Source organism: Pinus tabuliformis, chromosome 4_1 (assembly GCF_031772625.1).
Source record: "Pinus tabuliformis cultivar Carrire ecotype Pingquan chromosome 4_1, CPIR1, whole genome shotgun sequence".
NCBI classification, from domain to species: domain Eukaryota; kingdom Viridiplantae; phylum Streptophyta; class Pinopsida; order Pinales; family Pinaceae; genus Pinus; species Pinus tabuliformis.
Window position 1 is genome coordinate 92,330,517 of NC_142303.1, and position 72,089 is coordinate 92,402,605.

Sequence of the window (72,089 nt, forward strand, 5' to 3'; positions counted from 1 at the left end):
TCTTCTTCTCATTCTCATGAGTGGCTCATTGATTCTGGAGCCTCTTATCACATGGCCAAAAACAAAGCCATGTTTTCTTCTTTAAATGATTGTAACACCAAAAATATATATGTTGGTGATGATAGATCTCTTAATGTTGTAGGGACTGGAACTGTTCATCTAGACAATGGTCAGTTTAATGATGTATTATGTGTTCCAACCTTATCCTGCAACCTTCTATCTGTATATCAGATAACTCATTCAGGTGAAGGTAAAATTGTTGAATTTTCACCTCATGATGTTGTAATCAAGGATCTAAGAGATCCTAAACAGATTCTAGCTACTGGTATTGCTGATGATTCCACAAGGTTGTATAAGTTTCACAACTTTGGGTCATCAAATCTTCCCTCAGTATTTGTTGCTCATAATGATGAAGTGAGCAAACTTTGGCATGAGCGATTTGGTCACTTAAACTATCGCTCCCTTCAGCATCTATGTAAAGAAAATATGGTGACAGGTCTTCCTATGGTATCTTGCAGAGATGGTGTTTGTTCCGGATGTGTACTCGGAAAACATCATCGGGACAGTTTTGAAAAACGTGCCTCTTGGCACGCCTCAGCCCCTTTACAGCTTGTGCACAGTGATTTATGTGGTCCACTTCCTGTTGCTTCATTCTCTGGCTGCAAGTATTTCTTAACTTTCATTGATGATTTCTCCAGACGCACTTGGGTATACTTCTTAAAACTCAAGAGCGAAGTATTTAACACTTTTTTGGCCTTCAAAGCCTTTGTTGAAAAACAATCTGGACATCAAATTCTTAAGCTAAGAACTGATAATGGTGGAGAATATGTTAAAAACACATTCATCAACTTTTGCACCGAAAATGGAATTCAAATGCAACATACTGTTCCATACACTCCACAACAAAATGGTGTAGCTGAAAGGAAAAATCGCACCTTAAAGGAAATGGCTAATTGTATGCTGCAATCTAAAGGACTCAGTCTTAGTTTTTGGGCCGAAGCAATTAATTGTGCAAATTATATAATCAATCGCACTCCTACTAAGGTTCTAAAGAATATCACTCCAGAAGAAGCTTGGAGTTCCATTAAACCAGATGTAAGTCACTTTCGTGTTTTTGGAAGTGAAGCATGGGCCCATATTCCAGATGAAAAGCATAAAGCTTTAGAACCTAAGAGTGAGAAATGTACTTTTGTTGGATATTCTGAAGATGTAAAAGGTTATAGACTTATTCCATTTAAGTCCAAAAATGTTATCATTAGAAGAGATGTAAAATTTGATGAAAATAAATCGGCCTGCGAGCCTAGTCCGGCGGATGTGCCACCTCTTCCTATCTCTTCTACTTTTGAAAAATTTCTTCTTCAGATGATGAAAGTGAGGATGACAATCCTCCCCCACCTTCTCAGGATCCTCAACTTCCAAGATGGGTCGTGCTACTCGGGATGCAGCAGGTGATCTTGCCGGTGATCCTACAGATCAGCGACGTACACGTTCTCAGTTTGAAAGAGCCTCTTCTTTACTGGCTCAAGCTCCAGTAAATCATGATCCTGACACTTTTGCAGAAGCTTCAGGCCATCCACATTGGGAAGCAGCTATGAATGAAGAATATCATTCATTGTTGACAAATGATACATGGGATCTTGTTCCTCTACCAAAGGGACGCAAACTTGTTAGATGTAAATGGGTTTACAGAACCAAGTATGGACCAGATGGGAAAGTTGATAAACATAAAGCTCGTCTTGTTGCTAAGGGCTTTTCACAGGTTGAAGGCATTGACTACACTGAAACCTTCTCCCCTGTTGCCAAAATGAACTCTATCCGCCTTGTTCTTTCCCTTGCTGCCTCTTTAAAATGGGAAGTCCATCAGATGGATGTTAAATCTGCCTTCTTGCATGGGGACTTGCATGAAGAAATCTATATGGAACAACCCATTGGCTTCATCCAAACAGACTCCAGCCTTGTATGTCGACTTAAGAAATCCCTTTATGGTCTCAAGCAAGCTCCTCGGGCTTGGTATGCCAAAATGGATAGCTTTCTTTTAGAATCTGGCTTTTCTAGGTGTTATTCTGACAATACTGTCTACACCAAGAAAGTGGGCAACTCTCTTATCATCCTTGTTCTTTATGTTGATGATCTTATTCTTACTGGTAGTGATCCCAACCTTATAAACCATGTGAAGTCCAGCCTTAAAAAGAAATTTGAAATGACAGACTTAGGACACTTACACTATTTTCTCGGTCTTCAAGTCTTGCAATCCAAGGAGGGTATTTCCCTTTCCCAGTCCAAGTATGCTTGTGATATTCTTCGTCATTTTCACATGGAAGACTGTAAGCCAGCCCCTTCTCCCTTTCAGTCTGGAGTCAAACTTTCAGTCTCTTGTACTTCTCCTGAAGTTGATGCTACCTTATACCGTCAACTTGTAGGAAAACTCTTGTATTTAACCCATACTCGTCCTGACCTTTCCTTTGCTGTTGGCCTTGTTGCTCGTTTTATGCAAAACCCCCGTGAAAGTCATTGGAAAGCAGCTAAAAGAATACTTCGTTATGTTCGAGGTACAATACAGTTTGGGATTCATTACAGTGCCAAAGCAGCTCCTCTATTAGTTGGTTTCACTGATTCTGATTGGGCTGGTGACCCTGATGATCGGAAGTCTACTGCCGGTTATGTCTTCACTCTTGGTTCAGGACCTATTACATGGGCTTGTAAGAAACAGGCTGCCATTTCTCTTTCGTCAGCAGAAGCAGAGTATCGTGGTGCCGTGGAAGCTAGTAAGGAAGCCTTGTGGCTTCGTCAGATCCTATCAGAGTTTGGCTTTGAGCAGCAGCATCCAACCACACTTTGGTGTGATAATCAAAGTGCCATTCAGCTATGCAAAGATCCAGTCCAGCATCAGCGCAGCAAACACATTGAACTACACATGCACTTCATCAGAAAGCTCATTCATGACCATGTTCTTGAAGTGCAATATTGTTCAACAGATGATCAGGTTGCAGACATCTTCACAAAGGCTCTCACAGAGGCGAAGTTCACTAAACTTCGATATATGCTTGGAGTTCAGGAAGTTGTCACTAAGGGGGGATAGGCTCTAGTGCCTCCTTCCTTCTCCTATTGTGTCATATTTGTAAATCCTTCAATCCTATCCCAAGTTGTTCTTAAGGGGGGATGTTAGGATATTCCGACACATAGGATATAGTTAAGTTCAACTTGGTCTAGTGTAGAGTTAGGTATAGAGTTAGGTAAAGTGTGTTTCTTTACCGTTGTACATTTTGTAACTTACAATCCGACGGTCACGATATGTAGTGATCCGACGGTTCACTCTCCTCGGTATTACCGACACTTGATCCGTGGCTTGACACCCGATTGGTCCATGAGTTCTATTTAAAGCGCATGGAGGGTCATTGTTCGGGTAATCCGTGCATGAGAGAAGCTTATGTAAATTTTCATTCTTTGATTAATAAATTGCCTGTAGTAGCCACGTTGGCGCAGGCCGTGGACTGTTTCCCTCTTTGAGGGTTTTAACCACGTCAAAAATACTGGTGTATTGATCTGTGATCTGGTTGTGAGCGGTGTCCTTTTGGTGTTCTTTCTGAGGAACTTGCCTGTAAATTCCTATAGTTTTCTATGATTACAGTAGTGTATACACATAGTTTTCTTTAAAGAAGACTCATGTATACGTGAGTTTCTTGTATTAGAAACGGGTGTGCATGGTTTTTTGTCTTTACACAGTTGCATATGTCATTTTTTGGATTGTTTTTTCAAATCTTTTTGCCCAGTTAGGTCTATTGCCTGATGGTTTATGATGTTGTATGGTCATCTGATCTCTGGAGAATTTATTTTTCCTGCAAGCTTTCTTTTTCAAAATCTACTTCTCACTGAAAATATTTTGCCTAGGATTGCTTGTTAAGCAAGTTTGTAGTTTGTATGTTGTAGTTTGTAGTTTGTTTGTATGTTGGGTTCAAGGCTTCGTTCTGAAGTTCTTGGTTGTTCTGGTCTTCCAGAACAGGAAATTGTTTTCAATTTCATTTCCAGCCCAGATTTCAAGTCCATTGCTTTGCTTTCCCTTGTTTGGTGGCATTGTTTCTTTCCTTTCTTTTTTGAGAGTCTTTTTGACAAGTTTGAAAGTATTTCTTTCTTGGCATTTTTGTCAGTTTGTCGAAATATTTTGCTGCTAGTTGGATCAATTTGTGCAAGTTTGCAGTCTTCCTTGTTCAAGTTTTATTCATTTTCGAGTTTATAACTTGCGAGATTGAAATACTCCTTGTGCCTATTTATTGATATTTTGAGTTTTAGTAGTACTTTTGTGACCTCAAAAAGTTGTTTTGTTCCCTTAAAAGAAAAAGCTCAAAAACAATGCTTTTGTTTTTCTTTTTCCAAGTTTTTGGTTTTCGGTTTCTTTTGTTGTATTGTTGAAAAGAAAATTGATATCTTTTGCAATTTGTTCTGCTTGCTTTGAAGAGAGATTTGGGTTCAAATTTTTTCCCTCTTCATTTTAAGTTGGCTTATTGCCTCTATAAAGAGTTGCATTTTCTTATGAGCATTGTTTAGGATATTTCGTCATCATTGTAACTTCCATTATGTTAGTTTGCATTTTAAGGCATTCTTAGTCTTTTTAGTTTTTGGGTGTGAGTGGATTGTTTCAGAAAAGAAAATAAAAATATTTTTCTTATATATAAGTTTTTGTAGAATCCAATTAGAGATCACTCTTCATCGAAGAAAATGATTGCATTCATATAGTTAGTTTTCTATTGATTTCTTTTGCATCATAAAAACATCATCAGTTTCACTCTCGTAATTCCCCTGACTTAAAGAACAAGCTATATAAAATCAAGCGATTAATAAAATGAACTAGAACTTTTAATGTTGTCATTAACAAACACCAACAAGTTTAGGTTAATTAGGGCCTAGGATTAGGTGAGTGGAGAGTTAACTCTCCAAGGCCGCTCAAATTACACAACGTAGAAGTTGACTAAAGAGTGAAACCCAATATTGTTAGAAAGACTGGGAAAGCTCTGTGATTGGGAGTTAAGCACGAGGTAGAGTGAAGAGAAGGAAGAGAGATACCCCCTCTCCTACTTGTTGGATCCAGCCTCACAACTCTTATGTGCGGCTTTTGATACGAGTTGGTATCCATAGTTTTCTTCCCTAGGGATTGCATAGGTGGCTGCAGAGGGGAATCCCCTGGCACCTGAGGCTGACATTGCATCACATTCAGTAGTACTTCTAGAGGGTACCCTTGCAAAGCTTGGTTTCTTGCACTAGCAAACGTTGTTGTCTGTAGGTCAGCGTAACTACCTCTGATACTTTCGCTAGTAGCCTTGGGGCATAATTACCTAGGTCTATTCTCGGAAGGCCCTTGATTTTGGCTTTCTTGTATTTTGGTGTCTGGTCCTAATCACCCAGAGTGGAAATACTTGAGAGTTGTTTGATTTCTTGTATCTTTAGGGACTTTTTAGAGAGTTCTCTTTGCTCCTAGTTGGCCTAGCTTAAATTTTTTTTGAGTCTTTAAGTAGATTTCTTTAAAATAATTCAAAGTGGCTGATCAACCAGCTCGTCGGTCTAGGAGACTTCATGGGCTATCACCTACGAGTCTTGAGCCTTCTCCTCGAAGGCATAGGAGCAATATTTCCAGTGGTTTTCAACCAGCGGCAACAGACGCATCAGAGATTGATCCTCCGGTTGGAGTAATTGATTCACAAGATATACTAGGTACAAGTAGAGAGTTAGAGAGGAACACTCCAGTTCTTTCTCGAGTCCTCTTCTAGTTGGAAGATAATATTGAGGTCAAAGAGATTTCAAAGTCTATTGTGGCTCCTAATTCTCCTCTTCATCCTGATCATCCAGATGTTTTATTATATGTCGGAACTCCGACCAATAGGCCTTCAAGCCCAGGTTTATATCAATATTTTCCTTCGATGACCACTGTTGGAAGCATGGCATCCACAACAAGTGCTATGAGTATGTAAACTCCTGTATCTATACAAGGAGGAGGAACAATTTCTATACCTTCTGTCACTCCTAGCATTGATGTATTTGGTTCTACTTCCATTCAATCTTCAAGTGGAAGTTCTCTGGTTGTAGCCTCTTGCATTGGTTGTTTCCCTCTTGGAATGACAACAAGTGTGATTCCTTCAGTTGCATTGATTATTCCATCATCTTCCTCCACATCCATGGCAAGTGGATCAACTTATTTTTAAGGTTTCCCATTTAGGGGTGGTCATATACCACATTCCAACCCAAATGTGGGATCCATGTTTTTTTCCTTTTCAGGTCAAGGTTATAATCCATTTCAAAGCTCGACAAACCTTGTGGTTAGTGCGTTAGGAGCCAGGAATCAATATTATTTTGGCCAACAAGGGAATATGCCATATTCTTCTGTTAATTAATTTCAGAACTTTTCTCCCTATGCTAATGCATGGAATCCTTATCAGGGTCTTTTTTCTCCTTTTAACACTTCTTTAGGGGAGAACTTTACTAGTTACGAATGATTTTCAGCAAGAGTTGGTCAAAATCTGAATATTTTTGGACCACAAGGGCCTCCTTATGGTTCAGTTGGGTCTATGAATTACTTTGCGCAACCTGGTGCCTTCACAAATTCAAGTCATTCTTTTCAGAACATTGGGAGTTCCAGCCACATCGGGTGGAATCCTCAAGGTCTACCATGACTCTTTTTTCTGGAAATGTTAAACTTGCCAGATCTCACTAAATTAAATAATGATCCAATTAGGTATAACTTGGTTTGGCCTTCGGTCCCAACCAAAATTCCCTCAGATATCCCAAAATTCGAGGGGAAGACTAGTGAAGATCTAGGTGAGCACGTAACCACTTTCCACTTATGGTGTTCGTCCAACTCCCCGATAGACGATTCAATCAGGTTGAGATTATTTCAACGGACCCTAACTGGAAATGTGGCTAAGTGGTACATAGAACTGCTAGGGGGAACTTCACTTATTTCAGCAATTTAGCTACTATCTTTTTGAACCATTTTCAATTGCTCATCCGATATGATGCTATAATTGAGCTTTTGGCTAATTTCCAACAGGATTAGGCAACTCACATTTCAGATCATATCCAGGAATGGAGGAGAAGCAAGAGTCTTGTTAAAGCCAATATTCCACAAGAATTCCTTCTTGAATGGTTTCTCAAATAATTACAACCTGAGATCTCTAAGGACCTGTCCCTCTCTGGTGTTTTCTTTGAAGAGCAGGCTATTTTCAGGGACCAACAGTTAGAACTAATTTATTCTCAGTTTGGGGTTCTTCAAAACATTTTACCTAATGCTCCTAGATCCAAGGTGGATATAGCCAAACTGGAGCGAGGTCCCCATGCTGACGGGCTAGTCGGATTAATTGATGTTAACATGGTTAACCTGCTGAATCAATTGCAGTAGTTTCCTTTACAAACTTCTTCCTCTATTCAGGCATCACCATCCACATCCACACCTTCTCAACCTACATCTATAAATGTCATCCAAAATTCTAACCCCAAAGGAAATCAACAATCTGATGGAAAGAAAGAAGGACGAGGCAAGAAGAAGAACCAAGATGGGAAGGGCAATGCAAATAAACCTGGCAATGATGTTGGAGAGGGTAAGAAAGAGTCCAAGAAAAAGGTAAAATTTCCATGCAAGTTATGCAATGGGGATCATTTGACTCATCTCTGCCCTAAGATCCAAGACGATCAACACTTATTAGTGCAGCAGGGGCCTTCTAGCTCCTACGCTATTCTCACTGACCCTTTTCCCCAATGGCAACAATTACTTGCTGGCGCGAATTCTAATGCTGGTACCCGTAGGGGGCAACCAGGAAGGGGATAATTTGTCAAATGTCTACATGATGAGCTCACATATCGACATCACTATGCGATCGTGTGATTATGGTGAATCATAATCATCTAAGTCTAAGTTTGCTTCTGATGCCTTAGAGCTGCTCCATATTGAGAGACCCTCTGTTGAGTCCATACCTCGGATGCCGAACGGCTCCGCGAAGTGCTTTACCATTAACCCTAATTCTAGGTTAGCTTAGAACTACTCGATTGTAGAAGATATGGCTTAGAGTTCTTGCACTATGTTAGCATTAGAGGTACTCCAGTTGTGACCTGCTCAAAGGAGTGCTTTGGTCTTGGCAATCAGAGCAGTAGATCCAAAAAGTTCTCTTGTGCTCACTTTTGATTTGTCAAACGTCAGAAAGAGACTTCCCCATCATATGGAATTTCAGATAAAGTCTACATATATATAGAATAATATCTTTCAAACAATTATAGATGAGGGAGCTTCCACATGTGTGATGTCCATGTCATGTTGGAAGGCCATTAGATCGCCTCAAGTTGTTCCTTCACTGACTTTATTGACAAAATTTGATGGACATTCTCATAGGCCACACGGGATTATTCCAGCCTTTCCCATATGTGTTGGGGGAAAGGTGGTAAATATTGAAGTGGAAATACTCGATGCCAACCTGGATTAGAATCTCCTCTTACTCAAGAATTGGATATATGAGATGGATGCCATAATTTCATTGTTATTTCACATCCTTTGTTTTCCTCATGAGGGAAGGATTGTAAAATTAGACCAGCTGGATTATTCTCCAGGTGACTCCCACGCATCTTCTAACTCTATTTTTCCATTAGTGGAGAATCCCAAGCAACCTATTGAGAATTTAGGAGTTGGAATGTACTCTTCCTTAATGGGTATTTTTTATCTTCTTGCTCCTTCAGCTAGAATCAATGCTATTTCATCCTCCAAGGGACCTTCTCGAAGAGAGTTCTTTCGAACTCATTATTTTTCAGACCCTTGGCCTTTACCCTCATCTACCACCACATTAGATGGAGGGCAGGTAGGTGGAATGGCATGTCCTATGTCTGCAGCAGAAATTTCTTATTAGTCTATTGTTAACTCTGCAAACTCCCATCCTAATCCTTTCTCACTGGAGGAGTTAGGTGGAGATGTGGTTCCGGTCCGAATCCTCAACCCAACTTCGGCTCAAGATTTCTTAGATACAATCTTACCATCTGAGGAAGTAATTCTAGAAGAAATCATAGGTGTTGATAAACCATGGAATGATTTATGTCACCATTCATATTTCCTCCCTCATTTGTGAGAAATTGAGTCTAGTTTGTCCAGTCTGTCTACTAGTGATGCTCATATAGTTTTAAACCCTTTGGCCCTAGCATAGTTTTTTGTCAAAGGCAACATGTCTGTTATCTCATGAATTGTATCGGTGAACATCTCTAGGAATCCTAACAGAATCGAAAATGTCTTCATCGAAGCTGACCATTCCCCTGAAGAAATTCAAATTTATACCGATCTCTTCAAAGAGTTTCACGATGTGTTCTCTTGGTCTTATGAAGAAATGCCTGGAATAGATCCATTTATAGTCCAATATGAGATCAAGACATACAAAAATGCTAAACCTATTCAACAAAAACTTCCACTGGTCAATCCTAGAAAAGAAGCAACTATTAAAGTCGAAGTTGAAAAGCTGCTTAAGGTGGGCTTTATATACCCCGTTCCTCTAACTGAGTGGGTCTCTAATCCAGTCCCCATAGATAAAAAGCAAGTAACAATTCGAGTATGTATTGACTTTATGGGCCTAAATAAGGTTTGTTCGAAAGACAATTACCCCACACCCTTTATCGATCAAATTATTCATGAATGTGCGGGTAATGAAATTTTTTTGTTCATGGATGGATTCTATGGTTACAATCAAATTACTATCTATCCAAAAGATTAGAACAAGACAGCCTTTATGGTTACAATCAAATTACTATCTATCCAAAAGATCAGAACAAGACAGCCTTTATTTGTCCTTGGGATACGTTTGCATACAAAATGATTCATTTTGGCCTTAAAAATGTTGGAGCCACTTTCTAGCCGGCCATATCTTATGCTTTTCACGACATCAAACACATTATCGAAGCATATCTGGATGATTTAGCTGCTCGTTGTCGAAAGAGAATTGATCATCCTAAACACCTTCGGTTGATTTTTGAACGGTGTCATTTTTATAAAATTCGTTTGAATCCGAATAAGTGCATTTTCACAGTCACATCAGGTCAGTTGTTAGGATTCATCATGTCAACAGAGGGGATTTGTGTTGATCCCTTCAAGGTTGAGGCAGTACTTAAGTTCCCTCCCCTATCTTCCATTCGTTAACTTCAAAGCCTCCAAGGAAAGGCAAATTTCTCAAGGAGATTAATAGCAAATTACGTCGAGATCACAAAAGGATTTATGCGTTTTCTTAAGAAAGGAGTCCTATTTTTATGGGATGATTTCATGGAACGATCTTTTGATGCTTTGAAAAAAGCATGAACCTCTGCTCCATTGTTGAGTCCACCTGATTATAGCAGAGATTTCCTCTTGTATCTCATTGCGGCAGAATAAAACATTGGCATGGTTCTGGTTTAGGAAGATGATGCCTTCTGTGAGCATGTAATATACTATCTAAGTCGAGGCTTGGTAGGTCCTAAACTATACTATTCTCCCATCGAGAAATTGGCTTTGGCAGCTGTCCATGCTATCCAGTGGCTTCAGCATTACATTCTGCTTCGAAAAATGTTCGTCTTAGCAGCTGTCAATCCATTTCAGTTTGTTCTCAGTAGGCGAGTGATTGGGGGAAAATATAATAGATGGATTGTCATTTTTCAAGAATTCGATCTCGAATTCATGTCAGCTAAATCTAAGAAATCTTTAGTATTTGCAGAGTTGATATCAGAGCTACCTTGTGAGGAAGAAATTATTCACGAGGAAAATTTTCCTGATGAAAATTTATTTCTCATTTCTTCACAAGATCCTTGGTATGGGGATATCATTATATATCTCCAGACTTCGAATTTTCCACTTGCTTTCTCCAAAGATGAGTGTATAAAGTTGCATCACCTCGCTAAGAATTATGTTATTATAGGTGACACATTATATTGTCGCGGGATTGATTCAATCCTTAGGCGTTGTTTAACTTTGGAAGAAGCTGAGTCAGTTCTTAATGATTGCCATAGTGGAGCTTGTGGTGGTCATCTATCAGGGCTTGCAACAACCCAAAAAAATTTGTGAGCAGGCTACTTTTGGCCTTCGATTTTCAAAGATTGTATTGAAGCGGTCAAAATATGCCATCCTTGTCAATTCTATACTCAGAAAATGCACGCGCATCCAGCCTCGCTTTTCCTTGTTATCACCACTGTTCCTTTCACGAAGTGGGGCATTGATTTTACTACTTGTAATCTGCCTTCGGCAGGGAATCACAAGTATGTCATTGTAGCCATAGACTACTTTACGAAGTGGGTTGAGGCCATGCCTACTTTTAAAAACAATAGTGAAACAACATCCTTATTTCTCTTCAATCAGGTTATTTCATGATTTCGTATCCCTAGAGAGATTGTCGCTGACTATGGCAGTCATTTCCAAAATCAACTGATGTCTGAATTGGCTCTGGAATTGGGTTTCCAGTAGGAGCATTCGTCTCTGTATTATCCTCAAGCCAATGGGCAGGTTTAAGCCGTGAAAAAATCCCTTAAAACCATCCTACAAAGGACGATTAACAAAGCTCGATCCAATTGGCACATCATGTTATATTCGACACTTTGGGCATATCGAACGTCAGTTAAGACTGCCCCTGGCTTTAATCCTTTTCAATTAGTTTACGGGTTGGAATCTATCTTTCCTATCGAATGTGAAATTCCTTCGCTTAAACTAGTTGTTGAGCTTCTTCCAGAGACTTCTAGTCTCGAGGAATTCCTCATTCATTTGGAGCATCTTGATGAGCAGTGTCGAGATGCCACCATAATAAACGAAGCCCATAAAAAGAGGATAAAAACTCAATACGCTAAAGTTATCCGTCCTCGGAATTTTTTTGAAGGTGACCTTGTCCTGGTCTACGATTAGGACAAAGACACCCTCAAGGCAGGCAAGTTTAAATCTATGTGGTATGGTCCCTTTATAGTCAAGTGCGTTTTGAAAAAGGGGGCTTATGAATTAATTGACTTTGAAGGAAACAAGTTGGCGGAACCCAGAAATGGGCTCTACCTTAAGAAGTACTTTGCTTAGGCTTTGGCCAAGCACTTACTTGTTCGTAGCTTGGGTGATCTATTATCCATCTGGCCAGTTGATAGTTTTGAGAGCAGTATGTATCAGTCCTACTTCAAATAATATTGTCGAATATACTGTTGTTATTAATTTACTATTCGAAGTGATATCTCTTGGTATTGATTCGTTAATGGTTTATTTAGACTCACAACTGGTGGTATCTCAGTTGAACAATACTTATTGGGTATGAGATCACTATTTGTATCACCAATTTCTGGGAGTGAGATTGTTGCAACAATCATTTGTTTATATCACATATGTTCACATTCCATGATCAGAAAATTCATTAGTACATTCTATTGCTAATCAAGCATTAGATTGGCATATAAATCATTGATCCAAAAAAAAAAACATCAAAAATGATTGAAGTGTCATCTGTATATATGATCATCGTAAAAACACATGTATATAGATAGAGTGTTTGTGTCCAAAATAATATACAAAAATTGGGACAAAATTCCCTACAAAATTTGGGCTTATGCCCATCATCATGTCCAATCATAAAAAAGATATGATCATCTATCTAGCTGGCTCAGGATGAGCAGCTAGAAAATAAACAATGGCATTGGCCACATGCCAGAAGAGTCGCACCCAATCCCATGGTACTCCTACCACGCGGTGTTGCATCTCCTCGGGTAGGTCCTCTATGGGTATCATGGATACTTGGTGAGTCAGTCTCACCAAGTTCCTTTGAACTGCATGGAGAAATCTCTCCGTCTCAACTGCACCCCCTTCGGCATCTCTTCCACGACGCCTATGTCGGGGAAATCCATCAAGTCCCACTAGACCCACATCTGAAGCATGACCAATATATTTTTTAAGTGTATTGTCTCATCAAAAATATTTTTAACTTCATTTATATTAAAAATCCAAAAAATCTTAAAAAATCTTAAAAATTAAAAAATTGTTACCTATGGCACCCCATGTTGCATTCAGTGGTAACACTAAATCTGGATCTACGCGAAAATCCATCCTGGCATAAGAGTAGTCATCGATTGCAATGACCTGTTGATCCCACCATGCAAAAAACTTGTCGTCAAAAGTCATCCTGGGCACATCGCCACCCCCAAGGCATTTCATCAGGTCAGCCCATCTACCCATTCATGGATCTCTAGGGCTGCTGATAGTTGATAATACCTTGGGTCGAAGCCAGGTACTTTCTCAAAGAAGAATGAGCATAATATTGTGCCATATCCAAAATTCTTTGTATGACCCTTCTGAATGGAGGTTAGTTGGTTCTTCATATTAGTCAGTAGAGGTGTGCACCAATCAAACACTGTGGTGAGACATTCCACTGCTAGGTTCATAGATACTCGTGAGGCTTGATGAAAAGCAACAGAACCATTTACCCTGGCAATGGTAAATAGTAGAAACTTCAAGGACGAGATCTCTACATGTTTGATTGGAATCTAACTTCCAATCTTTTCAGGATGACTGGGAGAGTACATGTGGACATAATCTTCTACAAAAAGACTACCCCTCGTCCTGCCAGTAGAATGCACTACCTCTCCCCTTCAAGATAGGTCGGTAATGAAGTAAATATCTTCGATCTCGATCCTTAGGGGCATCTGATCGATCATGAATGCATCATCCTCTGCACTCCAGTAATGAATCAATAACTCAAGAAATTGTGTGTTGGCTTTCATATTTGGCATTTTAAAAAAAATTAGCAAGCCACAGCCTCTTAACGCATCCAAGGCATTTTGGTCCTCCATTACTTGATTATCTATAGCACTATGCTCCCTTTCTCGCCAGGTGATGGTCATCCTGCCCAAAAAAATGTTTCAAATCATTAGATTTATGTTTTGAAGTTTTTACTCACACACATGCGGGTTTCCTTTTAACACAATTGCGTGTAGGGCCCTCGTATACGCAAGTTACCTGTATTCAACTCGCGTGTACGCAGAGTTGAAATTTTTGACATATTTTCCTATGGTCAAAACTTGAAAAAAACATTTAAAAAGTATCACAAATAATTACAAGCAAGATATAAGGGTTACCTGGAAGTTTTGGAGCGATTTGAATTGTTCAATTGGTTGGAGGAAGCTTGTTTGGGTTTGTCTCCACAACTCCTTGCTCAAAACACAAATGACAAAACTGTGAGTCCAGAATTCGTTGTATAAGTTGAAAAATAAAAATTATTTTTTCAAAAATTGATTTTTGCCTTATGGAGTTTTTGACCTTATGGCTTGGAGTGTCGAGAATGGGTTGTCTTTTCAGGAAATTTTGGATACTTCTTCCAGACATCATTTTGGTCCCATGATTGTAGACCCCTCATGGCAGTTGTCATCTTCTTACTAGCATATAGGTTAAAGAATACCACTTTTTCACTGCATTTTCAATACTAGCCTCCATATTGTGATACGTTAGCCATAGGGATACCCATGTTGCTATATTGATTAGGCTTGGGAGTCCTCTTTAGTCCTGCCATGACTTGTGCGTTGAAGAATCATTCTCATTCTTTTGCGTACTTTCTCGCCTTATACCCTAAAGGCTCCTTTGTGTTGAGTTGTATTGTTGCATTGCATATTGACTACTTGCACCTTTTGGCCTTGAGCTGGCTTCACTCGGACTCATGTTTAAGCCACTTATCTACCATGTCTTTTGAAAAATCAACCTTGCAATCACTTAGCCTCTCCAACTTGACACACACTTTTACCCGTGGAAAGAACATCCGTTTGAGTGTCCTTGACCAGTTTCGCCACCTTGCATTGAGCATAGGAATGTTCCCCTCCCAGGAACTAGAGCATCTGCTTTTTTGACCCTCGTTCTTTGCACTGTACTATAACATTCTTTTATTATTTTTCAACCTTCGTATGAAAGAAAAAGACAAAAAAATTATATATTCCAAAAAGAGTGGAAATGGGACATTATTTCTATATTTGATGGCAGCCAGAGTTAGTTGTGTCGCCCTTGAACAAAGCACTCAAAATAAAGTCTTTCCTCCACTGGGGCGGGCTTTAGTTTGACTTATGAGAGCCTTAACCTTGTTATCGAGTCAGTTCTCCTCTGATTGGTTACCTCTTCCAATCATATGGAGAGTTTTCTTATGTCTCCTACATGACAAACTTATACAAACTTATCATATGTTGCCATGTAGTCACAATTGAGTCATGCTTTTTGTTCAAGGGAAGTAAACCTGGGTCAGCCTCTTTGTAGTGCCTCTTAACCTATTTTTCAATTGGCCATCCTTGGTTGTCAGTGTCATGTTCATTATCACATCAGTTTTATTGGTCCTTTGCTCGTGTCCGTTTGAGAAGGTCTCCATTGACTTCTTGCTAGTGGGTCTTGTCCTTATCTACTACGACAAGCTTCTCTGAGGGTAGATCTAGAGCTGCACCCTGGCCCTATTTTCATTATTGATAGGTCAGCTTATGCTCAACATCGATCAGTATCATGGGTCTTTGACTAGGTGGTTTTCCTTGTGTTCGACATCGGCTTTTATTATCACACATTGGGATTCATGCAATGCCTTGGTTTGCATTTGACCCTATTGGTGGATTCCTTGCCTCTGTGTTAGCTTTCATTATTGGTTGGTTCAGAGGGTTTCTATCATGCACTAGCCACATTTTGTGTACACTGCTTTGGTTGGGTTACTACATCTTTGTTCATTCGATTCTTTCCACATTATTAGCCTATGAGTTACACTCGTGCTATATTGATGAAGCATGCCTTAATTCCTTCCTTCTAGCGGATCTTTTCCCATCAACTTCAACTCATTGCTCTAGGAAAGAGATCTAGAGTCCATTTGGCAGTACCTTAGGGTTTGTAGTCATCAGTGGTAGATTCCTTAGCTATCGATAGTGGGAAAACTTCATTGTCTCCTGATTGATAGATTCTTTCAAGTGTTTGACTACAACTCATTTATTCGCACTTGTTAAATTGCACTAGGTACCTTGACTCTCATCATTATTATCGGTGAGTAGTCTCACGTTTGTTAATGGTATACATCAATGACTGGTAATCAAATGATTTCACACATGTCGACTTCAGATCATTCATTCCCATTGTGTAGAAATGTACCACTGCGGTCAGTGAAGACCTCAGGTTTGCATCAACATGTCTTGGTTCACTTGTCAATTGCTCATGTTTCTGCTAGTTGACACCATCCACATTATACATTGTAGTTCCTTACAGCGACATCTTATATGCTGGCACCTCAGTTGCAGTGAAGTACCATTTATTCCATCATGTTCACTTGGTACTATTTGGATCAGTTTCTTGACTTTAGTGATGAGCTTCATACTTCAGCATGATTGATAAGCGCTTTATATGTGATATTCAGACATGTACTTTCTTGATTATAATCAGATGATCCATTATGTATTTTCAGTTCCTTTGTACTTATATGCATATTGGATATACTTTTGTATTTGACATGCAGACATGCTTTACTATTTCTGAGCATGGGTATGCCCGCCTCAGACAACATTTTATTTATGATCTCTTTTGATGGCTTGGAAGGTTGAATTCTGGTGAACTCCTCCTTGGTCTCAACATGATTCCTTCCATACACTTAATACATTTCAACCATCATGTACCCCTTCTGACCTCATATATTAGGGGGCACTCTGTTATAGCACCATTTACCACTCTTGGTAGATCTGATGCTATGATTATGGCCTAGGGCAACCCTTCCTTCCAAACTTGGTCCAAAATCTAAAAAATAGTGTTATATTACCTATACGCTACGTTTCCCTATGATAAAAGCGTGTACACGCGGGTCAGCATATATCCAACCCACGTACATATGTTAAAGCACTTAAACAAATTAAATTCCCTTAATTTTGGGCAGAGATCATGGGTTTTACCTATTACCCACATCCTATTGCCCATCGCCCAACTGTTTCCCAACTGAAAAACTAATTTGGAGAAGTATAAATAAAACTCCATGGGAAGGCCTTACGGGAGAAGATATGAGATATTGATACTATAGTGAGATTTTCCCTAATCGAGTCTGACAAATCCATGTGCCTCTTGCACTCCCCAAAGCTTCTGGAAACCCTTGTTTCCTTGTTATAGATATCCTCCATATTGCTTGAGATATCCTTGTATTGGTGATGGAGGAAGATTGTTGAAGGTTGGGAAAGGAAGGATCCAGAGGATGGTTCCGCTTGGAGCAGGATAAGGACTCAGGTCGTATTTCTTCACTTAACTTGCAACTAACTTCAATAAAAGAAATGTTTTTCTGTTTCCGATATCAAATGTGTTTATGCATCAAATTATGTTATATTCTGTTTATGAATCTTATATTGATGTATAATTAGTCATTCATTTATATGGTTTAAAGTTAATATCATGAAAATGATTTATGTTATGAAACCAACTCAAGAAAAGATAGAAAAGATAGATCAACGCCTTAGAATTCAGCCTCTTCGAGGGGGCAACCTCCTTTACATTACATAAATGAACAATTCTTGGATGATACAAATGACAAAACCTCCTTTCTATATATAAGAGTCTAAGGAGTCACAATATAATCCAGCCGACCTAACAATAATAATATAAAGCCACAAAAATAACAATAGAGGGATTCTATGGGGCACAAAAATAACAATATGGGGGTAATAGGGGCACAACAATATAAATAAGGGGTATAACTACAATAGTAATGGGGTAATCACTAGTATTATAGGGACCCAACATGCCCCTCTCCTTCAAAAAAGTGTTGTCCTCAACGCTTGAGTAGTTCTGGATACTTCTGCATAAAATTCTCATCCTCCCATGTGGAATCTTCAGCGGATAAGTTCTTCCACTTGATAAGATACTCTGAAATTGATCGATTTCGTAGCTGTCGAGTTCTTGTTTCTGTGACTGCTTCCGGTTCCAATATAATTTTTCCTTCCTCGTCAAGTTCTGGCAATATTGTTTGAATTGGGAGCTTGTCACCTATAACCTTCTTTAAACATGAAACATGGAAAACTGGGTGCAATCGAGAAGCTGCAGGAAGCTCCAATTTGTATGCCATAGTACCAATCTTTTGCAACACCTTGTACGGACCATAATACTTTGGTGATAATTTATTATCCTTCTTAGCTTGCTTTAGGGACATTTGCTTATATGGTTGTAGCCGTAGGAATACCCAATCACCTACATCAAAACTTCTTTCACTGCGATGTTGATCTGCCTGTTGTTTCATTCTATTTTGTGCCAACACGAGGTTATCCTTTAAGAGTTGGAGGACTTGTTGTTGATGTTCGATGTGATGTTCCACTGCCTGAACCTTAGAATTTTCTCTTAAATATGATGTGATGGATGGTGGTTGATACCCATAAAGTGCCATAAATGGGGTCATTTTTGTTGCTGTATGGAAGGAAGTGTTATACCACCATTCAGCCAGAGGCAACCATTTGACCCATTGTGTCTGTTTATCAGATACAAAGCAACGAAGATATCCTTCCAAACATTTGTTTACTATCTCAGTTTGCCCATCAGATTGAGGATGATAAGATGAGCTATGAGCTAACTGAGTACCAAGACAAGAAAATAATTCTGTCCAAAAATTTCCAGTGAAAATGGGATCTCTGTCACTTACAATAATCTTTGGGTTTCCATGTAGCTTTTGAACTGTTTCCATAAATGCAGTAGAAACTGTACTGGCTTTAAATGGATGTGATAATGCACAAAAGTGTGCATACTTGGTAAGTCTGTCAACTACCACCATGATGACACTCTTTCCCTCAGACTTGGGTAAACCTGTGATAAAATCCATTGAAACCTCCTCCCAACGTTGGCTTGGAATGGATAAAGGTTGTAATAGACCCGGTGTCTTAATTGTTTCAACTTTATTTTGTTGGCAAACCAAACATTCCGCCACAAACTTTTGAATATCTGATTTAAGGCCATCCCAAAAAAATTCCTTCTTAACCCTGTGGTAAGTTTTTAAAAATCCTGAGTGCCCTCCTAAGGGAGAAGTGTGCAATTCCATAAGAATCTTTTGTTTTAGCTGGGAATTCTTACAGAGGTATAAGCGATCTTTGTACCATAACGAATCATTTTGCCAGCTAAATGTATCAGAAGTACTGGAATCTTGTTGTAGCTTTCGAATAAGTGCCCACACTTCTTCGTCATTCTTCCATTCCTCCCTTGCTTCGTTTATCCAATCTGGTTGGATAATAGAAATGGCACACAACAATGCTTCCACATCCTCATCCTTTCTTGAGAGTGCATCTGCCACCACATTTTGCTTCCCTTTTTTGTAGATGATTTCAAAGTCATAACCCAACATCTTTGTGACCCACTTTTGTTGCTCTTCAGAGGATAATCTTTGTTCTAAAAAGTATTTAAGGCTATCATGATCCGTTTTTACCTTGAAGTGTCTTCCCATTAGGTAGGGTCGCCATTTCTTAAGTGCATGGAGTATTGCCAACATTTCCTTCTCATAAATAGCTTTGCTTAAAAACTTTCCCTTGATTGGACGACTTTCAAAAGCAATGGGTCTTTCATCTTGCATTAGAACAGCACCAATTCCATTTCCTGAAGCATCACATTCCACAATAAAGGTTTTTGTGAAGTCCGGTGTAGCTAAGACCGGTGCTTGGCACATTGCCTCTTTAAGATGTTCAAAGGCCTTTGTTGCTTCCGGAGTCCATGAAAATGAATCTTTCTTCAATAATGTTGTTAGAGGTGCTGCTATTCTCCCATAATTCTTAACAAACTTGCGATAATACCCTGTCAACCCAAGAAATCCTCGCAGATGCTTTATGGATGTGGGGATTTTCCATTCCTTAATGGCTTTAATTTTGCTAGGGTCTACCTTAACTCCTTCATGAGATACAATATGACCCAAATATTCCACCTCCTGGACTCCAAAGAAACATTTGGATCTTTTTGCATATAATTGTTTCTCCTCCAATAGTTGTAGCACCCTGTCAACATGTTCAACATGATCCTTCCAAGACTTGCTGTAGATTAGTATATCATCAAAAAATACTAACACAAATTTTCTAAGGAATGGTTTGAAAATTGAATTCATCAAACCTTGAAATGTTGAAGGTGCATTGGTAAGGCCAAAAGGCATGACCAAAAATTCATAATGACCCTCATGAGTTCTAAATGCCGTTTTCGGAATGTCTTCAATCTTCATTCTGATTTGATGATATCCTGAACGAAGATCCAACTTGGTGAAGTAAATTGATCCATGCAATTCATCCAGTAATTCATCAATGACAGGAATGGGGAACTTATCTTTAATAGTGAGCTTGTTGAGCTCCCTATAATCCGGACACATGCGCCATGATCCATCCTTCTTGTGCACCAATACTACTGGAGCTGAGAAAGAACTTTGACTCGGTTGAATTATACCAGCCTCTAGCATTTCTGCAACCATACGTTCAATTTCACTTTTTTGGACATAGGGATATCTGTACGGCCTGATGTTTGGAGGAACACTTCCTGGAATCAGATGAATAGCATGATCATGATCACGCATAGGTGGGAGACCTTTGGGAGTCTCAAATACCTTGGAATGATTGTCCAGGACTTTTTGGAGATCTGGAGAAATAGATGATTCCAATGTGGAAACATCTAGCGAACATAATTGTGCAATTACACCTCTTTGCTCCTTTTTTAGAAGCTTTGTCATGCCATTAGAGCTGATTATCTTTCCTGGTTTCCCTGCAATACCCCTTAATTCAACTTCCTTTCCTTCCGTAGAAAATTTGATGAAAAGTTCTTGAAAATTAAAAGCTATTGTACCCAAGGATTGTAGCCATTGGACTCCTAGTACAACATCAGCACCTCCCATTGGAATGGAAAGCATTGGGCTAGTCAATACATATTCTCCCATGGATAGCTTGATATTATGGCACTTTCCAGAGCAATTTATTGTTCCTCCATTTGCAATCATCACTTGACACTCTGGTGCTGGATATAGGAAGCAATTCAATTCTTTTGCTACCCTACAATGAATAAAATTGTGGGTGCTTCCTGAATCAATCAACACTATTACCTTTTTCTTCTTGATTTGTCCTTCTATCTTGATGGTTTGAGGAGTGGTAATTCCCGCCAATGCATTACAAGATATGGTCGGATTTATTTGTTCTTCATCTAGGCTTTGTTCCTGGAATATATCTTCTTCTTTTGACCTTTCTTGCTCCTTTTCTTCTTCCTCTTCACAATCTATGTAGAATAATTTCTTCTCAGCACACTTATGACCTTTAGTGTATTTGCTATCACAACTGTAACAAAGCCCTTTTGCTCTTTTTTCTTCCAATTGTTGTGGTGTCAACCTTATAGGTTGTGGAAGACTAGGGGCAACAACACTTCCGTCTTTATAGTTGTGAGTGGTATGCTTCCTGGTTGCCATAATTTTGCTTTCCATTTTTCTTGCTAACCTGAATGCCTTCTCTAATGAATCAGGTTCCCAAAGGCGAACATCATGTTGGATATTATCCTTTAAAGACCCTATGAACACATCAATCCTATGCTCCTCTGGAATATCTTTTACCCTTATGTTCAATTTTTGGAACTCCTCAATGTGCTCCATTATTGAACCCTTTTGTTTGAGACTTATCAATTGGCTAAAAAAAGTGTTGCTTTTTGTATCTTCATAATGTGCTATCAATTCTTCCGTAAAAATTGCCCAAGTGATAAATTGTTTACGAGAGCAAAGCCATTGATACCATACAAACTGATTTGGTTCCAAATATACAGTTGCCATACGTACCTTTTGTGCGTTTTGCACATTATTGAGATCGAAGAATTGCTCCATCTGTAATATCCATGTGGCGGGATCCTTGCCATCAAACTTCCTCATATCGATTTTTGGAATATGGTGATTCTTCGATCCAACATTAGCGTCTATGGAATCATGATTAACATTTCTTTTGTTCTCATCATGAGTTTCCTTTACTACCTTTTCACCATTAGTGACCCTTTCTTGTAGCAACTTCAATTCTTCCATGTCTGTCTTCAAATCTATCTTCAAATATTCCATGTCTCTCTTCAAATCTGTCTTCGAATCATCCATCTTAGCTTCCATGCCCTTTATCTTAGATTCCACGCCACTTATCTTAGCTTCTGTTAGCTTTTGTGAGCGTGACATTTGTTGCACTTGTTCTTGTAATTTTGATATATCATGTAGCATTTCTTCCTCTTCTTCATGAGTCATGCTAGAGCTTTCAGGTTCCTTACTAGGTGTTTGCATTTTCTTTCCTCGGGGCATCAGTTACCGATAATAATGCTTTACTATGCCCTTTGAATTCCGTTAAACCAAGCTTACACAAAAATTTAAAAAAAAACTACACACCTTTTTTCACTTTATAGAAGCCTGATATTGAATCTGATGTATCTCTGTAATTTCCGATCATCCAGTTCTGAAATTGCTACCTGTAGTAGCCTTCTGCGTCCTCTTTCCAATGCCACAAGTCTGACCCAAATTGGATTCTCCAAGGAAGAGTTATGTGAAATCTCCCACAGTGACTTGCTTTTAGACTGGTTCAGTAGAGCGAACTTGTACGAAGTGCCACGAGTCACTGTTTCAACCTTTGAATCTAAAACACACACACAAGAAACTACAGTCCGTCCTCTTTCTGTACCTTCTTACGAAATTTCAATCCGATCTTCAGAGAGAAAGTTATGACGATTTTCCCCAGGTCACCTGTTTTGAATGTAATTCAGGAGTCTGCAAAAAGACCAACTTCCTCAGATCATATCTCCGCAAATATCACGCGAAAAGCTCTGAAATTTGGACCCAAGGTTCAGCGCGATTTTTTCTCAAATGGGTTTTTTTTGCGACTTCTGAAACGTCACAGAAAAAAAGTTATAGCGAAAATGCCACGATGACCTGTTTGGAGCAGCGAAACCCTAGAATCCAAAGCTCTGATACCAAATGTTATGAAACCAGCTCAAGAAAAGATAGAAAAGATAGATCAACGCCTTAGAATTCAGCCTCTTCGAGGGGGCAACCTCCTTTACATTACATAAATGAACAATTCTTGGATGATACAAATGACAAAACCTCCTTTCTATATATAGGAGTCTAAGGAGTCACAATATAATCCAGCCGACCTAACAATAATAATATAAAGCCACAAAAATAACAATAGAGGGATTCTATGGGGCACAAAAATAACAATATGGGGGTAATAGGGGCACAACAATATAAATAAGGGGTATAACTACAATAGTAATGGGGTAATCACTAGTATTATAGGGACCCAACACTTTATGTTTCTACTGTTGTGTATGTTCCATTTGAATAATTTTCAGGTTTCAAGAACATCAGGAGAAGCTGAGGGTTTGCACCCTGCGGGATCTACCCAAATGAAGGACATCCAGTTAAAGATACTCCTACAAAGTTTAGTAGAATAAGCATTTTGGTTGATTTCCTAAGAATTTCTTGTTGTGGTTTTCCCTCTACTTTGTTGGGGTTCTCAACCCAAAGCCCTAGGGTGGTTTCACCTACAACAATTTTCAAACCGAAATCCAAAAATTTCATCATTCTATCAACAAAAATTGCAACAATGGGCCACCAAGTGACACATGTAACTCCCAATAGGTAGCACCTGTGTAAAATATCAGATATTTTTTTATATATGATCATTTTTTGAAGATAAAACTCTCTCAGTTTATTCAAATGCTTCCCCAGATCCTCAGAACCGGTTCTTCAAAATCATGGCTAAAAAAGGAAAATACATAGTCCCAAAAATAGGCCTTAAATACGCATTTGAAAATCTCGATATATGAAATGTGCGTAGAAACTGGAAGAGGTTATTGTGATTTGGTTCATTCTTAATAAAAACCTCTTTCATTTTTTAAAATTCGACTCCATGTGATCGAAATGAGTGTTTCAAACACATGACTAAAACAGGGTATTTTTCACATCACTATGCAGCGAACACTCTGAGTAACATTGATGCGCAACAAATTTCCAGAGTGAGTGCAACCTTATTTCTTGTCAATCACTAAAAGGGAATCCACCTATGGTCCTCTAAATTGATGGTTGATTAGATCAAAACTAGCATGAAGGTATTGTGCATAAGATTAAGGTGGTTTTTGATTTAAATTACCCTGTGTCTTGTCTTGTATCACAATGATGATTTGAACTAATGGCTTGGAGCATTCTGCTTGATCTGGCATGAGTATAAAGCATGGGAAAGCATTAAAATGTTGGGAGTATAATTTCTGTTAGGTAATGGGTGGGGGTGGGGGGGTCAAGTAATATTATAAGTATGGGAAATGGTAGAGGTATCATGGGGAAATGGGTTGTAAAAATAGGGAAGCAAGGGTAGATAAGAATAAGGAATAAAATTTAGGATATTTTTAAGGATCATGTCCCTTGACCATTAAAATATGATTGTAATAAACTCAATTGAATGATTTTGATAGATAGATGACTGACACATAACCATTTCAACTTGACGGTATAAAGATGTACGACCATGACTCCCATCGACTTAACACTCTTTCATGCTTTTGGTGAACCCTTGATGGTAGAAACTTGACAATGTCAGACATTGACCTTTGACACTATGACAAGAACAATGATAATAGGCTCAAATTATTCAAAACCTAAAAAATTAAATGATATGGAAAATACATTTGACGATGAAAACTAATGACCTAACACTATAACAGTTATTAATCTGGTTATATGTTGGTTATAAGCATGGTTTTAAGACAAGTTCTAGTTATGGTTGTTATCATGTTTTGATTGGTAAATGAATGGCTATTGAATGCATGACCTAATACATTTTATTGCAGCTATTCTGAGAGGGAATTATACCTTCTTGATGATTCTTATAGAAGTTTTAGATCTCTTTGTTTAGATGTGCATCCATGACCTGTAGATTTCATGTTCACCATGTGTTTAACATAATGACTATCATGGTTAGGCTTGGTTAGGTAAATTTCTTGTCTAAGTTTTGTGTTAATGGATTTGTCGTGGTGTCATTCATCATTCTAGAAATTTCTATCAAGTTTTGGGCAAAGGTTTGGATCCTAGTTATGAAAAAGTGGCTCAGATTCTAGGGTCGCATGCACAAAATTGGGAAATCTAGACTGCAGTCTCTGAGAGGCTGGGTTATCCATGTGACTAGAGGGTTACAGTCACTAGCTTGCCTTGTTATGCAAGTGAATTGGAGTCCATATCATTGAAAAGACAAGTTCCCTCAGGGTTTGGGCCCCTGGAGTGGTTGTTTAGCTCATGTGGGTCTTGTAGCCCCTGAGGAAGGTTAGTAAGGTTTTAGTTTGTCGATTCCACTTCCTTAACAATACTTAGGAGTTTGAGTCATGGAATAGTATCCCATATCTCATGTTTACCTCAAAAGGCAGGTGAAAGTGGGTAAATGTTGGAGGTGACGTTACATTAAACTCGGGAGTGATAATTGTGTTCTCTCATTGTGCAGGCATATAACATGGACATTCACCCATGGGGCTGTGTTTCAGGATGTGACCAATTTTTCAATAGGAATTTTACTAAACACAGTAATTCATCCAGCATGATATAAGCACTACTAAGAAACATTATTTACAACCAAATTCTTGATGTGAGGACAATCAAATTACATAATATGCATTCTAAACTAATAATACCAACTAAATTCAATAACAGATAAATGAACTTAATTTCACAAGCCACACAAAGTAATACTTATCTCTGATGAATTTGGGCAACTGAGTCCAGGATTTCGACTCTCTTCACAACATTAGATAGGGCTACATAGTGGCTCTTCTTGCAGCCCAATCATCTTGAGCCACATTACAGGGCTTCAGATGGTTTCTCATAGGACAAAACACATTTTCCAATTGAACTATAAATTCTATAGGTTCAAACATCTCCCCCTTGCTAGATAGAGAATTATAAGAAACATCTTAGTTGTTACAGGGGAAACTATACCAAAACCAGTAATGATTCCTTTGCATCTCCCTTTGAAGTGATCTAGTCTAACCATAAGAATTCTCTCTTGAATTTCTTAGGATTGAGTTAGCCAAACTTCCTTTCACTACAATGCTCACACATGTCTAGTCCAGCGTAGGTCCAACCTTTGATAGACCAAAACCTTCCAGGTTAATAACAATTTTATCATCAATGATTTTTTTTCTTCATATCATGGTTAATAATTTCTTATGTTGTTCCAGTGTTATCTTCATGGATGTCTATTGGCCTCTTGTAGCCCTTATCCATATTTCAATCCTCTATTTCCACGACAAAGGTGGGATGTCTATTCCATACAAATGGATCCTGAGATTCCCATTAGCACACCACCATCCTCAAGGGTCCAAATAGGCCAAACCTTCTCACGTATCATCCCATAAGGGACTAAGATAATCTCAATAGAATTGAAAAATGCCAGAGACCCATTTGTTGGAGAAAAGCTCAGAATCCATCCAATCAAATCCACATTGACCAAATACTCCTTAAACAAAAATTGAAATTATCTACATTTGAAGGTGAACTCGTGGAGCAAAACTAACTTGTATGTTGTCACATAATGTTGGGTCCCTATAATACTAGTGATTACCCCATTACTATTGTAGTTATATCCCTTATTTATATTGTTGTGCCCCTATTACCCCCATATTATTATTTCTGTGCCCCATAGAATCCCTATATTGTTATTTTTGTGGCTTTATATTATTATTGTTAGGTCGGCTGGATTATATTGTGACTCCTTAGACTCCTATATATAGAAAGGAGGTTTTGTCATTTGTATCATCCAAGAATTGTTCATTTATGTAATGTAAAGGAGGTTGCCCCCTCGAAGAGGCTGAATTCTAAGGCGTTGATCTATCTTTTCTATCTTTTCTTGAGCTGGTTTCATAACATTTGGTATCAGAGCTTTGGATTCTAGGGTTTCGCTGCTCCAAACAGGTCATCGTGGAATTTTCACTATAACGTTTTTTCTGTGACGTTTCAGAAGTCGCAAAAAAAACCCATTTGAGAAGAATTGGCGCTGAACCTTGGGTCCAAATTTCAGAGCTTTTCCCGCGATATTGTCGGAGATATGATCTGAGGAAGTTGGTCTTTTTGCAGACTCCTGAATTACATTCAAAACAGGTGACCTGGGGAAAATCGTCATAACTTTCTCTCTGAGGATCGGATTGAAATTTCGTAAAAAGGTACAGAAAGAGGATGGACTGTAGTTTTTGTGGGTGTTTTTTAGATCCAAAGGTTGAAACAGTGACTTGTGGCACGTCGTACAAGTTCGCTCTACTGAACTAGTCTATAATCAAGTCACTGTGGGAGATTTCGCATAACTCTTCCTTGGAGAATCCAATTTGGGTCAGACTTGTGGCATTGGAAAGAGGACACAGAGAGCTACTACAGGTCACAATTTCAGAACTAGATGACTGGAAAGTACAGAGATACATCAGAGGCAATATCGAGCTCCTACAAAGTGAAAAAAGGTGTGTAGATTTTTTAAATTTTTGCTTAAGCTTGGTTTGAAAATTTATTTTGAAGGAATTCAAAGGGCATAGTAGAGCATTATTATCGGTAACTGATGCCCCGAGGAAAGAAAATGCAAACACCTAGTAAGGAACCTGAAAGCTCTAGCATGACTCATGAAGAAGAGGAAGAAATGCTACATGATATATCAAAATTACAAGAACAAGTGCAACAAATGTCACGCTCACAAAAGCTAACAGATGCTAAGATAAATGGCGTGGAAGCTAAGATAAATGGCGTGGAAGCTAAGATGAATGGCATGGAAGCTAAGATGGACAATTTGAAGATAGATTTGAACACAAATTTGAAGACAGGCATGGCAGATTTGAAGATAGATTTGACTAATTTTCTACAAGAAATACTTACTAATGGTGAAAAGGTAGTAAAGGAAACTCATGATGAGAACAAAAGAAATGTTAATCATGATTCCATAGATCTAATGTTGGATCGAAGAATCACCATATTCCAAAAATCGATATGAGGAAGTTTGATGGCAAGGATCCCGCCACATGGATATTACAGATGGAGCAATTCTTCGATCTCAATAATGTGCAAAACACACAAAAGGTACGTATGGCAACTTTATATTTGGAACCAAATCAGTTTGTATGGTATCAATGGCTTTGTTCTCGTAAACAATTTATCACTTGGGCAATTTTTACGGAAGAATTGATAGCACATTATGAGGATACAAAAAGCAACACTTTTTTTAGCCAATTGATAAGTCTCAAACAAAAGGGTTCAATAATGGAGCACATTGAGGAGTTCCAAAAATTGAACATAAGGGTAAAAGATATTCCAGAGGAGCATAGGATTGATGTGTTCATAGGGTCTTTAAAGGATAATATCCAACATGATGTGCGCCTTTGGGAACCTGATTCATTAGAGAAGGCATTCAGGTTAGCAAGAAAAATGGAAAGCAAAATTATGGCAACTAGGAAGCATACCATTCACAACTATAAAGACGGAAGTGTTGTTGCCCATAGTCTTCCACAACCTACAAGGTTGACACCACAACAATTGGAAGAAAAAAGAGCAAAAGGGCTTTGTTACAATTGTGATAGCAAATACACAAAAGGTCATAAGTGTGCTGAGAAGAAATTATTCTACATAGATTGTGAAGAGGAAGAAGAAAAGGAGCAAGAAAGGTCAAAAGAAGAGAATATATTCCAGGAACAAAGCCTAGATGAAGAACAAATAAATCCGACCATATCTTGTAATGCATTGGCGGGAATTACCACTCCTCAAACCATCAAGATAGAAGGACAAATCAAGAAGAAAAAGGTAATAGTGTTGATTGATTCAGGAAGCACCCACAATTTTATTCATTGTAGGGTAGCAAAAGAATTGAATTGCTTCCTATATCCAGCACCAGAGTGTCAAGTGATGATTGCAAATGGAGGAACAATAAATTGCTCTGGAAAGTGCCATAATATCAAGCTATCCATGGGAGAATATGTATTGACTAGCCCAATGCTTTCCATTCCAATGGGAGGTGCTGATGTTGTACTAGGAGTCCAATGGCTACAATCCTTGGGTACAATAGCTTTTAATTTTCAAGAACTTTTCATGAAATTTTCTGTGGAAGGAAAGGAAGTTGAATTAAGGGGTATTGCAGGGAAACCAGGAAAGATAATCAGCTCTAATGTCATGACAAAGCTTCTAAAAAAGGAGCAAAGAGGTGTAATTGCACAATTATGTTCGCTAGATGTTTCCACATTGGAATCATCTATTTCTCCAGATCTCCAAAAAGTCCTGGACAATCATTCCAAGGTATTTGAGACTCCCAAAGGTCTCCCACCTATGCGTGATCATGATCATGCTATTCATCTGATTCCAGGAAGTGTTCCTCCAAACATCAGGCCGTACAGATATCCCTATGTCCAAAAAAGTGAAATTGAACGTATGGTTGCAGAAATGCTAGAGGCTGGTATAATTCAACCGAGTCAAAGTTCTTTCTCAGCTCCAGTAGTATTGGTGCACAAGAAGGATGGATCATGGCGCATGTGTCCAGATTATAGGGAGCTCAACAAGCTCACTATTAAAGATAAGTTCCCCATTCCTGTCATTGATGAATTACTGGATGAATTGCATGGATCAATTTACTTCACCAAGTTGGATCTTCGTTCGGGATATCATCAAATCAGAATGAAGATTGAAGACATTCCGAAAACGGCATTTAGAACTCATGAGGGTCATTATGAATTTTTGGTCATGCCTTTTGGCCTTACCAATGCACCTTCAACATTTCAAGGTTTGATGAATTCAATTTTCAAACCATTCCTTAGAAAATTTGTGTTAGTATTTTTTGATGATATACTAATCTACAGCAAGTCTTGGAAGGATCATGTTGAACATGTTGACAGGGTGCTACAACTATTGGAGGAGAAACAATTATATGCAAAAAGATCCAAATGTTTCTTTGGAGTCCAGGAGGTGGAATATTTGGGTCATATTGTATCTCATGAAGGAGTTAAGGTAGACCCTAGCAAAATTAAAGCCATTAAGGAATGGAAAATCCCCACATCCATAAAGCATCTGCGAGGATTTCTTGGGTTGACAGGGTATTATCGCAAGTTTGTTAAGAATTATGGGAGAATAGCAGCACCTCTAACAACATTATTGAAGAAAGATTCATTTTCATGGACTCCGGAAGCAACAAAGGCCTTTGAACATCTTAAAGAGGCAATGTGCCAAGCACCGGTCTTAGCTACACCGGACTTCACAAAAACCTTTATTGTGGAATGTGATGCTTCAGGAAATGGAATTGGTGCTGTTCTAATGCAAGATGAAAGACCCATTGCTTTTGAAAGTCGTCCAATCAAGGGAAAGTTTTTAAGCAAAGCTATTTATGAGAAGGAAATGTTGGCAATACTCCATGCACTTAAGAAATGGCGACCCTACCTAATGGGAAGACACTTCAAGGTAAAAACGGATCATGATAGCCTTAAATACTTTTTAGAACAAAGATTATCCTCTGAAGAGCAACAAAAGTGGGTCACAAAGATGTTGGGTTATGACTTTGAAATCATCTACAAAAAAGGGAAGCAAAATGTGGTGGCAGATGCACTCTCAAGAAAGGATGAGGATGTGGAAGCATTGTTGTGTGCCATTTCTATTATCCAACCAGATTGGATAAACGAAGCAAGGGAGGAATGGAAGAATGACGAAGAAGTGTGGGCACTTATTCGAAAGCTACAACAAGATTCCAGTACTTCTGATACATTTAGCTGGAAAAATGATTCGTTATGGTACAAAGATCGCTTATACCTCTGTAAGAATTCCCAGCTAAAACAAAAGATTCTTATGGAATTGCACACTTCTCCCTTAGGAGGGCACTCAGGATTTTTAAAAACTTACCACAGGGTTAAGAAGGAATTTTTTTGGGATGGCCTTAAATCAGATATTCAAAAGTTTGTGGCGGAATGTTTGGTTTGCCAACAAAATAAAGTTGAAACAATTAAGACACCGGGTCTATTACAACCTTTATCCATTCCAAGCCAACGTTGGGAGGAGGTTTCAATGGATTTTATCACAGGTTTACCCAAGTCTGAGGGAAAGAGTGTCATCATGGTGGTAGTTGACAGACTTACCAAGTATGCACACTTTTGTGCATTATCACATCCATTTAAAGCCAGTACAGTTTCTACTGCATTTATGGAAACAATTCAAAAGCTACATGGAAACCCAAAGATTATTGTAAGTGACAGAGATCCCATTTTCACTGGAAATTTTTGGACAGAATTATTTTCTTGTCTTGGTACTCAGTTAGCTCATAGCTCATCTTATCATCCTCAATCTGATGGGCAAACTGAGATAGTAAACAAATGTTTGGAAGGATATCTTCGTTGCTTTGTATCTGATAAACAGACACAATGGGTCAAATGGTTGCCTCTGGCTGAATGGTGGTATAACACTTCCTTCCATACAGCAACAAAAATGACCCCATTTATGGCACTTTATGGGTATCAACCACCATCCATCACATCATATTTAAGAGAAAATTCTAAGGTTCAGGCAGTGGAACATCACATCGAACATCAACAACAAGTCCTCCAACTCTTAAAGGATAACCTCGTGTTGGCACAAAATAGAATGAAACAACAGGCAGATCAACATCGCAGTGAAAGAAGTTTTGATGTAGGTGATTGGGTATTCCTACGGCTACAACCATATAAGCAAATGTCCCTAAAGCAAGCTAAGAAGGATAATAAATTATCACCAAAGTATTATGGTCCGTACAAGGTGTTGCAAAAGATTGGTACTATGGCATACAAATTGGAGCTTCCTGCAGCTTCTCGATTGCACCCAGTTTTCCATGTTTCATGTTTAAAGAAGGTTATAGGCGACAAGCTCCCAGTTCAAACAATATTGCCAGAACTTGACGAGGAAGGAAAAATTATATTGGAACCGGAAGCAGTCACAGAAACAAGAACTCGACAGCTACGAAATCGATCAATTTCAGAGTATCTTATCAAGTGGAAGAACTTATCCGCTGAAGATTCCACATGGGAGGATGAGAATTTTATGCAGAAGTATCCAGAACTACTCAAGCGTTGAGGACAACACTTTTTTGAAGGAGAGGGGCATGTTGGGTCCCTATAATACTAGTGATTACCCCATTACTATTGTAGTTATACCCCTTATTTATATTGTTGTGCCCCTATTACCCCCATATTGTTATTTCTGTGCCCCATAGAATCCCTCTATTGTTATTTTTGTGGCTTTATATTATTATTGTTAGGTCGGCTGGATTATATTGTGACTCCTTAGACTCCTATATATAGAAAGGAGGTTTTGTCATTTGTATCATCCAAGAATTGTTCATTTATGTAATGTAAAGGAGGTTGCCCCCTCGAAGAGGCTGAATTCTAAGGTGTTGATCTATCTTTTCTATCTTTTCTTGAGCTGGTTTCATAACACATAATGAAAAAGTGTAGTTTAGATCATGTGTTTTATTATTGATGGGATAGTGATAAAGGCATAGCCAATGCCAACTCTCCTGCTTGATTTCAAGATTGTAGGAGTCTTGTTATGATCATACCCAAACAATTATATAGAGAGTCAATGGGATTATGGAATTAGATGTGGAGACTCTGACAACCTGGCCATCGAAAGAAATTGCTGGAAAGTATAATGGTTATCCTTCTTTTTTGTTAAGCTTGCGACCACCATCTAAATTGACATTATTTGTGGTTACAAGATTGATTAAGTAGTTGTATGTAGGCGCAAAGGTGGACCAAGAAAAGAAATAGAGATGTAGAGAATGAAGCAAAAATTATAATATAGTAACATGATCATTTCTTCTAGTAGCTAATTGGGAATGTGTAGGGAACTTGGCTATCATGTAGCAAGTGAAGGGAAAAGGATTCTAGCTAGTAGATGGCGGAAAAACCCACCTCAAGTTTTTCATTTTTTGTTGATCTCTCATCTATTTTTCTTCCAAAAACCATTTGGGTTTCACTAATATATGATTTTATTGTATTCCTTGTACAATCCCATGCATCTACACTCATCCTCCCTTCCTAATATTGAACACACTCCCCATATACTTCTTGACTAGGAAGAAATTAACTATTGGGTAGTATCTATCCTACACATAGATGAGAGTGATGGCTAAAAATCCCCTCACCCTTGGATACCTAGAGCTTCCCCCTAGAGAGCATGTAAAAAAATGATGCGTGACCCATCCTTCTTTTCCCTATTGCTGCTCGATTCAACTTCCCCTTTGATGTTTCCCAATCCTGTCCCAAACCATGTGAGCCCATCAACATTTTCCATATATCCTTTTGTTCTCACATTCTTTTGTATTGGTTAGCCTTGTCATGTAGTTTATTTTGGTGTATGCCTACCACGTCTTGTAGGTTAAGAATTACAGTGTCAATTTCCCCTTTCATTCCATCTGTTAGCCTCCTTGAATGTACTGAGAAATCCAAAGTATGTCCCAAGTGGAAATCCTCAGCCCTAGAACCAATGTCCCTTTGACTTATCCCATTTTTGATTTATTTAATTTTACAAGAAACATAAAAGTTAATCGGGGCTATCACAAACCCATCCTCCTTAGGGGAACACTCTCCCTGGTGTTCCATGGCCATATACAATATAAAAATAAAATCTCTAGCGACAGAATATATATAAAAATTTCAACTTTTTACAATAGAATATACATGTACAATGGCTCACCCAGCGCCTCATAAACTTCAACCATTTTCCAATGTCCCCCCTTTTTTTGTAGTCTTTCGATACTTGAATTTTGTTCTTTTTCCTTGGAGAGTTTGTTGCCTCCAATATCCAATTCTACTATCCTTGTGCTCCTTGTTCCTTTAGTGTATATGTCTCGGCTCATTATTTCTGGGCACACCCTCAATGTGTCCCTCATTCCAACCAATTATTCTCATGACCAAAACCAATTTATCTTCCAACCTTCCCTTATCTACTTCCCATTCCCTTAGGAAATCCAGTCATGCCCCCTTTTGTGCTTCCTCACATTGGAGGGATATCAAAACCAAGGCATATACCTGCCTCAATACTATCCACCGATCATCGCATGCTTATGGAAATCAGTTGGAACCATTGGTGCTAGTGTCCCACAATGGCTATGTTCCTAAAATCTTTGGCTCTTATGCACTTTTGTTGTTCCATCTTGTGGCTAGGTTTTTCATTTGATGTGAGAAGTATCATATTTATTCAGGCATCATAGACACACAAATCCCATAAGACTCATCATAAAGGGAAAATGCAATGAATGTAATTTATACATTATTAGCCATATATCCTTTCAGTGAGCTTTGAATTTTCTAGAATTCCTACAACAACCCAAGTTAGTGCATACATCAAGTCATCATAAGCTAGAACATATCATCAAGTTCACTCAATAATTCAAGATGTCATAAATCATGCTCAAAGTTTAAAAATTTAGAAGGTCACTATAGTATTGATACTTATCTTGATTTGATTACTTCTTCTTTGTATACACATGGAGTTTATTGCCTATTCGGGGAAGCACCCAAATGAAAACATATTATCCACGACCAAAGTGTCAATCCAAAGTAGATGATCCAAGGATCTAAGAAACCTCCAAACTATTTTCAAGATACCAACTCAATTGTCATGCTACTCCAAGGCATCAGGTACCCTCTAGGATAACTACCAAGGTATCCACCCTGTAGTCATGATATATTGGTTTCTGAAATAACAAGGGAATCTAGAGGTTCAACTCCACCTTGAATCATCAAGGGAATCCATAGGTTCACCTCCACCCCAAATCATCAAGGGAATCCAAAAGGCTTATATCTCCACCCATTGATGATCATATATATAATCCTACTCATGACTATGGACACTAGAAAACCAAGTAATCACTACCAAAATATGTAATCTTTTGTCCAAAAAAATATTGGGAATCCAGAGGCTATCTTGCCTCTACCTAGAAATAATACACAATGCATGGGCCTAGAAAAGTAACAAACATGTATACATATATGTGTGGCACCAAAACACGTACACATAACATGATGCCACATACACATATCACAAAAACATATATGACACGATACAATGCATACACATTTACACATGTACACCACATGCACATATACACAACAATAAGGGAATCCAGAGGCTTATACCTCCACCTTCAAATCAATATAGGAATCCATAAGTTTGTTCAAGATCCACCTGATAGATAATAGGATTCTAGATCACTTTCTCCTCCCACATGTCTTTTTATTCATTGTACCATGTGAATCCATCATTCTTCCATGATATTGAATTGTGACAAAGCCTGTTAGTCAAATGGCATCTTTATATCAACTTGATCATGTATACAATATATAAGCACATGTGCAGTTCTAAAATTAGGGTTATGAGAAGTCCCTTTTACCATTTTGTTATCCATCACCTTTATGGACTCATCCAGCCTACTTGGCTGTCATATCACATGCCACTTACCCTTTTCTTTTACATATGCTTGTTTCCATGTTCCTGTTAGTTTGCCTCATGGTGTTCCATATTACCTTTTTTTTCCTTACTAATGTTCTTATCCATGTGAACCATACATTACCTCTTCCTTAGAATTCCACAGCATCGCTGCCACCTAACAATCTTGCCCCAAGGATCCCAAGTATATAACTCAAGGGACAATTATAAAATCAACAGGTAATGCAAGAAGAAAATCAAAGGCAACATCACAAACGAAAAATAAAATCTATAATCGCAGTCCTCAAGGAAAACCACACACAAAAATAGCATGGCCATGCATGTCCATAAATCAAATCACAAAAATAAAGTTCAAAATCATAGCACATCAATCATCAAGTAAAAGAGTCCCAAACTTGACTCATTGTCCCGAGTCTAACATTCATGGAACTCTCCACCATCATACTATGCATACATATGCGTAACAAAATCAACTTCCTTTCCCTATCTCTATCACTAGGTCATTCCGTGTGCAAGTAAGACTCAAACTATTTCCCTGAAACTGATCATGTATCCATAAGATTGTTAGCAACTATATATATATATATATATATATATATATATATATATATATATATATATGTTGCAAACCAAAGATAACCTCTATGCAAGTTTCGGTTCAATTTCAGAAACACATATGCACATGGTCATAACTATCATCCTACATTTGCACATGTTAGAGTTCAATTTATGATCTATTCTACTATCATGATCCAAATTAGCCTCCTTATTGAGACCAAATTAACCATTTGGTTCAATTTTAAAACACTTTCGAGAGATATAGCCTTCTTACTAAAACCAATAGTCATGGTACCTATACACTTAAAGAGTCAGTTAGAACTTAGCATCCATCACATTTTTAAACTTTCACATTCATAAAAGGAGAATGCATCCAAAAACCTGTAGGAAACATAAAGTTAGCAAAAATTGATTGTTATGAAACCAGCTCAAGAAAAGATAGAAAAGATAGATCAACACCTTAGAATTCAGCCTCTTCGAGGGGGCAACCTCCTTTACATTACATAAATGAACAATTCTTTGATGATACAAATGAAAAGACCTCCTTTCTATATATAGGAGTCTAAGGGGTTATAACATAATCAGAGCCGACATAACAATAATAATGTAAGGGCACAATAATAACAATAGTGGGCTTCTATGGGGCACAATAGTAACAATATGGGCACTACATGGGTACATCAATATAATAAGTGGGTTATACTAATAACAATAAGGGGTTACACTAGTAGTATAGGGGCCTAACATGCCCCTCTCCTTCAAAAAGCGTTGTCCTCAACGCTTGAGTAGTTCTTGATGCTTCTGTATAAAATTCTTGTCCTCCCATGTGGAATATTTAGTGGGTAAGTTCTTCCACTTGATGAGATACTCTGAAATTGATCGATTTCGTAGCTGTCAGGTTCTTGTTTCTGTGACTGCTCCAGGTTCCAATATGATTTTTCCTTCCTCTTCAATTTCTGGCAATATTGCTTGAATTGGGATCTTTTGCAACTTTTGAATAAGTGGTCATACTTCTTCGTCCTTCTTACATTCATCCCTTGCTTTGTTTATCCAATATGGTTGGATAATATAAATAGCACAAAGCAATGCTCCACATCCTCATCCTTGAAGAGTCTTCCCATTCGGTAAGGTCGCCATTTTTTAAGTGCATGTAGTATTGCCAACATTTCCTTCTCATAAATAGCTTGCTTGAGATGTAGCAGTAACAATACCCAATCACCTACATCAAAACATTTTTCACTACGATGTTGATCTACCTGTTGTTTCATTTGATTTTGCACCGAAGTGACGTTATCCTTTAAAAGTTGGAGAACTTGTTGTTGATGCTCGATGTGATCTTTCTCTGCTTGAACCTTTTTCTTCTTGATATGTCCTTCTATCTTTTGAGGAGTGGTAATTTCTTCTAGTCCTTTACAAGATATGGTCGGGTTCATTTCTTGATGCTCAATGTGATCTTTCACTTCTTGAACATTTTTCTTCTTGATGTGTCCTTCTATCTTGATAGTTTGAGGAGTGGTAATTCTTGCCAATGCTTTACAAGATATGGTCTGATTCATTTCTTCTTTCTCTGGCGTGGTGTCCTGGCGTATATCCTCTTCTTTTGATGTTTCTTGATCCTTTTCTTCCTCCTCTTCATATTCTATGTAAAATAATTTCTTCTCAGCACACCTATGACCTTTAGTGCATTTGCTATCACAATTGTAACAAAGCCCTTTTTCTCTTTTTTCTTCCAAATGTTGTGGTGTAACCCTTGTAGGTTGTGGAAGGCTGGGAGAAACAACACTTTCATCTTTATAGTTGTGAGTGATATGCTTCCTAGTTTCCATAATTTTGCTTTCCATTATGTCATAAAGCCCTTTTACTCTTTCCAATTGTTGTGGTGTTGCTCTAAAGAAGGTGTTGCTCTTTGTATCCTCATAATGTGCTATCATTTCCTCCGTGAAAATTGACCATGTAACAAGTTTTTTACGAGAAAAAAGCCCTTCATTCCATAAAAATTGATCTGGTTCTAAATATGACGATGCAATACATACCTCTTGTAACAGTTGTACACCATGTAGATCAAAATATTGCTCCATCTGAAGTATCCAAATTACAGGATCCTTGCCATCAAACTTCCTCATTTTGCTTTTTCTTGATTTTAGGAGCTCGACCTTGAAACGACCGTAACTCTATACTTTCAGATCTTTAAGTTCTGAAATTGTGAACTATAGTAGCCCTTTGTGTCCTCTTTCAAATGCCACCAGTCTGATCCAAATTGGATTCTCTAAGAAAGAGTTATGCACAATCTCCCAAGATGACCTGATTATAGACCTTTCCAGAAGAGCGAAATTGTATGAAGTGCCACGTGTCACTGTTTCAACCTTTGGATCTGAAAAATGACTACAAGAAACTGCAGTCCGTCATCTTTCTGTACCTTCTTACGAAATTTCAATCTGATCCCCAGAGAGAAAGTTATGACGATTTTCCCCAGGTCACCTGTTTTGAATGTAATTCAGGAGTCTACAAAAAAACCAACTTCCTCAGATCATATCTCCGCAAATATGGCGCAAAAAGCTCTGAAATTCGGACCCAAGGTTAAGCGCGATTTCTTCTCAAATGGGTTTTTTTTTTGCGACTTCTAAAACGTCATAGAAAAAATGTTATAGCGAAAATGCCACGATGACCTGTTTGGAGTAGCGAAACCCTAGAATCCAAAGCTCTGATACCAAATGTTATGAAACCAGCTCAAGAAGAGATAGAAAAGATAGATCAACGCCTTAGAATTCAGCCTCTTCGAGGGGGCAACCTCCTTTACATTACATAAATGAACAATTCTTTGATGATACAAATGAAAAGACCTCCTTTCTATATATAGGAGTCTAAGGGGTTATAACATAATCAGAGCCGACATAACAATAATAATGTAAGGGCACAATAATAACAATAGTGGGCTTCTATGGGGCACAATAGTAACAATATGGGCACTACATGGGTACATCAATATAATAAGTGGGTTATACTAATAACAATAAGGGGTTACACTAGTAGTATAGGGGCCTAATATTGATTCCATTATATGAAATTGTTATCAGCCTATTTTTCTCCCTAGGGTTAGTACTTATGAGTCATTATGTTGATTAACCCTTGTTTGGGCCTTAGCCACTTTTTTTCCCAGTTTTTTCCACAACCACATGGATCCCAACTTGCGCGCGTGGTTTGAACCTTCCAACCACATGAAGGACACCTTATGCGTGTGGTTATAACCCAGATTGCCTCGTTTTGTCCATGCAGTTGAGGGACTTCTTCTAGATATTTTTGTTTCCTAGGAGGTCAGCTCGAGTCATCACCTTTTCCTATCTATTTGAGCTGCCTGAGACTCATTATTAAGAATCTTATGTAAATTTTCTTTGTCCTAAGCATCTACATTCATCCTCCTAGTAGTCCTCTTCTTCCTATTTATAGTGGGCCATCTTAGAGGGTGAGGCTGGTTTCGGATACCCAGGTTTTGGAGAGTGAACTTTGGAGAGTCTATGTTGCCATTGTGATTTATATTTGAGGGCTTCATGTTATTGTGATTCCTTCTTCATTATAGTGGGGAGACTTTACCGGGATGAGGAGATGAGAACCAAATCTTGAGGGATATTGATGTACTTTCATTTGTATGGTTACTCAAATCTATGTTCCTTCCCCTTATATTTGTATTTACAGTTATTTATATGTGTAATTTATGGATGTCTTGAGCTAACAATCTTCTATGAAATATCACTTGTCATCTCCGTTTTTTTGTGCTTATGTGCAGCCTTTGGATCGAAAGTAAATGAAAACAGTTGCTTGATTGGAGTGAAAATATTTTGCATCAGGCCCAAAACACTACACCGACCTACGAGGAGGCAAGGTACTCACTCATCCTTTGTAGCATTAGAAATTATATAGAAGTTGCATTCATGGCCATCTGGTTTGGGAATTTTTATTGGTATGTCTTATCCATTATTTTTGTTGTCTAGTGATCTCAATCGGACATGAGATCACTGAACAATACCTCCTTGTGTGTATAATATACAACAATAGAACTAGTGCTTTCAATGAGAGCATTCATTTCCTTTGCTTGCTCCACTTTAAGATTTCTTTGATTTTCTCCTATTCTGGTTTTTGAGGATCTATAAATTTTATTTTTTTTATCATTAGCAATAGTTTTTGGGATTTATTTTTCTGAACATTGGTCATTTATTTCCATTTGTGCACAAGTTTTTTAGAAAAATTGGGTTTTTTCCTCAACTGCATGCATAGAGCTTTATCTATGTCTTTGTACTGCTTCGACCACTATCATGATATTTTAAGCAGTAGTTGTAACTAAAATAAGGATGACTCGTCTATGTGCTTGTATCTTTAACCCTGAAAATTTTAAATTTTCCTCTAAAACTTGTAGCCCCTGATTTGGGCATGTTCTTAGCTTTTTTTCTATAGACTGGGTTTGTTCCATATATGTTTCTCTTGATTGGTTTTCTTGTATTGGATCTTTCATTATTAAGAGGATATCTTGTTGTGTCTTGACTTTCCATCATTCATATTCTTCCTGATTTGAAAAGATCTATTGGATTGTTGATTTTTGTTGATATATCTCTAGTTTGAAGCAATATTGATTGGAAAGATTGAGATTTTTCACTGATTGTGTCCTTCAAGGTCTTATTCGAGTACTTTTTGTGTTTGGTTGAGGCTAATGTCCTCATATTGGGATATCTTATTTTTAGATCTGTTTGGCTGCTTGAGTGACTGATTAAATTTGTTTTTCATTTGGAATCTACGTATTTATTTCCTTTCTTTGGCCTTTCATCAATTTTGGTTGAGTGATTCCTCTTGTCTTTCCTTGCTTGTATCACAATTGGTGGTGTTGTGTTTGGTTGTATAGTTTTCATCTACAAAAGTTTATTTGGGTGTGTCTTGATAGTCTGTTATCACTCTCATTTAATCTTGTTTAGTCCTTCCTACCTCTAGGGTCTAGTTTTGACCTTTGTAGAACATTGGCTTTTGCTGAGCCATTTGCTGGAAATAATACTGAGAGGGGGGGGGGGTGGTGAATCAGTATTATTACTAAGTCAATTATTTCCTTCCACACCTAGATCATATATGCTACTTCAGCTAGTGAAAACTGCATATATACGCAACTACAGGTAAGGAAACCAACGTATACCATGCTGACTTATAATTTAATTTATTCTACAGATGTTGATCATTAATCTGTGCATCAGAAACATATAAACAGTAACTAGGAATAGTAAAACAAATCAAAAGACAATCACACACAAGAAAACAAGATATAAGGTGGAAACCCAATGTGGGTGAAAACCACCTGCTGCAATTCGTCTCTATCTTATTTTAATTAGAAAATTCTTTTTACAATGTTTCTATACTAGTGCAGACTTATACCAGCACGCAGGCTTCAACCTGCAGAAGGCTACAACCTTCTCTCGTTCTCCAGCCTCTCCTGGAAGGGAGCTACAACCCCCTTAGCTCTTGTACTAGCTGAGGTACTAGTACGTAGGTGCTGATCTACAGAAGGCAACAACCTTCTCTTTCTTCCAGGGACCACGTTTCATAAATTTTCAGACTGGATCCATGAATAACATCAATCAAACATCAAGAATCTCTGCATCAAACAATATCCTTTTCACCAATCAAATAGACACTTCTCTGACAGCTGTACCCAGAACACAGTAACAGTAACCATATACCAATTCTGAACCCAGATCACTGTAGTAATCAACAGAAGCAACTAGAACATAATTTAAGAGACGTGCGCTACTTCAATATTCAGAAACCTGCGTGCATACGCTTCTTTGTTAAGACCAACCAGCGTATACACACTTTTGACTTACATAAACAACTTGTATATGCGCCTTCGCTTCACTGAACCTGCATACAGATCTATAAAGATAATTCACCCCTTCAAATATTCAGAGATTAGTTAACCCAAAATATCAGATTTATAGATCAAGCGTGCGCCACATATAACAGATCAAAATCATACAAAGATACTATTACTCAAGCCTTAAGATTTTGACCCATCAATAGAACTTATCCTCTTCTTTGCACTTAGGTTCCTCCTTCGTTCAGATCTAGCTCTGCACCATAACCTTAATCACCAGTATTATAGATCTATCACTTTTCAGATATTCAATCATTCATATCATGACCTTGCCTAATGATCTCCTTCCTCTTTTATAGTCTTAGGCCGTTCACAATACCATGGTCCAAAACCATAACAAATCAATACCATGGACCCAATACTTGGGATCAACAATCCAGACAAGATACCATAGTCCAAAACCATAGGTTCAAATACCAAGGACTAAATACCACGGACCAAACACAAGTTCTCCCACATGTACACGCTTTTCCATGTGTGAAAGTGCGTGTATATGCATACACGTCTTTGGAATGTCTAACCATCATGTATATGCGTCTTGATCACGATGAACCTGCGTATATATATTTTTCCTTCATTTTGAGAGCTTGAACTGAGATTTGTTACCAGAGTGAGTTGCCATCAAGGACAACACCTGTGCCATAGCGCCAAACCTGTGTCATAATGCCAACAATCTCCCCCTTTGGACTTGATGGCAACCCCAAGATCCTCAAAGTCATTCTCCCCCTTTGTCATCAAGGGAAAAGGGTTATGCTCCCCCTGAGTACATGCTGAAATCTCTGCTCTGTTGTGCTGACCATGCTCCCCCTGACTGTAGGCAAGATCTGCAAAAAGATGTTCTTCAAGAAGAACCATGACTTATACATCATAAAAGACCTTCCTATCACCAAAAAGACTCTATACAAACATCCATCACCCAACCAAGTGGGGATCATCCACCCAAACAAGTGGGGATACGTCAGAAGTTTACATATGAAAACCAAGTACATTACATTATTCATCCCAGGCATAGTGGGGAAACCAATAATAGGCTGTTACATGACCTTGACAATAAAAGATATACATGACATAGAGACGAAAAATTTAGAGCAAGACTATGAAAGTCACCAATAACAAATATCAGCAGCATCACTATTCAAATTAGCAACCATGTTCTCCTTCTGCACCTGATCCACCTGAAACCAAAAACAGCTTGTGTACATGAACCAAGAGTTTCTAAGGTAATGCCAACAATGCATTATTAGAAGTATATCTGCTCCCCCTGAACCTGTGCCAGATGGTCTCTGTCAGACCCATATTAGACTTTCTTCAACTAGAGTTTGTTCTGATACCCCCCACTGATTTCCTTTAAACCCACATATACGCGACTGTATCTGTATAAACTTGCATATGTACACAGATCCTCCTCATGCAACTCGCGTACAACCACTTTTCTCTGAAACAGACAGGTTTCAACAGCAAGATGATGCATCAACTACTCCCAGCTTCTGTCTGAGGTATTCAAAAGTTTCCCTGGGCAGTGGTTTGGTGAGAATATCAGCAACTTGTTCCTTAGAGGGAACATACTCCAATTTGACCTTTTGTTCCAGCACTTGTTCCCGGAGAAAATGATACTTGATCGGTATGTGCTTAGTCTTTGAATGCATGACATGATTCTTTGAGATACTGATAGCACTTGTATTATCACAAAAAATGGAGATAGGTGGAGTACAAGTGATTTGAAGATCTTGCAATGTTTGCATCATCCAAAGGAGCTGTGTGCAGCAAGATGCAGCAGCTACATATTCTGCTTCAACTGTAGATAAAGCAATAGAACTTTTTTTCTTGCTGAACCAAGATACTAATCTAGGACCCATGAAGAATGCACCACCACTAGTGCTTTTTCTGTCATCCACGCTTCCTGCCCAATCCGCATCTATATATGCATGAAGTGTGAGATCTGTATCTTTAGGATACCATAAGCCATTGTTTTGAGTTCCTTGAAGATACTTGAAAATTCTCTTAACTGCCTGAAGATGAGTTTCCTTTGGATTTGCCTGAAACCTTCCAACTATTCCCACTGCATGCATAATGTCTGGTCGGGTATCTGTTATATAGAGTAGACTACCAATCATGGATCTATAGGTTGGTTGATTTACTACTGCCGATTCATCATTTGTGCTGAGGCTGCATCCTGTCACCATAGGGGTACATACTGGTTTCGAATCCTCCATCCCATATTTCTTCAAGATCTGCTTGAGATACTTGGTTTGTGATAGAAAGATGCCATCTTTATTTTGTTGGACTTGTAAACCAAGAAAATATGTGAGCTCACCAAGCATAGACATTTCAAACTCTTTCTGCATTACTAAGGAAAAATTTTGACTCATGTCTTCTTCATTGCTACCAAAGATGATATCATCAACATACACAACAAGTATTAGCAACTTATCATTGTCAATTTTTATATAAAGATTGCTATCAGTTGATCCTTTTATAAAACCTTGTTGACGGAGGTATTTATCCAAACGATAATACCAAGCCCTTGGAGCTTGTTTAAGGCCATAGAGAGCCTTTTTGAGTCTGCATACAAGCTTTGGATCATTTCCAAGGATAAACCCATCTGGTTTCTCAATATATACTTCTTCATCCAAGTCTCCATTTAGAAAAGCATATTTCACGTCCATTTGAAATACTTTAAACTTCTAAAAACTAGAGAGAGCAAGGAACATTCTGATGGCCTCAAGTCTAGCAACGGGAGCAAAAGTTTCTTCAAAGTCGATTCCTTCTTGTTGAGCATTCCCTTTACAAACAGGTCTGGCTTTGTTTCTAATAACATCCCCATTTTCATTCAACTTGTTTTTGAATATCCATTTTGTCCCTATGACATTCTTATCTTTAGGTCTAGGAACCAACTCCCAAGTGTTATTCTTTTCAATTTGCTCAAGTTCTTCATCCATTGCCTTGACCCAACATTCATCTTTGCATGCCTATCTTACATTTTGTGGTTTAGTGGAGGAGAGAAATGCCAAATAGCTTGAAGCTTCTGCAATTGTTCTTCTTGTTTGTATACCTGCCTCTTTTTGCCCCAAAATTTGAGATTCTGGATGATTCTTCTGAACGTACCTGGATGGAGTCTTTTCTTCTATCCTTATCTATTCTTCTGGTGCCTCATGGGTTTCTTCTTCATCATGAATCTGATTTGATGTTGATGGATAGTCCTCATCATCTTCGAAGTCTTCAGATCTTACCTGCCTAGGAGTGCTTTCTTCTTCATCAACCACTACATCAATACTTTCAACAATTTTTCCAAGCCTTTTATTGTAACACTTGTATGCTTTGCTATGGGGAGAGTAACCAAGGAGAATGCCTTCATCTGCTCTAGGTTCAAACTTGCCAAGATTTTCATCAGTATTTTTGATGTAGCATTTGCTCCCAAAAATTTTGAAGTATTTTACCGTGGGAGTCTTACCATACCATAGTTCATGAGGAGTTTGAGTGCTGTTTACCCGGACGTTTGTTTTGTTGAGAATACTAACTGCTGCAAATGCAGCTTCACCCCAGAAGGTTGTGGGAGTTCCAGACTCATCAATCATAGCACGAGCCATTTGTTGAACCATTCTATTCATCCTTTCCACTACTCCATTTTGCTGAGGAGTCCTAGCTGTAGAGAATTCCCTTCTTATTCCATGTTCTTCACAAAAATCGAAAAATTCATTCGAGGTAAATTCTCCTCCTTGATCAGACCTGAGGCATTTGATTCTGCAATCTAATTCATTCTCCACCAAGGCTTTGAATGATTTGAACTTTTCAAAGGCTTCGTCTTTGTGCTTCATAAGTCCTATCCAGCACATCCTTGAAAAATCGTCAATGAATAATATAAAATATTCTTCTCCTCGAGGTGACCTTTTCCTAGATGGACCACATACATCAGTATGGACAAGTTCAAGTGGCCTGCTAGCTGATCCTTCCTTCTCAGGGAAGTTAGTTCTGGTTTGCTTTCCAAACTGACATGATTTGCATATTGTATTGTCTGGAATTTCGATGTCTGGAAGACCACGAGCTGCCTGATATTTGCATGCTTTCCTTATCTGAGAGAAGCTTAGATGCCCCAATCTTCTGTGCCATAGCCAGTGTTCATCATTCTTGCTTAGATAGCATTGTTGTTTTCCTCCCTTGAGAATGTATAGATTATTTGGAGTCCTTATGCCTTTGATCATTGTTTCTCCCGTATCAAGCTCACGAACAATATATCCATTTGATCGAAATATCACCTCATTTCCTTGATCACACATTTGACTGACACTCAATAGATTATGCTTTAAGACATCAACATACATAACATTTCCCACTCTGACCTTTTCTTTTAAAAGAACAAAACCTTTAACTTTTATGAGTGCAGGGGTGTCATTTCCAAATGAGACCTTCTTCTCCTTTTCTAAGGCACTATATGATTGAAGTTTTTCTTTATCACCTGTCATATGTTTCGAACATCCACTGTCGATGTACCATTGATTTTCCTGCCCTTCCGCATATAAGGCTATACCACATCTTTCTGGTTGCAGTTCTTTCATTCTCCATGTTTTGGCACTTGAGGCTTGTTCCTTTGTCTGCCGAAACCTGCTCCTGCATTCAGAATCTTCATGGCCGAATTTGTTACAAATAGAACATTCTATTTCATTTTCAAGAGCAGAAAAGTTATTGTAGGTCCTTTTCATGATCCCAGTCATACTTCTTTGTTTTTTAGCTTCTCTAGTCATGATTGTCTTATAGGCAACACATTGAGCTGCTTTGTGACCAAAGTTATGACAAGAGAAACATTGGCCATTGAAGAAACTCCTGCGATTATCAAATCTACCAACCAAATGATTGTAGTTTCTATTGAAATCCATTCTTGAGGAAAATTGAGAAGGTTTTACCTGTGGCCAGTTGTAGCTTCTGTTCATCCTTAAAGTAGATTGCCCCTGATTTACCTGGTAGTCTTTGTTCATTCTTGAGGTGAATTGTCCTTGATTTACCTGGTGGTCTCCATTGGGCCTTTGCTCACTTCTCCTTGCTGCATCAAGGTAACTTTTGGAGGTGGATGGCTTCTGCGCTTGAGAATTATATCCCAGACCTGTCTTGATTAGTGGAGAATGCTGCACTTTGATAATCTCATCTAAAGTTTCAGATCCTTTAACAAATCTAAGATTAAGAGCTTTTGTTTTCTCAATCTCTTTTCTAAGTCCCACAATTTCACATTCTAACTTTTCATGATGTTTTTCCCTTTCAGCCAGTTGGAATTGCAGAGTATCAATAATCATATTTTTCTCTTCTAAACAAATTTTGAGTTTAGAAATCTCTTCATAAAGGCCTTCTTCATCTATAGCATCCAAGAAATCATCATCTTCAAAAGCCATTAAAATTCTATAATTATTACCTTGTTCATCTTCATCACTATTTGAAAGTCCATCACTGTCTTCATGAGTGTAATAACTTTTCTTATTTACGTTTTGTTTTCTGTTCCATCTAACTGGTTCCTTACCTTTGTCAAGCTTATCTTTATGAGGACACTTGGCAATATAGTGACCGACTCTTCCACAAGCAAAACATTTGAAAGGTAACTTACCTCTAAATCTTCCAGCAACCCGTTGAAGGTTTTTGGCAAAATTTGATTCTTCCTCTTCTTCTGACATATGTCCTGAGTCATAGGAATCTCCTTTTCCTAAGGCCTTGAATGCGGCTTCTCTTCTATCTGAAGGTCCCCCTTTCCTCATTTCATAAGCGGTTAGAATTCCGTGTAGCTGCGACATGGTAATGCTCTATAGATTATGTTTTTCTTCTATAGCAGAAACTTTTGATTCAAACTTAGAAGACAAAGATCTTATAACCTTTTCAACCAAAACAACCTCTTTTATTTCTTCACCCAAGTTTTTCATACAATTAACAATCTCATCTATACGTAGGAAATAGTTAGCCACACTTTCATCATTGCCCATTCTGAGATTTTCATACTGAATTCTAAGGGTTTGAAGTTTTGTTCGTTTTACCTGTTCATCTCCTTAATAGCTCAGAACGATCTTGTCCCATATTTCTTTTGCGGTTTTGAGCTACATAACCTTGACGAATTTTGTTTGAGATAGACTCCCTAATAGAGTGTTGACAGGCTTTGCATTTGTTTCATACTGCTTCTTCTTAGCCGGATCTGTAGGAGTTGCTGATGGAAATGTGTACCCTGTATCTATGATATCCCAGACTTCTGTACCAAGAGATTGAAGATAGGCTGTGATTCTTACCTTCCAATAGACGAAGTTGGTCCCATCATAAATTGGTGGCCTGATCGATGCTTCTCTCTCGTAATTGCTCATGATGATAAATCTTCCTTCAAGCGATCAAGATTCTTCTGAAGGACCTGGCTCTAATACCAATTGTTGGAAATAATACTGAGAGGGGGGTGTGAATCAGTATTATTATTAAGTCAATTATTTCCTTTCACACACAGATCATATACGCTACTTCAGCTAGTGAAAATCGCATATATACGCAACTACAGATAAGGAAACCAACGTATACCATGCAGACTTATAATTTAATTTATTCTACAGATGTTGATCATTAATCTATGCATCAGAATCATATAAACAGTAACCAGGAACAGTAAAACAGATCAGAAGACAATCACACACAAGAACACAAGATATAAGGTGGAAACCCAATGTGGGTGAAAACCACCTGCTGCAATTCATCTCTATCTTCTTTTAATTAGAAACTTCTTTTTACAATGTTTCTATACTAGTGCAGACTTATACCAGTACGCAGGCTTCAACCTGCAGAAGGCTACAACCTTCTCTCGTTCTCCAGCCTCTCCTGGAAGGGAGCTACAACCCCCTTAGCTCTTGTACTAGCTGAGGTACTAGTACGTAGGTGCTGACCTACAGAAGGCTACAACCTTCTCTTTCTTCCAGGGACCACGTTTCATAAATTTTCAGACTGGATCCATGAATAACATCAATCAAACATCAAGAATCTCTGCATCAAACAATCTCCTTTTCACCAATCAAATAGACACTTCTCTGACAGCTGTACCCAGAACACAGTAACAGTAACCATACACCAATTCTGAACCCAGATCACTGTAGTAATCAACAGAAGCAACTAGAACATAATTTAAGAGACGTACGCTACTTCAATATTCAGAAACCTGCGTGCATACGCTTCTTTGTTAAGACCAACCAGCGTATACACACTTTTGACTTACATAAACAACTTGTATATGCGCCTTCGCTTCACTGAACCTGCATACAGATCTATAAAGATAATTCACCCCTTCAAATATTCAGAGATTAGTTAACCCAAAATATCAGATTTATAGATCAAGCGTGCGCCACATATAACAGATCAAAATCATACAAAGATACTATTACTCAAGCCTTAAGATTTTGACCCATCAATAGAACTTATCCTCTTCTTTACGCTTAGGTTTCTCCTTCATTCAGATCCAGCTCTACACCATAACCTTAATCACCAGTATTCCAGATCTAGCACTTTTCAGATATTCAATCATTTAGATCATGACCTTGCCTATTGATCTCCTTCCTCTTTTATAGTCTTAGGCCTTTCACAATACCATGGTCCAAAACCATAACAAATCAATACCATGGACCCAATACTTGGGATCAACACTCCGAACGAGATACCATGGTCCAAAACCATAGGTTCAAATACCAAGGACGAAATACCACAGACCAAACATAAGTTCTCCCACATGTACGCGCTTTTCCATGCGTGAAAGTGCGTGTATACACATACGCGTCTTTGGAACGTCTAACCCGCGTGTATACGCGTCTTGATCACGATGAACCTGTGTATATATATTTTTCCTTCATTCTGAGAGCCTGAACTGAGATCTATTACCAGAGTGAGTTACCATCAAGGACAACACCTGTGCCATAGCGCCAAACTTGTGTCATAATGCCAACACCATTGTGCTACATCCCTAGCTTGTTTAGATTCAACTTTCTTTCTCACTTTTAGCTTTCTTGTTGCTTTCTTGAGTGTAATTGTTTCTTTGGTTTTGTTTTCTTAGCTTTGATGCTTTTGAAGTGCTTTGTATTCTAACTTGGGAACTTTTCTTTGGCCTCTTTTCAGTTGATTTTCCTTTTCAGTTTGTTTTTTGGTTAAAATTTGTATAACTTTGGGGATTTTCATTGAAAGAATTTAGTGAGAGGTGCATTATAATAAAAATTAGTGTGTTGTGGAAAATTTTACCCTCATGTAGTTAGCATTCATCGAAGTGAAAAGAAGAATTTTCATATAGCTGCATTAGGGTTACTAATAAGATTCATTCACACCATATAAGTTTCACACTGCATCCCAACTATGTAACCAGAAACCACTTAAAATTAACGTGATAATAAAAGACACTAGTCTCGTCTTCTATTTTTGTTGGTAGCACACCAACATTAGCTTAGGCTAGGGTCTTAGAGATAGACTCGAATACTACAAAACAAACTTAGCAAGCCCGAGTTAAGGAGTTAAAATCCTTCATCATCCCATGACAAATTAACAATACTCGCTCATCCTTAAACATTAGAAATTTCATCAGAGTTGCATGCATGGACATCTAGTTTCAGAATTTTTATTGGATTGTCTTATCCATTCTTTTTTATATCTAGTGATATTAATCGAGCATGAGATCGTATAGCAATAGCTCCTTGCATGTAAAATTACAGCAAAAAAAACCAATATTCACTTCCATCTGTAATAACTTGCCTACCATCCATGACCATAGTATTATCACTAGTACCTCCGACAAACATTTGTAGTTACTAACTTCCCAAACGATGCACCACTAATCATGCAATTATGGATTCATTCAAAGTATGCGCATATGTATACATAACAAGTCTAGGGGAGACATAGGTGTTTCCAAAATATCATATACCACATATTTAGTCACATGCATGCTTATTTTAAATGTATGAAGGCACACCACTAATACAATAATACTAATACACTACTATAGTTGTACACAACATCATATAGGTAGTGCTGTCAATGCCCAAAATTAACACATGCAATGAAAATTTCCATCATGCTACAAGCCTCTTTCCATCCATATTCAATTTTGAAATCAACATCACAATTATTCATATTCATAGTTAGCAATAGTGCGCAGAAGCTAGAATCCCACTTATCTCTAAGAGTTCGGACTTTCTACTATTTAATTTTGTGATAGGGTATTAGCTTTGTCCCCGATATTCTAGGGTTACATCTCTATAATTTTGTTCATTTCGCGATAGAACCAATTAGGCTTGAGTGTTGAACCTGGGAGCTCTTGTACCACTTGTAAGACACCCCCTTACTCTCATGTTTTAGTTACAAGAAGGGGGTAAATAAATAAATAAATAAATATATCTATATATATATATATATATATATATATATATATATATATATATATAGATATAGATATATATATCTATCTATATATATATATATAGATATATATAGATACAGGAAATTCCATAAAGGAGGAAGTGGTGGACCAAGAGTCGAGAAAGGATTCTTACCACATTTCAGTCCCAATGTTTAACTTCCTTACAATCATTTTTAAAGAATATTGAGAACTTTTTGATCCCCTTGAAGGGCTCTAGACTTACAAACTTCCTGCTACAACCCCAATTATTAGAATCAATGTGATAATAAATTAGCAATATGCATCTTTAAAAGGATAAAAAAGGACAATACATATTAAGAAGAAAGGACATCTATGTAAGAAAATCCAGTTTACGTAATGGAAAAAGCTTGCTACTAATAAATATTGGACATAATCAACCTTAATACTCGATAATGTGAGTTACAAGTGGAAGCCTATATGAGAATGCTTGGCCAACCATTAGCGTTGGTAGAACAACTGTAAGGTGTGCATATTATTGTTTAAAACATATCCATTTTTTGTATGTTAGTGAAGTTCTTACATCTTCAAAAGACAACTCCAAGACAAATCATAATTTTCTATATAAATTCAATGATAACTTTATCTGCAGTTAATGTGTTGCCAATGTTGGGCTAATTTTGTACATCCATTTGAATAGGACTAATTCTGAAGCCAGGATATATTATCAGAGGATTAAACAAGAAGACATGATGGAAGATAATACACTTGGAATATAGTCAATTAATATTAACCATAAGACAACTCTCTTCCTTACAAACTCATCACCATAAAACTATAAAAATCTCTTCATAGAATCCTTGCCAAATGGTTTGAATTTATCTTGCTTAAGGAATTAAAACAAAAAGAGATGTCGTAGAAATGTGAGGTAGAATTGCAATTGGTAGACTTGCAAAGTAATGTTATTCATAGTGAATGTGAGGGCAGAAAACGAAATGAATTTGGTCATTTGTGACATTTGTTCCAAAACCTCTTCCAGTATAATATAAGCATACTTTTTTATTTACATATCATTTGAATTCTTGCATCCAAGTGGTTGATAAAAAAATGTACATCTAGGTTTGTTAACAAACCTTGAGAGTGAGTTAAATATTGATCACTAAATATTTTGTCAAACCAAGCTAGAGAGACACCAATCCCTATGGCATTTCAGATTTTTTGAGAAGTTGATGATAAGACTATTTCGTATGGTTAAATTATTTCATTCATAGTTCATACATGGTTAAATATGATAATCGGTCTCATCTTACAAAGTGACTAGTTGTAACATCACACTTCAAACAATATTCACAATATAACTATCTAGAATTGTTTCACTGTAAAAAGTCTAATAAATTGATTCTATGAATCCTATGTTTAAATATTTTTTCTTGGCTTCATTTTGATAGCATTGTTGTAGACTAATTGATGAAGTTTGGAAATATTCTTTAAACTAGTACTTGAGACCTGACCATAGCTAATATGATATCTTTGTTGGTGGATGTTACAAATGTATGAACAAATATGGGTTACATTAATAGTCAATAGAAATCAGATTTGTTCTCCCTCATTCATTGGCAATCAAAAACACTGTCATGTTGGAGGGAGAACTCCATCAATTTTGTGAACCAACAAATTCCATGTTTATTTATCCAGTGTTTGCTACCTCTACTACCTAGATTCCTTACAGGATATTTTGTTTTCTTTATAGGATGCACTACAATTTCCAGCCCGCCATGCTTTATGGAACTCAATTCACTTACCATTCCAAATCCACAAGATAATTATGGGAAAATTTACAAGATAAAACTTCAAAGTATTTTGCAAGGTTTAGGCTTAGGTTGTTTAAACACAGCCATTGATATTGAAATCCTATGTCTTAGGTTATTTATAAACAATGTACATGTTTTACTCTTGTATTTTTTCTCTCAACGTATTTGCAAATACTACTGATAACTAAACTCCATATGCTCTTCCTTCATAACATTTGAGCCTTATCAAGTATTCAATTCTGAAAAAATTTATAATTGGGATGCCAACCAGATCTCAATATGTAAGGATGTTCACTTGGAAGGCCATCTTTCTTTGGGCTCATCAAGGTTTTCACCAACCTATTCAATGTTTAGAGTGTTTGAAAAGTTATCAAAATGGTCACCTTACATTTATTCTGGTGAAAAAGACATGAGGATGTTAAAAGATTAGCCCAAGGAAAGAACAAATCAAATGAGAAAGTTTCGTTTCTATATTCTATAACTATTTAAAGATAAACTCATCCACGCGCCTTGAGGAAATATTGTGATACATTAGATATAGGCATTGTGATATGTTAGATATAGGCACTAGATACTATGTTCTTTCCCTACTTGCTGGGTATGTAGGGAAGTTGTTATATTTGTACAATGATGTATTTCTACACACTGTGAAGGGAGGACAATTTCTTTCTCTTCCATAGCTATATCCATTTTCTTCTCAAACAAAAAGGCCAGTTAGCTTGTCAGTAGCTCCCATTTTACAGTAAATTGGAAAATTAGTACAAATAATCTTTCGTAATCATTAATTTAAAAACTGCTAAAATATATGAGCCAATAGGAAACAATTGAATCATTTATAGCACTCCATATCTCATAATACATCAACTAGCACCATTTGTTGAGATAGAGTATAGTGGTGGGAAGGTTCATTGCCATGAATATAACCCAGGTTTAGATCCAGGTGAGCTTAAATCCTATAAAAATATGTGAACTAGTTGAGTTAGATGACTCCCCTCACTGAAGTGGGATAGTGACAATGTGGATTTGGGGCTCATAGTTTCCAAGTTCCCATAGATAATTGAAAAAAAAAACTACCCTTGTCAAATAGAAAAAATAAACAAACGCATGAACTTTCTTAAAGAGTCTGGACACATTTGCAAAAACCCAATTAGTCTATCTCCATTGGCCCTGTTAAATCTATTACATAGGCTTAGCTTAACCAAAATTATAGCTACTTGGAAGAATATGATATCCATGGAAAATGCAGAGTGTCGATGAAGTATTTTCATTAAGGTTACCAATCAATGAACTTGATAAGTTTAACATTGTTTGTATCCAAATTCTAGTTAAAACACATACTCTCAATAGAGCTTAGATTCTGGAAATCAAAAATATGTTCCTTGTGGTAAATTTTTGGCATGACTCAACAAACTTGTGGTTATTAAACAACCTAATTGATTCACTAACAAAGTTAAGATTTACTTTTATTTTCTGATGTATGTTCCTACTAACCTAAACTCAAGATTGATAATTGGGTTCTCTCATTATGTAGGCATATAGAAATTCGTATGTATAACAAACAATTCATTCTAGGTTCTTCCCTTTCCAGTAGTTTAGATTAAAGTTCAAAAAAATAACATGGACATTCACCTATGGGGCTGAGTTGAAGGGTGTGACCAGTTTTTCAATAAGATTTTCATTACACACAATGATTCAACCAACATCATATAAGCACTACTAATACACATTATTAACAACCACATTCCTGATTTGAGTACAACCAAATTACACAATATGCTTTCTAAACTAATAGTACCAACTAAATTCAATAACAAAGACATGAACCTCATTCCACAACCCACACATAAGAAAAACTTATCTCTGATGAATCTGGGCATTTGAATCTAGGACTAAAACTCTCCTCCCAACCTTAGATTGGGCTACACAGTGGCTATTCTTGCATCCCAATCAACCCCAAGTCATATTACAGGGCTTAAGAAGTTTTCTCAAAGGATACAACACAAATGCTAGTTGAAATAGGGATTCCAGAGCTTCAACCACCTACACCCCACTAGACATAACATTATAAGAAACATCCTTGTTGTTACAGGGGTAACTGTATTGAAAGCAATATCACACATATTTCTAGTCCCGTGTTGTAAATTGTGAATGGCATAGAAACAACAAGTTGGGGTTGTAAATTGTGTTATTATTAAAAGAATCGAAGCTCTATAGTTACACTGAATCATTTCCTGTTGTGACATGTTAGTAATTCATAACTTTTATTCATGTGCATTGATATTGGTATGTTTATGAAAACTTATAACTTGTTGAATTGATGTACATTAGGAATATGTGAATTGAAGTTTTACTTGTTGTGATTTGTTCATGAATCTTGTGTATTCTTGTTGAAATGGTCTCAAAACCCGTTGAGGAATGTACCATGGTGTGCAAGAGAAGGAATATAAGGTATTTATAGTAAACTGGTCATTTTGAAAGTTTGTAGCTACTTTCATGACTTGGTTTATTTGGACAAACGTTTCGTTGATTGCATTGATTGTTTCATCTTCTTGATATTGTTCCATCTGCAAACATAAAAATAAAATGTAATGAGTATATCTACATTGGTGAGAATAATGAAATTTGAAATAAATAATATACATCAATGTAAATCAAATAGCAATGTACCATAGCAAGAAGTGACTCATAAACTATACATATGGTTTCAAAACCAAGTCTCATGCCTTGTTGCAACAAGTATTCTGCTAGCATAGTTCCATACTTTGTTCCCTGCATGTTTTAAACCCAATTATAAATCATAGCTTTAATATAAAGGATTTTTTTTTATATTAATTATAAACTCAAAGAAACAACATAGATACTTACAAATTCCACAATTAATTTTTGATATGCCAACATATACTCACAACCCATATTTAACCCAATGTCAATCAATTCTTCTGATAACTCTTTTTTGTATGTTAACACCTATTTGAAGACATTCAAGGATGGTTGTTGTAAAACAACTTAAAATATACAAAAATGAAACCTTGAGTTATTATAAAGAAATATTAACAATTACTCACAAAATTTGATATGAACATTTTTTCCTCCTTGTAGTCTTATTTTATATGTTGAATGTGTTCCATTTTGCTTTCTTTCCTGCAAGACAATACTTGAAAATTAATATTTAATGCTAAATTATTTTTTGATATGTACAAAGTCAATCATGATTACATACATTTGAAGCACGTTGTGGTTGAGATGGCTCCTCCCATGATGCAAGTATGTCCATTTCTTTGACCATCTCGTTGTACACTTTTCTGGACATTCCTACTAGAATGTTTTCCATATCAGCTCATTGATCCTTTGGTATTTTAATAATCTTACTGAAAAAGTAATAAAATATTTTTGTATTGATATATGAAAACTAAATATAACAAAATTGGTATTAATAAATGAATGGTTTGTAGTAATATATAAATTTAATTATAGAAAAACATTTTAATTAAGAATATTACCTTTTGAATGATTCTTTTTATTTGTTCTATGTTTTTTCTATTACAAGTATGACATGTCTCATTGACCATTTCTCTGGAAACACTTCCTGCAGTTTAAATATAATTTGGTTCTTGAAATAATTGGATTGATTTTTTTATTGTAAATGGAAAGTACATCTATATGTGTTTTCCATTATATCCTTCATAGCTTTGTAAAAAAAATCCCCCCTTTCATTAACCTCCAGCACCACTCGAGATGAGCTTAGGACCAGTTCATCGCCATTTACATGTTCTATAAATTTTCTTTTCTTAGAACGACATTGATTTTTTCCTTTGTTGTTGCTCCCTATAGAAAATTAAACATATATGAATTAATAAATTGTTTGAAACATGTTATCTAATATTCTTAAGTATATTATTAATGAAAATTAGAAAAAAAAAAAAAAAAAAAAAAAAACTCATTCGAATAGTATTTTTTCATTCACCTAATTCATCCTTTGCAGTTTTTATATCATACTTTTACACTCTTTTTCACTTAGATTAGAAATAATCTTATCAACCTTCTTCATTTTGTGGCTTTGCATGACACACACTAACCAATGCATATTAGTTAAACTTACAAATACTTCAAACATATTAATTTGTAAAGAATTTATAAAGAAATTGCCTTCTCTACTTTTTTCGATGTGCTATCATCGTGTCGATCAGTAGTTTTGTTACTTGATACCTTCTTAGACATATTTTATCAATATACAACCTATACCATTCAATAAAGAATCCATTAAATATATTTTATACATATATCAAATAATTTTAAGCCAAAAAGAGCTCTAGTAACTGGTGCATTTATTGAATCAGCACATCAGTGCATTTAAATAATTAAATGCACCGGGCATTTAATTATTCAACATCGTTAGCGAAAATTAATTTTATGATGGTGCGATTTATAATGAAAAATGCACTGCAATGACTTGACGATGCTATTTGGCAGAGACCCGTCGGTGTGTTATATTACACCGGGAGCACTGTTAAAAATACTACAAAAATTTGACATGATTGGTGCATTGTATTATAAATGAAACATACACTGCTTTTAGAAAAACGATAGGGCTAACAAGGTTTGGGTTTAATTCAATAAGTGATGCCCCATACTTTACATGTAAAACTCCCTATATATAGTAAGTAAACAAACCCATTGAATCTAAAATGCTTAAAATGAAAAACTTTAATTGTGAAGTGGTAGAGGGAGTTAAACACTAAGGTGAAATTTTGCAGTCACATAAGCAAGAAGAAGCAAGGGTTTAAGGTAAGTATTGATTTTTATTTTTATTTTTTATTTTAATTAAATCTAAATAGGAACAAAAATCGTAAAAAAAATTACTAGTAAAATTAATAGTAATTTTATTTTTTATATAAGGTTTTTATTTTTATTTTTATGAATTTTGAATAATTTTTACAGTAAAATCAACAGTGAAATTTAAAATTTTTGATATGCAGGGTTTTGAGTGAATCACCATACCCTTTAAATTATGATCTTTTTGTGGTTCCAAAATATTTTGTTGCTCTGTAGTTCTCCCAGTATGTCTCTCTTGCAAACGATTTGTCTTTTAATTAAACCCTAACAAAAGTTGTAAAAAGGTTTATTAGTAAAATCAACAATATAAATTTAAAATTTTTACTATGCACAGTTTTGAGTGAATCACCATACTTTTTAGCTTCTTATCTTCTAAATAGTTATGTTGCTCCAAACTATTCTGTTTTTGCACAATGCTCTTGCTATGTCTCTCTTGTAAATCACTCCCTTAAAATTTTGGGAAAAATAATGAAATATTGAATAACTTTTTACTATTTAAAAGACTTTATGAAACTAGATTTCCAAAAATCAATTGCCGCTCACTTTTCATTTAAAAACAAAAGAAATAAAACAATCTCGCGCTCTTTTTTCACTTAATATGAACATCAGTGTGTAAGATTGTAAATAACACCATTGAAATTACAATTAAAGAACACCTAAATTGCTAGGGCACCAAATTTTTTCAATGCACCGAGATAATAGTTTTTTTTTTTTTTTTTTTTTCGAAATCTCGAAATGGTGCGGTCAATATTTTAACACAACGGTGTGGTTTTTATTTAAATTCATCGGTGTTATAATTGTTATAAGAGCACTAACATGGTACAATTCATTTTTATTTTCAAAATTTTCGGAAACATGTGTATTAGTGTTGTTTTTATTTAAACACATCAGTGTGGTTTTCTTCAAGAGAACTGATATGATAACATATTTTGTTAGTTCCCGATAATACTAGTGTAGCCCCTTACTGTTATTGTTAGTGTAGCCCCATTCTTTTTTTTTTGTGTGCCCATTTAGTATCCATATTGTTATTATTGTGCCCCATATAAGCCCACTATTGTTATTGTTGTGCCCTTACATTATTATTGTTATGTAAGCTCTAATTATATTTTGACCCCTTAGAATCGTATATATAGAATGGAGGTCTTGTCATTTGTATCATCCAATAATTATTCATTTATGTGATGTAAAGGAGGTTTCCCCCTCGAAGAGGCTACTTCTCAATTCATTGATTTATATTTTCTCTATTATATGAGTTGGTTGCATAACATTTGGTATCAGAGCTTTGGATTTTAGGTTTTGCTGCTTCAAACAAGCCATCTTAGTATTTTTTGCTATAAATGTTTTTGTGCAAAGACTCAGAAGTTAAAATTTTGGCAACATAGAGCCAAAATCACAGTGAACGCCATGTAAATCTTTTAGAGCTTAGTTCGCTATAATTTTAGAGATATGATCTAAGGAAGTTATGGTTATTGCAAGCTTTAGAATTCAATCTCAAACATGTGACCTAGGGAAAATCATCATAACTTTCTCTCCGGGCATCAGATTTGAATTTCATAAAAAGTGGCTGAAATTTCATGGACTCTAGTTTATTTGGTATCATTTGGAAGGTCAAATATCAAACAATGACACATGCCACTCCATAGAAGTTCTCTCTACTAAACCAGTCTATAATCAAGAGATCATGGGAGATCGGGCATAACTCTTTCTTGAAGAATCCAATCTTTTAATGACTTGTGGGGTTGGAAAGAAGAAAAAGAGGGATAAAATAGGAAGACATTTTAGACTTTGGAGAGTTGAAAGTATAGAGCTACAACCGATTCAATATTGAGCCCCTACAAAGCAAGAAAAAGGTGTGTATGTTTTCAAAATTTGCATAAGTTTTGTTTGAAAAATCAGTTTCAAGTGATTCAAGGGGAATAATGAAGCATAGATATCATTGTTTGATTCCAAAATGACTTGAAGCAATAAAATGGAAAAACCTAGTAAGAAACCAGAAATATCTACTATGAACCATGAAGAAGAGCAAGAAATGAAACATGATATATCAAAATTATGAGACCAAGTGCAACAAATTTTGCTCTTGAAAAGAGTAATTAAAAATGAAATGGAATCTAATATGGACGGTTTGAAGGATGGCTTAAAATAAAACATGGAAGGTTTGAAGGATGGTTTAAAAGAAGACATGGAAGGTTTGAAGGAAGGTTTGACAAAGTTTCTACAAGAAATGCTTCCTAATGGTGAAAAGATATTAGATGAAACTAATGATGAGAACAAAAGAAATTTTAATCATGATTCCATAGAATCTAACATTGGATTGAAGACCCGCCATATTGCAAACATCGATATGAGGAAGCTTAATGGCAAGGATCTGGTAACAGGGATACTACAAATGGAGCAATATTTTGATCTCCATAATGTGCAACACACACAAAAGGTACACATTGCAAGTTAATATTTAGAATCCAATCAATTTGTATAGTATCGATGGCTTTGTTCTCGTAAACCACTTTTCACTTGGTCAATTTTTATAGAGGCAATGATAGAACAGTATAGGATACAAAGAGAAACACCGTCTTTAGCCAATTGTTAAATCTCAAACAAAATGGTTCAATGGCATAGCACATTGATGACTTCCAAAAATTGAATATAAGGGTCAATGATATTCTAGAGGAGCATAGGATTTATGTCTTCATAGGGACTTTAAAGGATAAATTCCAACATTAAGTTCTCCTTTGGGAACCTGATTCATTGGAGAAGTAATTCAAGGTGGCAAGAAAATTTGAAAGCAAAATCATGACAACAAGGAAGTCTACCACTCACAACAACAAAGATGGAAGTGTTGTTGCTAATAGCCTTCCACAACCTACAAGGTTGACACCACAACAATTGGAAGAAAAAGTAGAAAAAGGACTTTGTTATAGTTGTGATAGAGAATTCATTAAAGGTCATAATTGTGCTAAGAATAAATTATTTTACATAGATTGTGAAGAGGAGGAAGAAAAGGAACAAGAAACATCAAAAGAATAGGATATACACTAGGAATCAACCCTAGAGAAAGAAGAAATGAATCGGACCATATCTTGTAATGAATTGGTAGGAATTACCACTCCTCAAACTCTCAAGAGAGGACTTATCAAGAAGAAAAAGGTAATAATTTTGATTGATTCGGGTATTACCCATAATTTTATTCATTGTCAGATAGCCAAGGAATTGAATTACTTCCTATATCTAGCACAGGAGTGTCAAGTCACTGTTGGAAATGGAGGAACTATAAATTTATATGGAAAGTGTTATAATATCAAGCTAAACATGGGGGAATATTTATTGAATAGTCTAATGCTTTCCATTCCAATGGTGGTGCTAATGTTGTACTAGGAGTCCAATGGTTACAACCTTTGTGTACAATGGCCTTTAATTTTCAATAACTTTTCTTGAAATGTTTTTGGGAAGGAAAGGAAGTTGAATTAAGGGGTATCGTAGGGAAACCAGGAAATATAATCAACTCTAATGGCATGATAAATATTCTAAATAAAGAAAAATGGGGCGTAATTGCACAAGTATGCTCACTAGAAGTTCAAACATAGAAATCATCTATTTCTCAAAATCTCCAAAAAGTCTTGGACAACCATTCCAAGGTATTTGATACTCCCAAATACCTCCCACCTATTCGTGATCATGATCATGCTATTCAATTGATTACAGGAATTGTTCCTCTAAACATCAAGCCTTACAAATATATGTATGCCCAAAAGAGTGAAATTGAATGTATGGTTGCAGAAATGCTAGAGGCTGGTATAATTAAACCTTGTCAAAGTTCTTTCTCTGCTCCATTAGCAATGGTGCACAAGAAGGATGGATCATGGTGCATGTGTCTGGATTATAGGGAGCTCAACAAGCTCACTATTAAAGATAAATTTCTTATTCTTGCCATTGATGAATTATTGAATGAATTACATGGAGCAATTTACTTCACAAAGTTGGATCTTTGTTCAGGATCTCATCAAGTTAGAATGAAGGATGAAGACATTCTGAATACAACATTTAAAACTCATGAGGGTCATTATGAATTTTTGGTCATGCCTTTTGGCCTTACCAATGCACCTTCTACATTTCAAGGTTTGATGAATTCCATTTTCAAACTCTTCCTTAGAAAATTTGTGTTAGTGTTTTTTGATGATATACCAATCTACAAAAAGTCTTAGAAGGATCATGCTCAACATGTTGACAGGGTGCTCAAACTATTGGAGGTGAAACAACTATACACAAAATCCTCCTAATGTTTCTTTTGAGTACAAGAGGCGGAATATCTGGGTCATATTGTTTCACATGAGGGTGTTAAGCTAGACCTTAACAAAATTAAAGCCATTAAGGAATGGAAAATCCCCACAACCATAAAGCATCTTCGAGGATTTCTCAGGTGGCAGGGTATTATCACAAATTTGTTAAGAATTATGGGAGAATAACAGCACCTCTAACAACATTATTGAATAAATATGCATTTTCTTGGACTCCAGAAGCAACTAAGTCCTTTGAACATCTTAAAGAGGCAATGTGCCAAGCACCGACCTTAGCTACACCAACCTTCAAAAAAAAAATTATTGTGGAATGTGATGCCTTAGGAAATGAAATTGGTGCTGCTTTAATGCAAGATAGAATGCCCATTGCTTCTGAAATTCATCCAACCAAAGGAAATTATTTACACAAACCTATTTATGAAAAGGAAATGTTGGCAATACTACATGCACTAAAGCAATGGCGACCTTAACTAATGGGAAGACACTTCAAGGTAAAAACAAATCATGATAGTTTTAAATACTTTTTGGAACAAATATTATCTTTAGAGGAGAAACAAAAATAGGTCACAAATATGTTGAGTTATGACTTTGAAATCATATGCAAAAAAGGGAAGAAAAATGTTGTTGTAGATGCACTCTCAAGAAAGGAAGAGGGTGTGGAAGCATTGTTTTGTGCTATTTCTATTATCCAACCAAATTGGATAACCAAAGCAGGGGATGAATGTAAGAATGACGAAGAAGTGTGGACACTCATTCAAAAGTTGCAACAAGATCCCAGTACATTTGATGCATTTAACTGAAAAAATGATTCATTATAGTACAAAGATCACTTATATCTTTGTAAGAATTCCCAACACAAACAAAAGATTCTTTTGGAATTACACACCTCTCCCTTAAGAGGACACTCAAGATTTTTAAAAACTTACCATAGGGTCAAGAAGGAATTCTTTTTGGGATGGCCTTAAAGCTGATATTCAAAAGGTTGTGGTGGAATGATTGGTTTGTTAACAAAATAAAGTTGAGACAATTAAGACCCCAGGTTTGTTACAACCTTTAGCCATTCCAATTCAACGTTGGGAGGAGGTTTTAATGGATTTTATCACAAGTTTACCCAAGTCCAAAGGAAAGAGTGTCATCATGGTGGTAGTTGATAGAATTACCAAGTATGCACACTTTTTTTCATTATCTCATCTGTTTAAAGCAGGTACAGTTGCTACTTCATTTATGGAAACAATTCAAAAACTACATGGAAACCCAAAGATGATTGTAAGCGATAAAGATGAAATTTTCACTGGAAATTTTTAGACAGAATTATTTTCTTGTCTAGGTACTCAATTAGCTCATAGCTCATCTTATCATATTCAATCTAATGGGAAAATGAAGATAGTGAACAAATTTTTGGAAGGATATATTTATTGCTTTGTATTTGATAAACAAACACAATGGTTCAAGTGGTTACCTCTGGCTATTGGTCCCTATAATACTAGTTCAGCCCCTTAATGTTATTGTTAGTGTAGCTCCCGTATTTATATTGTTGTACCCATGTAGTCCCCATATTGTTATTATTGTGCCCCATAGAATCCCACTATTGTTATTGTTGTGCACTTACATTATTATTGTTATGTAGGATCTAATTGTATCGTGACCCCTTAGACTCCTATATATAGAAAGGAGGTATTGTCATTTGTATCATCCAAGAATTGTTCATTTATGTGATGTAAAGGAGATTACCCCCTCAAAGAGGCTATTTCTCAATTCGTTTATCTATCTTTTCTCTATTCTATGAGCTGGTAACGTAACATATTTTATATTTTTAGAATGTTGGAAACCGGTGCAGGTATTATCTGAATGCCCCAGTGATATTATGATTTAAATACATCGGTCTAATTTGTCATGATAAGTGCAATGGTAGGGTTTAAAAGGTATCTAAAATTATATTTTCACATAAAAATTTAATCTCAAATTATGCTTTAAGATGAATCCAAATTAATTATAGTAGTTCATAGCATACATTTTCTACTTAAAGTCATCTTATTCTTGAAAAATGGTTTGAAAACTATATTGAAATTCATATTGTGGTTATATGGTTCTGGAAATTAATTTTAGATATGCACAAAAAAATTATTTTTTATTTTTCTCAAATGTGGGGACAAAATATCAATAATATTAAATGGCCAATTCTTCAAATTTCAGCTAGTTCCATATTGTTGATCAAATTCCTTCAAGGAGTTCTCCCTTTTCATATCCAGTAAATTTAGATTTTATTTATATTTTGATTATCTAATTAATTTTTTTTCAATCCATGTCAATTAGAATAAAAATGTATCCAAATTTGCAGGATCTTGATTCATAATAAAGTTCATGTGCAAAAAATGATGGGTGGTGAGTACATATCAAATCATGCATGTCTGAGTGATTGTACTATATAAAGAGGAGAATATGAAAACAATGAGATATGTCCGAAATGGGGGCATGATAGGTACCATAATTAAAAAAAATGGGTAAATCACATGGTCCTCCTCATAAGATATTGGGGCACGTGTCTATAATCCCAAGGATTCAAAGGCTCTTTCGTTGCAAATAATTAACTATGTTGTAGGGATGGAATGCCTCACATAGAAGTGAGTCAAGATTTATGTGAATCCCAACAGATTAAATAGCCACAAAGCATATAGAGAATACATGGCCTGGAAAATTCAAGGATGAAGTAAGAAGTATATGACTCAGCATAGCCATGGATGGCGTCAACCCATGTTCCCTCCAAACACCAACTATTTTGTTTGGCCTATAGTAGTGATCAATAAAAATATCCCCCCATGGTTGTCCGTGAATAATGAACATCTTATGTTGGATATCATATTCCCTAGTAGAAGACAAATGATGAATATGGATGTCTACTGCAACCATTGGTATATGAATTGAAGGAATTATGGGAAGTGATACATGTGTACAATGTATAAAGACCCGTCACAATAGAGAGGAGTTTTACATTGTATGGCATATGTGCTTACACCATACATGATTATCTAAGATTAGGAGTTTTCTTTTGTAAATTACATTTTTATTGATTTGTTTATATATGTAATAATATTGTTTTGCATATTAATTTAATTCATTGAAATCTTGATGGTCACTAACACATCAATCTGTATACAATAATTTCACATGTATTTTAACAAAAGGGTATGATGGATGTAAATGTTGTGGACCTTCTCTAAAGGCTAGGTAGTTTGACCACTTATGAAATCTAGTGTATGACTACTCCATGGTATTCCTCCCAGAAGAACACCCTTATAGAAGGGAAACATCCACTTTCAATGGTAAACCAAAGAAAACCCAAAGGCCTACAATAATGACACCAACTAAATGACTTAAAGCATATGAGAGAGAGAAGCAGAAATAGTTTGTAGAAATGTTCAATTCAAATGGGAATCTGATGTTTGATGATCCATAATTATTTGACACCTATGTTGAGAAATTTCCCATTGGGATGAAAATGAAATATATCTTTTGTGAGCTCCCATATTGGGAGCATCTTAAGATTTCCCACTTATTAGATCCTATGCATATATTTAAAAATGTTTCATCTTCTTTATGGAGGCACATATCATCAAAATAAAATGACAGATTGGTTGTTAGGAGAGATATTAGTTCTTCTAAAACTAAAAAGAGACAGTGGCCAAGACTAGAAACTATAGGAGATGTTGGTCCATATTGGTCTTTAAAAGAAGGTGATGTCCCATGGATTTCAAAGAAAGATGATCTTTGTTTGGCAAAGGAATTTATATTGAGTGTGATGGTGCCTTATTTATATGGGTCCTCGCTAGGATGTTGTTTCACTTTGGAAGACTGTTTGTCAGGGTTGAAATCACATGACCATTTGAACCTTCTAAGAGTACATGTCAAAAACATGCTTTTATTATTTATTTATTTTTTATGCAATGGGATATTTTATAAATAATTTATGTATAATGTACTATTTACTATGTAGTATAATTATCATATTCTTATGCATGGGTGTGTGAATCATGACTTCCCCTAAGACCTATGATGTGCCATATCTAAATTATCTGCATTTGTACGTTGGATAACATCAAGGGATATTCATATGGCTAACATTCCACAATGGCATAGCTGAGATTATTTTTCTAATTGAGAAGGAACTACTGGTGAGTTTCATGGACTTGCAGGTTCATCTTGTAATTCACCTAGTAGATGAGGTTGAATTAGTTGGGGCGGTTTCTTGTCATTACATGTTCTTCGTAGAGAGGTACATGAAGAAATTGAAAGGTTTTGTTTGACAAAGGAAAAAACCCAAGGTGTCTATCGCAAAGGGGAATATATGTATGAGTCTTTATATTATGCCAGTGAGTACATCAAGCAGATCAACAACACACCATGTGCAACAATTTGGGATGACAAAAGGGATGAAGACAAAAGAGAAGGGGAACTTCTCGAAATGAATGGAAAGAGACACATGATAAAGAGTAAGTGGCTTATCATTTGTCAAATTTCTACACAGTAACTATTCACACAGAACTTCATATTAATTCATACCTTGATCTCATACTTATTATATATGTTGGTTTGATTTCATCAACGAACTTAGAAATTGAACCCATAAACAAATTCATTCTTTATAATATGGAAGTGATACAACCGTGGGTCGCATTGTATGAGCAAAAGAGGAGGAAATGGGACAATGATAGGAAATAATTCAAATAGTTGAATGGTAGAAGCATGCTTTATCTTGATCATTTAAAAGAAAATATGCCAATGACATGCCCTAACAGTTGGGTTGATGAGCAAGTCAGAGATAAATACGTTGCATCTGGTCATTCCCTACATATGAAGAGGATGCACTAAACATAGGGATTGGGTGCACCAACTCTTTAATAATTTTTTTCTGTACATTTTTAACTTCATACTGCAATTTTGAATTGTAACATCTATATATGTTTTACACATTTAATTATGTTTTAGTTATTAAACACATGGCACTGTGATTTTTTCACTTTTTTATAGGTGCATTTGGTCCCATCTATGTGGGCATATGGACATCATTTTTGCATAGAGGATGTTGATGATGGATGCATTACATAAGACTATGGAGTAGAAGTCGAGTTCGACCAATCTAGCCATGCTAGCCACCACAATCAAAACCTAATGCTGGGGACGTTAGGTTATGTTGAAAAGATACAAGAGATTATTCAAGTGGACTTCTCTTTGTTCCAATGCGTTATTTTTAGGTGCAAGTGGTGGGACACCTTTGATCAAAATAATGTAAAGGAAGTTTGCGATAATGGGTTGATATATATCGACTCTAGAAAGATGTGGCATGAAGCTAGGGAGCCTTATGTTTTCCCAAAACACTACAACCATGTGTTTTTTTACCTAAATGTGTTGCATAAGGATTGCTAGTTCATATTAATATTAAAACATGACCTTAGATCAAAACGTTTTTTGAGAACAACAGTGTTATCATGCCAAGCAAGGAAGATAATCAAGGTGATGACAACGAAGAGTGATATGTACTTGTGTTATTTCATCATTTATACTATTGTTGTATGTTTTTGTTTTCTTTATTTCACTAATTATATTATTTTTTTATTTGTTTTGTTGGCATTTTATATAATTGGTAAGATTCATAAACATTTTTACATTTCTTTTGTAGTGGAAACATTTTTACACTTAAAACTAAGTATTTCCAATTGTGTACAATATCTATGATAATAAGGATTCAAGGTCACAATCCTTCTCAAATAGGAAAATGAGAAGAATGTAACCAAAATGAAAAAATAGTGAATTTATAAACAACCATTGAATATTTATTCTCAATTTAGATACTTATTGGTTTATTAAGGAGTTGCCTTTAGTGCGAATTTTTCGAATTTCAGGTGTCAGAATCCGGTGGAAAAATTTGAGGTGAAATCTTGATTCGTGTTATTTAAATTGGTTTTTTGACTGTATAATTCAACACCCTGAAAAACCCCTAGGGCACTTCAATTGTGCAGGGGTTACCCATCAAGCTTGTGATTTCAATATATTCCTGCCAGATTTTAGAGAAATTAGACCAGAAAAACCCACCGGAAAAGCTTCCAAAAAGTCGCACTAAAGACAACTCGGTTTATTAATTAGTTCACATGTTTTTTCTTATTGTTTAATTCAAAATCAATATAAATCATGTAGTGACAACTCTATGAGGACTTTAACAATGAAAAATTTGTGTATTAATATGTAAGATTAAATTCTTGACATGAGAGGTAAAGTCATGTTACTATATTTAAATTACAGTTCTTGCAGCATTATGTAAACTAAAAGGAGGTCTTATGCATGTATAAAATGTTGATTACATCATTTTATGGGCCATAAGAGAAACAAATGGGCTTACATGAATGCATGAGAGGTTTTAATTTTTTTCTTCATTAATAATGGAACAATTTTGACTTTTCTTTTCAATGGTAATTATAAATAAAAGTTAAATTAATAAATATTTTATGGCTAAGAACTAAATGAGAAATAATGTGATGGTGATTAAGAGGAATTTGTTTAACTTTCTAATAGACTTGGTGATGCATTTTTCTTTCCTATTTAGATGATGTAAAATAAATATCTACTTTTACGTATTTATAAGTAAATTATTTAAAGTAGACATGTCTTTATCATTGTGAACATGATGTAATATTAGTTAGAAGAAATGTGAAAACATGAATTTTAGTAACTATCTCATGATAAGTATGTGGAAAAAAAATATTTCTTGAGTTGTTCATTAAGAAATAATCAAATATATTATTTGTCAAAAGTTTAAATATAATATAGTATGATTTTTGTATTATTTAACTCATATTTATTATTTAAAAAGTTAAACATAAAACAATACAATTGAAAATAAAAAACCAAAATGTTATATATTTATTACTAGAAAAAATTTCACATGCATCTTTAAGGGGGAACTTCTAATAGAGCAAATCCCCAACTACAAGTAACTTCACAAGCCATATTTTACATTTCTTGATCCTCATCTTTAGAGAGAGAAATTTCTAATTTAAATTGTTAAGAGTTGCTATAAATATTAAATTTAAATTGCTTGAAAATCTCATAACTTTAGCGATAAATTAAATTTTATTAAAATATAAAATTTTAAGTTATATTGAATCTAAATTAATTATAAAAAATTGTGACTTAAGTTTTTTAAATTTAACAATAGATTGAATTTTATAAACCAATATAGATCCATCTTAACAACAGATATAACAAGAGCCAAGAGGGATCAAATCTCATTATATGAAAATCCTTGTTTAGAATGTAAAACTTGAAAAATATGTACATGTCAAAAGATTTAATTTGTTTTAATGATTGATAAATTTGTGATTAAAATGGATCTATAGTACTAGTTTTCCATCTCTATATATAGATCGACCGTAGTGTAATTTCTCACTGATTAAATTATATTCTTGAATAATTTATTATTATTATTATTATTATTATTTTATATTAAAAATTAAATGAGTTACACATTTTCATCTTATTAAGAACTAGCTAAATTATTTTACCTTTTGTTATTTTTTCCTTGTGAGTATTGAAATATTTTACTAGTTAGGTTAGAATGAATATGAATGAGCTATCTAAGCAATAGAAAATATTTATTGTAATTTTACAATCATAGTTTCAACCATACTAAACTCTATAATTTATAAAAATATATTCGCATTCCTTTTAAAAGTAAGTCGTTTTGAATGCAATTTCATATATACTATTTTTATATAAGCTCACCAATAAATAATCTATAATAAATAGTATTTCATAAAATTAAACAACATGATGATAACCATCTAACAAACATGAACATCATCTAATATACACATTCAAATTCACTACCATTATCTAATTATATACACCTCTAGCACATATAAACGCCATTAGCTAGCACACAAATCTAATAATCTAATAGGGCATCATCATTGTGATCATATCTAACAAAACACAAGCATTGTAATCTAACATCATCACCACACACATCCTCAAATTAATATACATCTCATGTCAAATAAATGTTATCACATACACATCTATCTACAAGCACATTAAATGAACATATCTAACATGACCTAAAAATATACACATCAACACCAACATATAAATTAAGTGCATAAACATGAAAAACAAAATGCACCATATACATATATATATATATATATATATATATATATATATATATATATATATATATATATAGATATATATATATATAAGTCAAATAACTAATATCAAATATATTATACAACAAAAGTAGTAGTGGCGGCCTGGTCTACAGTAGAAGACAATGGATGGTCCACTACTACCTAAACTGTCAAACTCTGAGGTGGAAGAGGAGGTGGCTAGACTTCTCTCTCATGAGAAACATGAGGCACATCCTCTAGCTCTGGCATGTGATCATTAAAAAAATGACAAGGAGGTGTACTACCATAAGGTTCACTAACACCCATACCATGATCCAATGGGGTAGTACTACTAGAAGCATGACACCACCATCGTCATCATCATCCGACGGGATAGCACTGCGTGAAGGCTCATTTGACGTATCTGGCATTGCATTCCCTACATCTCTCCTTGCTACCAGTAGCCTATTATCTCTAATGATATGACACATAAGAGTCATCATCTCGTGCAGACAGACCCTCAAGAGATCCAAAAACCTAATATCTACACTAATGTCTCGAGCCTTTGTAGGGCAAACTCCATTATCCAAACTCTAGCCAATATTTCACAGTAGTCTATCCTAAATCTCAAACCAATACTATGGTCCTAGATGCCATGCCCCCCAGAGGATGTGCCTTACCCTCTTGGACCTTGCCCATCTCCTCATTTTCTCCCTTTGGTGGGGGAGGAGGCATGTCTCCAAGGAATGTGTTGATGTTTACAAAATATGTAGTACACAACAATAATTACACAATTTCATTAAAAATTTTGATAAAAAAAGTTAAATAACGTGCTAGAATAAATTATATTCTAATTAATTAAGACAATCAAATGAAACTAGATTAATTTAAAGAAAACATTAATATTAAATCTATCATATACAGGCTCATCTGTTGTGAAGAGGATGTTGGGACACTGTCTTCAATCAATACTTGTGTACAGAATCAACAAAAAGATAAAATCTTGGTCATCCTCACTGGCCAATAACACCAGTTCCTAGGTGGAAATCTTGGCCATATACTCCGACAGGCTCCTCTTGGGCATCATCTGGCCCCACATGCACATCTGCACCTCAGTCATTGGCATATAAGGGCTATCGTCAAATGTAGGCCTTGTATCTGGAAGCCTCTCAAAAAATAAAATAAAAATCTCTTAAGCGAAAGGGAACCTCTTCCTACCATGTATCATCGCACAATGTATATCTAAACCCATGCAAAACTGCCTCAAAAAATGGAAAACCATCTGATACATCATGTCACCTGAATAAAGAGTCGACATAATACAAAAGAGGGTAACTAATGTGTTTCCCATCACTAGTATAGTGTGCAATGGTGTTCACTAATACTGAGAGGAAACTAACCTCCTGTGCAACAAAAGAAGCAATATGTAGTTGTCCACCATGAAAAATTTTAGGGGCTAATATTCGCAGGTGAGCTAATTTTCCATGATTTTTCCAAAAAAGATTCTCCAATTTCCATTTTTTATAAAAATGTTTCGCCCAAATTTTATAATATAAAATCATTTTACTTTAAAAATCATCAACATTATATACACAGTATATATAAAATCATTATAAATTTGAATAATTTTACCAATACATCAATAAGCATTTTATAGTTTTCATATTAGGGTCTAGTGAGATTCACCAATGTTTTTAAACTTCAAGATAATTTTCCATCCTTAAAATTTTCCATATTGTCCACCATGCACCTGAAAATATGCTAGACAGACTAC